Source organism: Ammodytes marinus (genome assembly GCF_949987685.1).
Source record: "Ammodytes marinus genome assembly, chromosome: 6".
Lineage (NCBI taxonomy): Eukaryota > Metazoa > Chordata > Actinopteri > Uranoscopiformes > Ammodytidae > Ammodytes > Ammodytes marinus.
Genome location: NC_137235.1, coordinates 8174948 through 8246666, shown reverse-complemented (window position 1 = coordinate 8246666; position 71719 = coordinate 8174948). Strand labels below are relative to the sequence as shown.

At 39.3% G+C, this 71719-nt stretch overlaps 5 protein-coding genes and 1 long non-coding RNA gene across 8 annotated transcripts; 2 read left to right on the top strand and 4 right to left on the bottom strand.

Moving 5' to 3' along the window:
- Positions 1–11649: 11649 nt before the first annotated feature.
- LOC307252269 (perforin-1-like) lies at positions 11650–15810 on the bottom strand (the record flags this gene model as incomplete). Its single annotated transcript, XM_080029907.1, has 9 exons — positions 11650–11862; positions 12012–12105; positions 12874–13424; positions 13834–13914; positions 14022–14160; positions 14245–14378; positions 14707–14752; positions 15359–15438; positions 15535–15810. 9 exons carry the CDS (start codon positions 15808–15810, stop codon positions 11650–11652), a joined length of 1614 nt encoding a protein of 537 aa, XP_079886033.1.
- Positions 15811–18036: 2226 nt separating this feature from the next.
- On the bottom strand, positions 18037–31544 carry LOC307251349 (perforin-1-like). Its single transcript, XM_080028693.1, has 10 exons — positions 31473–31544; positions 30134–30423; positions 29953–30032; positions 24852–24897; positions 24380–24513; positions 24157–24295; positions 21618–21698; positions 20430–20926; positions 20199–20292; positions 18037–20048 (listed from the first exon to the last, which is right to left on the bottom strand). The coding sequence occupies exons 2-10, from the start codon at positions 30410–30412 to the stop codon at positions 19839–19841; spliced, it is 1560 nt and encodes a 519-aa protein (XP_079884819.1). The 5' UTR covers positions 30413–30423; positions 31473–31544; the 3' UTR covers positions 18037–19838.
- On the top strand, positions 26214–27761 carry LOC307251350. Its single transcript, XR_013844903.1, has 4 exons — positions 26214–26227; positions 26982–27051; positions 27211–27311; positions 27398–27761. It is a non-coding gene; the product is annotated as an uncharacterized lncRNA (long non-coding RNA).
- Positions 31545–41334: 9790 nt separating the features above from the next.
- Positions 41335–49080, bottom strand: pin1 (peptidylprolyl cis/trans isomerase, NIMA-interacting 1). 2 transcript variants are annotated; one of them, XM_080029674.1, is made up of 6 exons: positions 48935–49080; positions 47690–47775; positions 43373–43481; positions 43167–43277; positions 42091–42238; positions 41335–42059 (listed from the first exon to the last, which is right to left on the bottom strand). In XM_080029674.1, exons 1-5 carry the CDS (start codon positions 48990–48992, stop codon positions 42129–42131), a joined length of 474 nt encoding a protein of 157 aa, XP_079885800.1. In that variant the 5' UTR covers positions 48993–49080; the 3' UTR covers positions 41335–42059; positions 42091–42128. The 2 variants fall into 2 exon arrangements, with proteins under 2 accessions (XP_079885800.1, XP_079885799.1); XM_080029673.1 differs by having other exon boundaries at positions 41335–42238.
- A 133-nt stretch (positions 49081–49213) lies between these two features.
- ubl5 (ubiquitin like 5) lies at positions 49214–51332 on the top strand. Its single transcript, XM_080029173.1, has 5 exons — positions 49214–49329; positions 49983–50047; positions 50357–50440; positions 50527–50564; positions 51047–51332. The coding sequence occupies exons 2-5, from the start codon at positions 49992–49994 to the stop codon at positions 51088–51090; spliced, it is 222 nt and encodes a 73-aa protein (XP_079885299.1). The 5' UTR covers positions 49214–49329; positions 49983–49991; the 3' UTR covers positions 51091–51332.
- An 881-nt stretch (positions 51333–52213) lies between these two features.
- vav1 (vav guanine nucleotide exchange factor 1) lies at positions 52214–70687 on the bottom strand. Of its 2 annotated transcripts, none has more exons than XM_080028736.1 (29): positions 70579–70687; positions 69965–70060; positions 69752–69868; positions 65925–66041; positions 64479–64534; positions 64222–64287; positions 63967–64075; positions 63157–63252; positions 62987–63055; positions 62772–62875; positions 62551–62650; positions 60291–60386; positions 60110–60178; positions 59780–59866; positions 59601–59686; positions 59047–59182; positions 58844–58953; positions 57964–58065; positions 57766–57860; positions 57659–57681; positions 57429–57465; positions 57162–57298; positions 56081–56146; positions 55773–55804; positions 55408–55518; positions 53235–53322; positions 52968–53097; positions 52540–52691; positions 52214–52441 (listed from the first exon to the last, which is right to left on the bottom strand). In XM_080028736.1, exons 2-29 carry the CDS (start codon positions 70049–70051, stop codon positions 52388–52390), a joined length of 2532 nt encoding a protein of 843 aa, XP_079884862.1. In that variant the 5' UTR covers positions 70052–70060; positions 70579–70687; the 3' UTR covers positions 52214–52387. The 2 variants fall into 2 exon arrangements, with proteins under 2 accessions (XP_079884862.1, XP_079884863.1); XM_080028737.1 differs by having other exon boundaries at positions 63157–63249.
- Between the last annotated feature and the right edge of the window lie 1032 nt (positions 70688–71719).

Genomic DNA, 71719 nt, shown 5'->3' with positions numbered 1-71719 from the left:
TGGATTAGCTTTGGTTAGCTCACTGGCTAACAAACTGATATGTACTGTATGTCAAAATAGAAAGTGGTGTCCTCTCTCCCTCCACCGAACATCGGCTCATGCTCGCACGGCTCGTTCGCTCTTTCATAGTAAAAAAAAAAAAAAATGTTTTTTTTTTTGTTTTTTTTTTAAGAATGCCACGCGATCGACCCACACTACCCTCGCGATCGCGATCGACCTAGTGGGCACCTCTGGTCTAGATGGACGAATAGGTCCATGCGCATAGGGTGGCTTTTTTTTTGCAACCTGTTTTTTTCCAATCCTTGAAGTGTCTATTTTAAGATTCTTCCAGGTAACAGGCTGAACTAGGGGGTTTTTTGGTTTATTTTTAACAGTTTATTACACATCTGGTTAAGGTCCTCAATGACATCCATTTAAACACAGACAGTGGCAAAAGTTCTGTCTTAGTTTTACTGGATCTCAGTGCCGCTTTTGACACAGTTGACCACAGCATATTACTAGATCGACTAGCAAACTGGGTTGGACTTTCTGGAACTGTACTAAGCTGGTTTGAATCCTACTTAAAGGATAGAGACTACTATGTGCCAATAGGCAATATCACATCTGAGCGGACAAATATTGAATGCGGGGTCCCCCAATGTTCCATTCTTGGGCCTCTTCTGTTTAACATCTACATGCTCCCACTAGCTCAGATTATGATTAAGAACAAATTATGCTACCATAATTATGCAGACGACACACAAATTTACATAACCATATCACCAGGAGACTACAGTCCGATACAGGCACTGAGTAAGTGCATTGAACAAATCATTGATTGGATGTGCCAAAATTTCCTTCAATTAAACAACGATAAAACTGAAACAATTAAAAGTCAGCGCACAGCTTACATCCGTTATGCTAGAAACCACACCCCAAGCCAGAAATCTTGGTGTTGTTGTAGACTCCGACTTGAATTTCAAGAAACACATAAAATCAATTAATAAATCAGCCTACTACCACCTAAAAAACATATCATGAATTAAAGGGCTTATGTCTCAGCAAGATTTAGAAAAACTTATCCATGCATTTATCTTTAGTAGACTTGACTGTAACAGTGTCCTTGCTGGCCTTCCAAAAAAATCTATCAGACAGCTTCAGCTAATTCAGAACGCTGCTGCTCGAGTCCTCACTAGGACCAAAAAAGTGGATCACATTACCCCAGTTCTGAGGTCTTTACACTGGCTTCCAGTCACTCAAAGAATTGATTTCAAAATACTGATGTTGGTTTATAAAGCACTAAATGGTTTAGGGCCAAAATATATTACAGATACGTTATGAACCGTCCAGAGCCCTTAGGTCGTCTGGGACAGGTTTACTTACAGTCACCAGAGTTAGGACTAAACAAGGAGAAGCAGCTTTTAGTTTTTATGCACCAAAAATCTGGAACAAACTCCCAGAAAACTTGAGGTCTGCTGCAACTCTCAGTTATTTTAAATCGAGTCTGAAGACTTTTTTGTTTCCATTTTAACCTGCAATTTTCATTTTATTTGCTTCTTTTATTCGCTTTTAAATGTTTTATAATGTGTTTCATGTATTCTATCTTGCCCCTGTAAAGCACTTTGAGTGGCCTTGTGTCTGAATTGTAGCCTGGTGCTACCAGACCATCGTACTTCATTTCATTTGTACAGAAGGGCAGTGCTGTAATTGGCAAACGTTCACTCATGGAGGCGGGTGTCTATTAAAGTTTAAAACTATTGGATCTGCCCAGTGCCACTCTGGATTAGCCAACCAATCGCATTACCTTTGGTCATCACGTGTGTCATGAGCCGGCTTCTGGCAACTGAAACTGGAGCGCGACTTCGACGTCATCGTTCTCAGCCACTCGCTCTGTTCGCTGATTGGACCGGCTGTCGAATCTCCGGCAAAACTGGGAAATGGGCTGTACACCCGGACTGACTACTGAAGGGAAAATAAAATTTGGCCGGAAGCAGGCGGGCGGGCGGAGCCAGGCTATCTGAATTGTGCTATATAAATACACTTGCCTTGCCTTGTGTGTGTGTGTGTGTGTGTGTGTGTGTGTGTGTGTGTGTGTGTGTGTGTGTGTGTGTGTGTGTGCATAAAAAAAATTTAAGTTTCCACTGTTTTTCTTTTGACACGTTCAACCATTAGTGTTTTATTTATTTATGGAAGGCCATACTCTGTTTTTCTTTAAGACCTCACCCCAGCTGGCACCTGTACTCTCTGCTCCAATCCACTTCAAGGCGACATGCTGCAGAAAGTAACTGATCAATAAACTAATTAATAATTCTGCAGCCACTTGCACTTGCACAAACACTGCATGTTAACCATGGTGTTCTCACCTTTTTTCTCAGGTGCCAGTCTCTACAGTGGACTGGCGCACGGTCAGCCGATGCTATACTGACCTCCACAGCAGTACACACACCTCTAGTATTGTGTTGGACATCATTACATTACAGTTTGCGAAGGTTAATTGTGGTTTGATTTTCACTGTGATATGTTTGGATGAGATTGATCAATAATGTTTTGAGAAGATATACTGTACACTTTATTTATCAAGAATAGATCACAATATCACAATCATTTAATGAGAAGAGGTCAAAAATATTTTATTCCAACTTTTTGGGCGACTGTATATATATATATATATATATAGGGGAAGGTGGGGTGATTTGTGCAACTTTTTACTCAAAGTGATTTTAAAGTGAGGCCTTGACAGTTATGTCTCCAACTCAAATATGTACATATATTTCAGGATGTTGTGCATCCCTGGCAATAAAAACTTTGGATCTGGAATAAACTGTTTAAGAAATATAGCTTTCGGAAAAAAAGTTGTCTTGTCGCACAAATCACCCCACGTAGTGGGGTGATTTGTGCGTCATTGTGTCACAATGACAAAGTCACCATCATCATCTTTCTGGCCATCTGAACTCTCATCAGTGGTGTCGTTAAGTGGAATTGAGATGTCACTCTCTCCTGAGCTACTGTAGACTATCACTTTCTTTTGGTGACCAGCGTATACAGCCATGCCACTGGCACAACTCTCAGAAATGTACTTTGCACTAGTTGCTCCGTGCTTGTGGAACCAACTGCCACCTGACAAATGTGATTCCCCCTACATTTCTGCCTTTAAATCAAGGCTCAAAACCCATATGTACACCCTGGTGTTTCCTCCCCATTAACCTCTGCACTACTTACTTACCTCTGCACTACTATCTGTGTTTATGTGGATGTATGGGCTTTACGTCTTTTATTTTGGTTATTGTTATTTTACCTTCATTGTTTACCTACTGAATGCACTATGTACAGCACTTTGGACAGTGCAAACTGTCATAAATGTGCTTTTATAAATACATTTTACTTACTTACTTACTTATAACTCACCCAGGCCCTTGCGCACAAATCACCCCATCCCCAGAATTTTGGATAATAGGCATGATGCAGCAATTTAGGGTTGACATTGTGCTAACTATATAGACTCAAAGTGTAGCATACCAAAGCACTAAAACATGTGTCAAATGTTTTCAAACGTGTCTATAATTGTTCAGACACAATAATCAAAAAACCTTGATCATGGAAATTTTACTTTGAAAGGCAAAACACAGTTTTTTGAGCTTAAATGTGCTTATATCTTATTCCTTGTGTCTCCCTTCTTTACAGGATGAGTCAAATGGATGGCTCTTCTTAAATATGTGGTCACATTTCCAATTTCTTCCACGGTTTTCTAGAAACAAGGGGTTTTGCAACTTCCAAAATGCACAAATCACCCCACCTTCCCCTATATATATATACACATATATATATATATATATACACACACATATATATATATATATATATATATATATATATATATATATATATATATATATATATATATATATATATATATATATATATATATATATATATATATACATACAGTATATACAGTATACACACACACTTTTAAAGACAATATTCTAAACATGGGCCTCAGTACCCTTTAAAAGGCATTTGAGCTTTTAACTAACCATTGCCTTACCCATTACAACTGATATAAATGCCATTATTCATCACCTTAAATCTAACTATTGAACTTAAATAATTAATTTTGTCCACAGCTCACTTATTAACACCTACACATCCCATTAAGCCAGGTAACAACTGGAAGATAGAATCATCTTATACTGTTCAAAAAAGAGTATTTACTGTTCCAAAAAGTAACCACTCTTTTTTGGAACAGTAACTACTCTTTAGTAACTACTCTTTTTGGAACAGTAACTACTCTTTTTGGGAACAGTAACTACTCTTTTTTGGAACAGTAACTACTCTTTTTTGTGTACCTTATTGTAAAGTGTTACCCCATCTTCTTATAGCGAGTTGATGAGCTAAAAATCTTAATTAGCTCCAAACACAAGGTAGGCTACAGCTGAGCTCATGTGAATGTTAAAGTATCAGACACATTTAGAACATTCTAAAACATAAACATTACATAGATATGTAATCATCTTATACTGTTCAAAAAAGAGTATTTACTGTTCCAAAAAGTTTAGAACATTCTAAAACATAAACATTACATAGATATGTAATGTTTATGATTATTGTTTATAACAATAAGGTAAACAAAAAAGAGTAGTTACTGTTCCAAAAAAGAGTAGTTACTGTTCCCAAAAAGAGTAGTTACTCTTCCAAAAAGAGTAGTTACTAAAGAGTAGTTACTGTTCCAAAAAGAGTAGTTACTAAAAGAGTAGTTACTGTTCCAAAAAGAGTAGTTACTAAAAGAGTAGTTACTCTTCCTAAAAGAGTAGTTACTGTTCCAAAAAAGAGTGGTTACTTTTTGGAACAGTATAAGATGATTCTATCTTCCAGTTGTTACCTTAATGGGATGTGTAGGTGTTAATAAGTGAGCTGTGGACAAAATTAATTATTTAAGTTCAATAGTTAGATTTAAGGTGATGAATAATGGCATTTATATATCAGTTGTAATGGGTAAGGCAATGGTTAGTTAAAAGCTCAAATGCCTTTTAAAGGGTACTGAGGCCCATGTTTAGAATATTGTCTTTAAAAGTGTGTGTGTATACTGTATATACTGTATGTATATATATATATATATGTGTATATGTCCACTGTAGAGACTGGCACCTGAGAAAAAAGGTGAGAACACCATGGTTAACATGCAGTGTTTGTGCAAGTGCAAGTGGCTGCAGAATTATTGATTAGTTTATTGATCAGTTACTTTCTGCAGCATGTCGCCTTGAAGTGGATTGGAGCAGAGAGTACAGGTGCCAGCTGGGGTGAGGTCTTCATCAACTACTATAGGTTCCTTTACGCGGCACTGTACGCCCACTGACTTGTTATCATATCAAGAATAACATTGATAGGCACTGTCTCACTTTGCCGGCATACAGATAAACATTTACAACCTGGGAGATTAAACTTTATCGGCTGCTGTCTAATAAAAGAGAAGCAGGTCAGACTGAGTTCAAAGAGTTCAACAACACCGACAGAGACAAAAGAACAAAGCAATTCTAAAAACGTAGTATTGGACTATTCACATACTTTTTAGTAACAGTACAAAGCACACTACCTTGTTACTAGTAAATATAATAAGTAAAAGTACTCAATGCAACCTCAAAATGATTTGGAATGAAGAGCATCAAATTTGTTGAACTGGAACCATGAAATGATTTTGCATTAATTTCATGAATGATTTTAGTTGCCAAAAACGTTTCTTGAATTGAATGATTGATTAATCAATCAATTATTTCGACTTACTTATGTGTATAAATTGTTGAGCAATTTTATTTCTGACAAAACATATCTTATAAGCACTTGCATGTTTTGCATGGAAACATCTTAATTTGAAGTAACTGAAGCACATGTATAATTGTAGTGAAGTCAAAAGTACAACATTGGCCTCCACAATGTAGTAGTCAAAGCTAGAAGTAAAAATTGACATGAAAAGGAAAAACTCAAGTAATGAGGATGGCGCTATTTATATTATATCCTCATGAAGTCTAACAAATGAGTAACAAATCAGATGAGATAAGGACAGACACACACACACACACACACACACACAAGGCAAGGCAAGTTTATTTATATAGCACAATTCAGATAGCCTGGCTCCGCCCGCCCGCCCGCCTACTTCCGGCCAAATTTTATTTTCCCTTCAGTAGTCAGTCCGGGTGTACAGCCCATTTCCCAGTTTTGCCGGAGATTCGACAGCCGGTCCAATCAGCGAACAGAGCGAGTGGCTGAGAACGATGACGTCGAAGTCAAGCTCCAGTTTCAGTTGCCAGAAGCCGGCTCATGACACACGTGACGACCAAAGGTTATGCGATTGGTTGGCTAATCCAGAGTGGCACTGGGCAGATCCAATAGTTTTAAACTTTAACAGACACCCGCCTCCATGAGTGAACGTTTGCCAATTACAGCACTGCCAGACCTTCTGTACAAATGAAATGAAGTACGATGGTCTGGTAGCACCAGGCTACAATTCAGACACAAGGCCACTCAAAGTGCTTTACAGGGGCAAGATAGAATACATGAAACACATTATAAAACATTTAAAAGCGAATAAAAGAAGCAAATAAAATGAAAATTGCAGGTTAAAATGGAAACAAAAAAGTCTTCAGACTCGATTTAAAATAACTGAGAGTTGCAGCAGACCTCAAGTTTTCTGGGAGTTTGTTCCAGATTTTTGGTGCATAAAAACTAAAAGCTGCTTCTCCTTGTTTAGTCCTAACTCTGGTGACTGTAAGTAAACCTGTCCCAGACGACCTAAGGGCTCTGGACGGTTCATAACGTATTAGTAATATATTTTGGCCCTAAACCATTTAGTGCTTTATAAACCAACATCAGTATTTTGAAATCAATTCTTTGAGTGACTGGAAGCCAGTGTAAAGACCTCAGAACTGGGGTAATGTGATCCACTTTTTTGGTCCTAGTGAGGACTCGAGCAGCAGCGTTCTGAATTAGCTGAAGCTGTCTGATAGATTTTTTTGGAAGGCCAGCAAGGACACTGTTACAGTAGTCAAGTCTACTAAAGATAAATGCATGGATAAGTTTTTCTAAATCTTGCTGAGACATAAGCCCTTTAATTCATGATATGTTTTTTAGGTGGTAGTAGGCTGATTTATTAATTGATTTTATGTGTTTCTTGAAATTCAAGTCGGAGTCTACAACAACACCAAGATTTCTGGCTTGGGGTGTGGCTTCTAGCATAACGGATGTAAACTGTGCGCTGACTTTTAATTGTTCATCTTTGGCACCAAAGACAATTACTTCAGTTTTATCGTTGTTTAATTGAAGCAAATTTTGGCACATCCAATCAATGATTTGTTCAATGCACTTACTCAGTACCTGTATCGGACTGTAGTCTCCTGGTGATATGGTTATGTAAATTTGTGTGTCGTCTGCATAATTATGGTAGCATAATTTGTTCTTAATCATAATCTGAGCTAGTGGGAGCATGTAGATGTTAAACAGAAGAGGCCCAAGAATGGAACATTGGGGGACCCCGCATTCAATATTTGTCCGCTCAGATGTGATATTGCCTATTGGCACATAGTAGTCTCTATCCTTTAAGTAGGATTCAAACCAGCTTAGTACAGTTCCAGAAAGTCCAACCCAGTTTGCTAGTCGATCTAGTAATATGCTGTGGTCAACTGTGTCAAAAGCGGCACTGAGATCCAGTAAAACTAAGACAGAACTTTTGCCACTGTCTGTGTTTAAATGGATGTCATTGAGGACCTTAACCAGAGCAGTCTCAGTGCTGTGGTGTTGTCGAAATCCTGACTGGAAGACATCAAAGCAGTTATTCATTGCTAAGTAGTTATTTAGCTGTTGATAAACAGCTTTTTCAATGATTTTACTTAAAAATGGTAGGTTAGATATGGGCCTATAATTTTTCATGAGTGATGTATCTAGATTGTTCTTTTTTAGGAGTGGCTTGATGACTGCTGTTTTCAGGGCCTGTGGGAATACACCCGTCTGAAGGGACATGTTGACAATTTGTAGAACATCTGAGGCCATACAGCTAAAAACAGTTTTAAAGAAGCCTGTGGGCAGAATGACAAGGCAGCAGGATGAGGAGTTCAGGTGTTGTATAATGTCCTCCAGGTTTTTGTGGTTTATAAGATAAAATTCTGTCATTGCATTTGAATTGATTTTAAGAGGGAACACATATGTTGAACTTGGTATTGATGCAGTGACAGCTTGTCTAATTTTGTGAATTTTCTCAGTAAAGAAGGAGGCAAATTCATTGCAGGCCCTTGTGGAAAGATGCTCAGACGCTACTGGCACAGGAGGGTTTGTTAATCTGTCGACAGTAGCAAACAGGGCACGTGCATTGTTGTTGTTTTTGGTGATGATGTCAGAAAAGAAAGAATGCCTTGCATTTCTCAGTTCTGAGTTAAACGTGCACAGTTTCTCTTTGAAGATGTCATAATGAACCTGGAGATTTGTTTTTCGCCACCTGCGTTCTGCTTTACGGCACTCTCTTCTTTCTATTCTGACCTGCGGGTCATTTCTCCAAGGAGATCTTTTCTTACCAGAGACAACCTTCATCTTAGTGGGCGCAATAGCATCTATAACACTTGTAAGTTTGCCGTTAAAGTTGTCTAAGAGCTCCTTAACTGAGTTACAGGGGAGGGGTGGTATTGAAGAAAATGCTTGAATGAATGTTTCACTGGTACTTTCTGTAATATACCGCTTTTTGATTACTTTTGATTGATCAATTGTGTGCACAGACATTTTACTCTCAAAAAATAAACAGGAATGGTCCGAGAGGGGACCTATATCTGCCACTGTTACGTCTGAAATGTTCATTCCTCTGGAAATGATAAGGTCCAGCGTGTGCCCTTTGTTATGAGTTGGTTTGTCAACATGCTGATTTAGTCCAAAGTTGTCAAGGACACAGCACAGTTCTTTCGCACATCTGTCCTCTGGTTTGTCAGTATGAATATTGAAATCTCCGACGATTAATACACAGTCAAACTCAGTACATATTACAGACAGCAGTTCAGTAAGTTCATCAAAAAATCTTGTATTGTATTGTGGTGGCCGGTAGATATTGATGAAAATAGCTCTAGAGGCTGAATTTAACTGCAGAGCCACATACTCAAATTAATCAAAATTTCCATGAGACACACACACACACACACACACACACACACACTGGGTGGTTGTGTTCAATAAAGTCCAGCCATATATTACACAAAGCTTGTCTCATTTCTTGGTGTAATGATGCCCCTATGACATTTAACACAAACAGCTTTGCCTTTGGATCCAACTGTGAATTCGGTTTCCTGTCATTTAAACCCAGGTCCATAATAATAAAAACATATATCCACTCTAAGTGTTATAAAGGTTCTTTTGCTCAGCTTCCCAGATTGTTATACACAAATAGACGTTAAAAAAAACTATTTAAAAAACAAATTAATATTGATTTCATTTAGACTTTGAAGAAAAGATAGCCGTCTTTTTTAATAGTATCACCTGACATGCATTCCTCACTATGGAGACTGTTTGTAACGGTTACACTTCTTACGCAGCTCAGAGTAAACTAGTCCAAAAGCCACCATTGATGGCCCCACAAGTCCATTCCCATGACCTGTTTCATGCCGTCCCTACATGATCCAAGCATTTCATCATATTGCAAGTCCTGGTCCCAGACCTCGTCAGTCAAATCCAAGCCTGTGTACACCTTAGACAAAAAAAAACTAGTTAAGGTTTCTGAATCATCCTGAACAACAATAACAGTGGGCCAGTTTTATAAAATATATTTTATTCTTCAATTTTTTTGATCCACCTATGTTGGTTAGGGTCTCAAGACTACAGCGCCAACAGAAAAGGCCAGCCTTTATTTTTTATTTGTTTATTTGACAGGGACAGTGCATTTTTAATAAACATTTCTGTAAATATGCCAGATTTAACCATCTGCAGTCCTTGGCCAGATTTAACAATTGAAGCAAATAACAAGCAAATAACAGAAAGAGTTAAAAAAGACAGATAGTTACACATTAATTATAACCACATACAAGTATTCAGTAGTTCAGGACATAAAATACATAAAGCATGCAGGACAAACAAGAGTCAGCATCAGACAAATACAAATAAAAAAGGTGGACTAGGACTTGTAGCAACAGATGTTCAGATCAGATGTGTTAGACATCGAGGGAGTAGCCCACCAAAGCAGACAGTACATGCACAACAAACAAACAAAAAGTCAAAATGACAATTAAAGTATGACAAAGTACATATGAAGCACCACATAGAGACATAGAACAAGCTACACAGAAGCATGCAACCAAGCGAGCAGAGTAAGTATCGAGTCAGGCGGATCGAGTTTATTGCAGGCAGGTCATAATATCAATGAACCACTGTTGAGAGAGTTCAGTTGTGAGATTAGTACTAAATTATCATGTTATTCCATTCACGTGAGGCTGCAACAGAGAAGGCTGACTGACTAAAGGCACTTTTCCAACAACTTTCTCCAGCCTCTCCTGAAGGACACCTAAGTATTCTAAGATCAGTGAATGAATATAATCGCCTGCACCAGGGTCTCCTTACAGTTGGACCTGCCTGGTACATCCCAAAAGGGAAGCGTGCAGGGGGGCATTTTTACCAGATGCCCGAACCACCTCATCTGATTCCTTTAAAAATGGAGGAGTAACGGCCGTACACAGAGCTCCTTCAACCTAACACGTTGAGTGAGCAACGTCAGTCTACGGTGAAAATTGCTACCACATAGCTCCTGCCTCAGCTGCTAACTGCTTAAGTGCACATCAAAGAGCCCAGCGAGAAAAGCCAAAAGGATGACACCATCTGCAACTAGCAGCATTGTTATGTTACCAAACTGCATACAGTACCCTCCACTTGCCTAAAACTTTATATCCTGTCCATGAAAACCACAAACAGAATAGGGACAAGGCTAAAGAACATGATCAACATTATAACCCCAAGATATCGTCATGTCAGCATCGTCATTCTGTGCATGTTGCTCAAAACACACTCCTGTGTCTATGGCAAGTACAGCCTCACAGAGCCACAGCATGGCTGTCGACTCTTTAATGAAAGGTTAGAAGAAATTTTTTGGGGGTGAAACAAAAAGATTTGGACATTTAAGATTAAGCCCATTTCCATGTTGGTCTCTGAACTTCATGAGTAAAGTCGAAATGTTTTCATATGCTTTAGTTGAATGAGAAGGGATACAAAGATGTTGCTCTTAGGACAGAAATTACAGTGATTTTGAACTCTAACAAATAATAACCAACAGATGTAAGGATATCACCTGGGATTCAAATTGTAAACCAAACAATCCCAGTCCCACCACCAACATTTCAAAACAGGATTATAATCATACTAACACCAAATTTTTTTATAATAAATGAATCTGAATATAGATCTTTAATGTTAATCAGTAATGATATTAAATACAGGAGCCCATTTTTCTAACTCTGATTAGTTTCCCTATACAGGTCAAACCCTTCAGTTTCATTATGTAAATATACCTATAATCTTAACTCTGCTGCAGATAGCCAATTTTTAGAAGAACCCTTGGACAACCTTATACTTTTATGACAAGTAAACATATCAACAGATCTGATAATATCTTTACTTGATGAAAGAAAAGCGAGTTGCACATCCAAAATGTGTTTCTCATTATGGAGATGGTTTGTACTGGTTGCACCTGGCTCCAGTTAGGTGCTGGTCACAGATAAGGCTGTACTTGATCTTGATGCCGCCTCTCTGGACTCGGCAGATGCATGTGTGACTCCCCTGTCTCAGGACCTTCGTACATGATCCCAGACGGTCATCTCTGCCCCCCCTGTCTTCATCCCAGACTTCAATCTTGAGACGCAAGTGTGTGTCCACCTTTAAAACGATTTAAAATGCAATCAACTTTAATCCATTACACAATCAATTGGATATGTCAGTTGTTCTTGCACTGCTGCAAAGTGCTTATATTGCATAACAGCATAATAGCTCACATGATCTTGCCATGAGAGCAAGAAGATACTCACCTTGCCCAGATTATAACGAGCGTTCCAGCGAGGGTAGTTTGACCTGATCATACGAGTCTTGCGGTACGTTGACCCGTACCGCATCTTCACGTAACTGAAAATTTGATAAAGTGGGAAAATAAGTTGAACAAATTCATATTTGTCTTTTGATATCATGTATGTATTAGTCTGATTAATCATGTTTAAAGTGCCCAACATTTCAACACCAAGACCCGGTTCCCCCTAGCCTGGTCCAACCAGACCATCGTACTTCATTTCATTTGTACAGAAGGTCTGGAAGTGCTGTAATTGGCAAACGTTCACTCACTTGGAGGCGGGTGTCTGTTGAAGTTTAAAACTATTGGATCTGCCCAGTGCCACTCTGGATTAGCCAACCAATCACATCACGTTTGGTCAGACGTATGTCATGAGCCGGCTTCTCACGGTGCGTTTCAGTTGTACAGGGAAATAGGAAATTTCCGACTTCACTATATTGTAGTCTATGGATCTACCGGTACCTGGCAACGGTAACTTGCTAGAGCCTAACGTTTAGTTATTTGGATGAGAAAGGTTGTAGGCGTCCATACTTTCCCGAGCAGATGCACTGGAACACAGACAGGTCGGAACTCGGAACTACCAAGTCGGAAATTTCCGAGTTCCGAGTATAAAGGAACGCAGCATTCAACTGAAACTGGAGCGTGACTTCGACGTCATCGTTCTAAGCCACTCGCTCTGATCGCTGATTGGACCACCAAAAATTTGGACGAGCAGAATCCCACTAACACACACCCCACCCCCAGACTGACTACTGAAGTGAAATGACAATTGAGCGGAACTAGGTAGGCAGGCGGAGCCAGGCTAGGTTCCCCCGCTCTCTACGCACCTTTCAGTTCTGCTCCAACGATCTCCTTTCAGTCTCCAGGCTCTGACAATGGTCACCTCCAGTGTTCCCCTCCAGGCCTGTTTAGGACAGCAGTTGGACGCCAAGTATGGGTCACGGTTGCCACAGTTGTGTTGTGTGTTCTGTGTCTTGATGGCGTTGTCTTTGTTCTGTGTCTTGATGGCGTTGTCTTTGTTCTGTGTCTTGATGGCGTTGTCTTTGAGGTACTGCTCTGTGGCAGCCTTCAGTCCATTCTTTTGGGACAAGTTTGGCACAAGTTTGTACAGTGGTCTTAGGGAATACTTAACAACATCAGGGTGGTCCTTGAGGGTTTTCAACCACTTTAGGTAGAGCAGGGAGTCATTCTGGGTCAGCGAAAACTCACCCAACCAACCAGTGCCTCCTATCACCTCAGTGAAGTGATCGTGTAGACTGGTGCTGTACAAGGAGGAGTCACCCTGGTTCTGTTGGACTTTGTTGCAAGACTTTTTGTTTGCAGATACTTTGATTTTACCAAGGCCCACAGATAAACCTGCGGTCAAGCAAGAGTGCACCTAAAAACAGGAAGAAAAATATGTCATGTGAGGTTGAATATGTCTATATGTACTGTATGTGTTTAACTGCTTCGTAAAAAATAGGGTCTGGCTTTTGAGATTGTAAAATATATATTTTTTCATACTTCAAGTGGACTACATTATAAAAGGGTTATCAGTTACCATGTTACTTCCTTCTTTGGATCATGTATACTATAGAACTACCTTATGCTTTAAAGCTGATTCAAAAAATGTCAGTCATATCACCCACACATTAGGTTAATAACAACAAGTATATGCAATGCACATTGGTCTCAGTATTCTCTTCAGCTCGGAAAATTATGAGAAAACTAGAGTGTTGAAATCTTCACTTCTTTATAATAAATAAATATGTAATGATAGACCATGTCCATTCACAAGTCATACTTACCTCCTTTGAGGAAAACCCATTCAATGTGGACAAGCAGGTACGCACAGCTGTGATTCGCCTGTATCGCCCACCAAGATACACCTGAAATAAAGTGCAATGTTGTTGAAATTAAATAAAGAAAATATGTCCGGTAAGTGACAGAGAGACATAATATAAAGAGCAAGTGTGTGTGTGTGTGTGTGTCTTACCTGGCGGACATAGTGTGTGCCGTAGGTCTGTATGAGCCGTCTGTACTGGACCTTGGTTGAGGGCTTGTAAGAACTTGGCAGTGTTGCCAAATCCGTCTCAAACTCAGAGCTGAGGGGTGGTTTGGCTGCCACACGGAGTCTAACCACATACATACAGAATTTTAAATTAACTGTGAATGAAAACCAAGTTTAAATAGGCCTATCTGAATCAATGTTGACCTACCTGTAATGGTGACAGGAGAGTTCATGATAGCTGAAGGTGAAGCGGTCCACTTTGCTCCTTGATGTTGCAAATGTATATACCCCAGACTGTGTCCCTGCAGTTTCTAAGTTGGCTACACTATCACTCAGGCCAGCCTATTGAAAACAACATACTTTTGATCCATTTGATGTTTCACCACAATAAATAGTTGACCACTGTTAAAATATGTAAAATATATAATAACTATAGTATTATGTTAGTAATATCTTCAAGCACTGAGAGGCTGTAATAAAGCAATTGCATGCAAGTCCTTGAGCTCTAATAAGACATTATATGGCTACTCTAATGAAAGCTATAAAGTAAGACTACTATTTTTTCTATTTTTTATTTATTTTTTACAAAATATGACAACACATCAGTTGTCATCCATGATAAGAAAAAATTAATTTCTCTTTTCAACATTAGTTGCTAGATGTTTCTTACCTTCCAATTGTTGCTCTCCTGGTTGGTGTATCTTTGAATCAGTGAGCTGTGGACACAATTTACAGGAAACAAATTGTAAGATCTCTCTAATCAAGGACATAGGCCTCAGTATAGTACACTGCTCCCGTGATTTGTTTCTGTCATTTTATTCAGCAACAGATAGGCCTACACCAGAATTGACTATTGCTTAACCCCCTCAATCCGTGTACCTTCCGTTCAATCCATATCCGTTTGGAAATCAAAACACGAAAAACGAAAAGTGACCTGTTTTTTTAATAATCATCCTCTCATCTACATTATATATTATACTAAAACACGTTTTTATCCATTTTTAATCACAATGAGCGAGCCAGCAGCTAATAAAATGGGCTGGGACAGTCAATATGGCAAGCGAAAGTGTCGCTTTTGACAGAATAATAAACTAGGCCCCTGTTTACCTATGAGATCAAATAGCCTACGTTTTGCTTAAGAAAGACTGACTTTTGACAGGTAAATCTACCGGTGTCTGTAAACAGTATATGTGTCAAAACTTCACATGCCTAGCAGCAGTAGCCTAACAACTAATGGAGCTGGAGGCCCGGCTACAGGTTAGCCAGGTTTATATTTTGATATGAATCCTTATAATGTTGCCCTAGGCTACAGAATAACCTACCTAAGAGAGGTGTGTTCACTGGCCAGGCCTTGAATGTTGCAGCGACTGAAAGCGCGCCAGTCCACTGCAGAGACTGGCAACTGAAAAGAAAAGTGAGAACCCCATGGTTAACATATGTATTTGACTTGATGCAGTAGCCTATGTGCACGTTTATTTTATTTTATTTTTTGAACTACTTTCTGCAGGCTGTTGGCTTGAAGAGGGTTGGATACGAGAGTACAGCCATTTGGAGTGAGGTACGTCTTCACATCAACCACGTAGGCTCCTTTACGCCGCAGTGTGACCACATCGAAGCCCTCCCCCACCAGGTTGTACCCTGGTACAAAGGGGGCGGCCTGACATATGTTGCTTGTCCCGACGATCTGACAGGGCTCAGAAAGAACAGGGGAGTGGTACGACAGAAAGAGCAGGAGACTCAGGTAGAGGGACAACGGGGTTGAAAAGGAAAACATGGCTGGAGTCACTGAAATATTTCAGAAAAAGAGAGATTAGAAATGGAAATCTCTTTGAATGAATGGAAGTCAACAAGGACTACAACTCCATTTGCAAGCAGGCTTTGTGTTTCTTTCAATTTGAAGTTCTAAAACATGATGAGGGAGAAGAATGTTTGCATCCCCTGTATCCACACAAACAATAAGATGCTTAAGTAGCTCAGAAGTGTCATTATACTACCAGTTGTCCATTTCAATCCGTGTACCTTCAGTTCAATCCATATCGGTTTGGAAATCAAAACACGAAAAACTAAAAGTGACCTGTTTTTTTAATAATCATCCTCTCATCTACATTATATATTAGGCTATACTAAAACACGTTTTTATCAATTTTTAATCACAATTCATGACCAGGATATCAAATATGAGAATAATGGCCTAAATGTTGATCTTGAAAAACACATGTTTCAATTTAGTGAAAGAAGTGCGTGCGCGCGCGCGTGTGTGTGTGTGTGTGTGTGTGTGTGTGTGTGTCGAGGAAAGAAGAAACTTGTCTAGGCTATATTTTGTCCACGTTTAGGCTATAGGCTATCTGAATTGAGCTGTTTGTAAAATAAGGCTCTTGATGGTAGCTTATGACAGACAATAGCAGCCTTTGGCAGCCAGCCAAAATATGTTTCCCCTCTCAATAAACATTAAACATTTGGTGGTTTGTCCCGTTTTGATCTGGATCAACAGCTGTAGGCTATGTACTTCAAAAATTAAAATGTCAATTTTTTACATTTTCTGTTTGTCTCCTTTCCCATTTTCTTATGTAAAGGTCGACATGGAAAATACAAAATAAGAAATGGCAATCAATTCATGTTTTACAGGCATATTTTCAATAAAACAGTCCGTTTTTCATTTTTTTTTACTGAAAAAAAATATTAAAACATGAAATCAAACTGCTGTTTTCGTTTTTCGTGTTTTGATTTCCAAACGGATATGGATTGAACGGAAGATACACGGATTCATTACTTAAGTTAATTTGCTGTTTCGTTTTTACATTTTGCTGACAATAAAAATGTATGGAATCTGTCATTTTTTAACCATCTTATCATCTGGAACATCTTCAGAGACCGTGGATAAAAGTTAATCGTAGCCTAAGGTCAAATTTAGCTTGCTTATGAATGATGAGGTAGAGGGAAGTGGTATTAATGAAATTTGAAAAAGCTTGATATGCAAGGTTAATGCTCTTGCAGCTAGGCCAGTAATGTAAGGAAAAACAGAAACTGTATCATTCGTCGTCTCTCACCATACAGAAAATGTATATTTGAAAATTCCATTCACCTGACTCGACTGCAAATTTGAAAAAAAAAAAATATCTGCTTGAATTGATTGCACCAAGGGTACAATTGTGTCATTGGGGTGAATGAATGAAAATTAAATATTCAAGTCAAGTCAAGCTTTATTTACATTTACATTACAAATCCTGACCAAATTGACTGTATATACTGTAGTACATTTCACATTGCAAATGTGCTTTACATAAAAAAACTGCAGTCAACGCAATCATAAACATAAAGTGCTGAAATAAATATGCTTATTAACAGTGCATTCAATTGGCTTAATATTTTTTCATTTAAAATCAAAAAATCAGAAATAAGTTATTATTACCCCTTCAGTTCTCAGCAGAGAGGGAGTGTCAGCCAGCCCAGGATGTGATGAGACTGAGAGTCAGTCTAGAGGTCACCACAAAGAGGGAGTGTGGATGTGCTTATATACAGTTATCAACTGTTAGGGAAAATATTATTGTGTGAATATATGAAATATATTTACTTTATAGTATTATCATAAATTGTGAATCTTCATGGAATCGGTCAAACTGCTCTGACCTCAGTCTTGTTTAAGATAAAGTCAGGTTGTTTTATGAACTGAAGACTTCTCCTCGCCAGCTAGATTTGTTATGTCTCACTACCCCAACCCTGAAAATCTAGTACGTAGGCTGAAATGTTCGTGCGTAATTAGATTTTGCTATAACTTCTGGAGAATGACTGCATTCTCCGGTCATATCATTACAATCCCCTTGTTGCATTGTTGTCTTGACCCATGTTTGCAAACATTAAAGATCTGTTCATTTTTGTATTTAAACATTGTGTCACCTCGTATTAATTGCCTAAATTCTCATCTTTTAAAGGTTGATATTTAAATTCCACGACAGCCAGCCTTTATTTTTTATTTATTTATTTGTTTATTTGACAGGGACAGTGCATTTTTAATAAACATTTCTGTAAATATTCCAGATTTAGCCAGAAGGCACGTTTCCATCTGCAGTCCTTGGCCAGATGTAACAATTGAAGCAAATAACAGGAAGGAGGAAGGAGTTCAAAATAAGAACATATAAAAGCAACAGATAAACATTAATTATAACCACATACAAGTATTCAGTAGTACAGGACATAAAATACATAAAGCATGCAGGACAAACAAGAGTCAGCATCAGACAAATACAAATAAAAAGGGTGGACTAGGACTTTTAGCAACAGCATCAGATGTGTTAGACATCGAGGCAGTAGCCCACCAAAGCAGACAGTACATGCACAACAAACAAACAAAAAATCGAAACGAGAATTAGTACATATGAAGCAGCACATGAGAGACAAAGAACAAGCTACACAGAAGCATGCAACCAAGCAAGCAGAGTAAGTATCGAGTCAAGCGGATGGAGTTTAGTGCAGGCAGGTCATAATATCAATGAACCACTGTTGAGAGAGTTTAGTTGTTAGATTGGTACTAAATTACCAATATGTGTTTAGGTCTATGATACATGTTGGGATGTCATTCCATTCACGTGAGGCTGCAACAGAGAAGGCTGACTGACTAAAGGCACTTTTCCAACAACTTTCTCTAGCCTCTCCTGAAGGACACCTAGGTATTTTAAGATCAGTGAATGAATATAATCGCCTGCACCAGGGTCTCCTTACAGTTGGACCTGCCTGGTACATCCCAAAAGGGAGGCGTGCAGGGGGGCATTTTTACCAGATGCCCGAACCACCTCATCTGATTCCTTTAAAAATGGAGGAGTAACGGCCGTACACAGAGCTCCTTCAACCTAACACGGTGAGTGAGCAACTTCAGTCTACGGTGAAAATTGCTACCACATAGCTCCTGCCTCAGCTGCTAACTGCTTAAGTACACATCAAAGAGCCCAGCGAGAAAAGCCAAAAGGATGACACCATCTGCAAATAGCAGCAATGTTATGTTACCAAACTGCATACAGTATTCTCCACTTGCCTAAAACTTTATATCCTGTCCATGAAAACCACAAACGGAATAGGGACAAGGCTAAAGAACATGATCAACATTATAACCCCAAGATATCATCATGTTAGCATCGTCATTCTGTGCATGTTGCTCAAAACACGCTACTTTGTCTATGGCAAGTACAGCCTCACAGAGCCACAGCATGGCTGTCGACTCTTTAATGAAAAGTTAGAAGACATTTTTTGGGGGTGAAACACAAAGATTTGGACACTTAAGATTAAGCCCATTTCCATGTTGGTCTCTGAACTTCATGAGTAAAGTCGAAATTTTTCATATGCTTTATTTAAATGAGAAGGGATACAAACACGTTGCTCTTAGGACAGACATTACAGTGATTTTGAACTCTAACAAATAATAACCAACAGATGTAAGGATATCACCTGGGATTCAAATTGTAAACCAAACAATCCCAGTCCCACCACCAACATTTCAAAACAGGATTATAATCATACTAACACCAAAACATTTTTATAATAAATGAATCTGAATATAGATCTTTAATGTTAATCAGTAATGATATTAAATACAGGAGCCCGTTTTTCTAACTCTGATTAGTTTCCCTATACAGGTCAAACCCTTCAGTTTCATTATGTAAATATAACTATACTCTTAACCCTGCTGCAGATAGCCAATTTTCAGAAGAACCCTTATTATACTTTAAATGACAAGTAAACATATCAACAGATCTGATAATATCTTTACTTGATGAAAGAAAAGCGAGTTGCACATCCAAAATGTGTTTCTCATTATGGAGATGGTTTGTACTGGTTGCACCTGGCTCCAGTTAGGTGCTGGTCACAGATAAGGCTGTACTTGATCTCGACGCCGCCTCTCTTGGCTGGGCAGGTGTATGTGTGACTCCCCTGTCTCAGGACCTTTGTACATGATCCCAGACGGTCATCTCTGCCCCAGTCTTCATCCCAGACTTCAATCTTGAGAAGCAAGTGCGTGTCCACCTTTAAAACGATTTAAAATGCAATCAACTTTAATCCATTACACAATCAATTGGATATGTCAGTTGTTCTTGCACTGCTGCAAAGTGCTTATATTGCATACCAGCATAATAGCTCACATGGTTCTTGCCATGTGAGAAAGAAGATACTCACCTTGCCCAGATTATAACGAGTGTTCCAGCGAGGGTAGTTTGACCTGATCATACGAGTCTTGCGGTACGTTGACCCGTACCACATCTTCACATAACTGGAAATTGGATGAAGTGGGAAAATAAAATAAACCATATTTGAATTTTGATATCATGTATGTATTAGTCTGATAAATCATGTTTAAAGTGCTCAACATTTCAACATCAAAACCCGGTTCCCCCGTTCTCTACGCACCTTTCAGTTCTGCCCCAACGATCTCCTTTCAGTCTCCAGGCTCGGACAATGGTGACCTCCAGTGTTCCCCTCCAGGCCTGTTTAGGACAGCAGTTGGACGCCAAGTTTGAGTCACGGTTGCCACAGTTGTGTTGTGTGTTCTGTGTCTTGATGGCGTTGTCTTTGAGGTACTGCTCTGTGGCAGCCTTCAGTCCATTCTTTTGGGACAAGTTTGGCACAAGCTCGTACAGTGGTCTTAGGGAATACTTAACAACATCAGGGTGGTCCTTGAGGGTTTTCAACCAATTTAGGTAGAGCAGGGAGTCATTCTGGGTCAGCGAAAACTCACCCAACCAACCCTCGCCTCCTATCACCTCAGTGAAGTGTTCGTGTAGACTGGCGCTGTACAAGGAGGAGTCACCCTGGTTCTGTAGGACTTTGTTGCAAGACTTTGTTTTTGCAGATACTTTGATTTTACCAAGGCCCACAGATAAACCTGCGGTCAAGCAAGAGTGCACCTAAAAACAGGAAGAAAAATATGTCATGTGAGGTTGAATATGTACTATATGTATGTGTTTAACTGCTTCGTAAAAAATAGGGTCTGGCTTTTGAGATTGTAAAATATATTTTTTTTCATACTTCAAGTGGACTACTTAATAAAAAGGTTATCAGTTATCATGTTGCTTCCTTCTTTGGATCATGTATACTATAGAACTACCCTATGCTCATCACGCACATCTAAATTTTTAATCATTATAATTTTTTTTTATCTTCATATGAATTGCATATATGGCACAATATGTATAGGGATAATTTTTAAATTTTTAAATCTACATATCACTATTTATATATTTATTTTTAAACCATTTTTGTCATTTGGTCTTTGTTGTTGTGTCATCGTTTTATTTGTCAATTGTCTTGTTTTGTCATTTTTAGATAGCCTATTGTTGCTGGAGAGTGCCAAACTGAATTTCGTTGTGCTACAATGACAATAAAATCCTTGAATCCTTGAATCCTTGCTTTAAAGCTGATTCAAAAAATGTAATTCATATCACGATTAGGGAAAAAACAACAAGTATATGCAATGTACATTGGTGTCAGTATTCTCTTCAGCTCGGAAAATCATGAGAAAACTAGAGTGTTGAAAGCTTTACTCATTTATAATAAATATGTAAAAATAGACCATGTCCATTCACAAGTCATACTTACCTCATTTGAGGAAAACCCATTCAATGTGGACAAGCAGGTACGCACAGCTGTGATTCGCCTGTGTCGCCCACCAAGATACACCTGAAATAAAGTGCAATGTTGTTGAAATTAAATAAAGAAAATATGTCCGGTAAGTGACAGACATTGTTTAAAAGGCCTCCTGTCACTTTAAGACGCCATGACAGTGAGCGGAAAACTACTGGCCAGCAGGGCGCGCTCGGACATGTCTCGTGACTCTGCTCGAGGAATCAGACGGAGAAGACTGACTTGCGCTCGGCACGGCCGCCACTAGCTCACCAAGAACTATTTAGTTTAAGGCTTAAATGCACAGTTTAGTATTAACCAGCTTGTTCTGTTGGGATTTGTGCGTGCATGAAGCTGTAAGTTATTTCCCCTTGTTTCAGTGTTGACTTTGTCATAGTTATGAAAGTGAAAGCTAAGAGAATGTTAGCAAGATTGCTGTTGTTAATTATGCATATAATAAGATATCTGCACTGTCTATAGATGACCATTATGTTATTAATGTTAAGTTGCAAGTAAGCTATATTTGAGTTGATTGTACAGAATTACAGTATCTCATTATGGATATGTTATCTTCTGTTTATATTTACAGAAACCACAAATTACCATACGAGTTAGATCACAAGTTCACCGGTGTTAATGTATCACCACGTGCTTCAATAAACCCCTTAAACCGTCCATCATCTGGAACCCCCTTTATTGCCACCACCAGTGACGTGCGGTGAGGTCAGTGAGTGGGTAGGCACTGAGTTCTGAAAGCCAGATTTCTCTAAACCTATATATTGTTAAATCAAAAACAATAAACAACAAACAGGCACGCATGGCCGATTTCAAATAAGTTCCTCCCTTTCTTTCTTTCTTTCTTTCTTTCTTTCTTTCTTTCTTTCTTTCTTTCTTTCTTTCTTTCTTTCTTTCTTTCTTTCTTTCTTTCTTTCTCTCTCACACACACACACACACACACACACACACACACACACACACACACACACACACACACACACACAGAGGCGGGACGTATATGAAATGTCACGACGGTGACTTCAGGTTTGCCCGTAGCCTACTGTAGTTTGGTCTAAATGATTAAACATCGCATCCATCGACTTAACGGACCCGTCTCTCACACCGAGGGCCGAAAAAACGCAGGGCAACAAGTCAAACCTTCGCCGATTCAAACTACCGGTACTACTTCTATTCAACTTAAAAATAAAAGACAGCATTCATCATTATGTATGACTACAGCATAACTGATGGCAACTCCACTCCATAAACTTTATCTTAATAGGTAAAGTACCAGTAACATATGTCCCATGGACATGTCCAGCATCAGAATGTAACCATTTATCCACATTGCAGAGCTTAGGTTTGTCCGTCAGTAACAATTAAAACACAACTGCTCAATTTAATATAAAATGCAGAATGGATTGCACTCGGTATCAATTCATCCAACTTTATTATTAAATAAACCCCAAAAAAGTTTCTGACTCACCAATCTGACTCCCTGGCTGTAGAAATAAGCAAGACGATAGTAATCCAGTGACAGTCTGACTGACAGCACAGCTAGCTTACATCCTTCCGTTCATGTAGGCTACCTGTCCGTTTGAAATACTCAAACATTGTTTGTCCCTGTTGCTGCTGTACACCGTCCAAGGCTGGCGCAGGCCTTTCTCTTGCTATTCATTCTGTTCCTTTTTAAATTATAATCCAATTTGTTAAAATTCCTCCAGTCTGAAATATCTACGGGCACGGCAGCTGCAATGTTGACTTAAAAATCCGCGGGGGTAACGACGTGAATGAGCATAGCCAACGTAATGACGTTGGCCTAAGCTGCGTAAATGTCTAGTAATATCTCGATTTTAATTGGTCCATGAATGATATGTAACGTAAAGGCTTATGTGGCATACCATTTACGTAAAAAAAGCACAAAGAATTCCGCTTATTTGCGTACATGTTAAAGAATACAGAATCAAGTGCGCATGCGCGAAAACTTTTTTTTTCTTGCCGTCCACAATGAATAGGCGCAAAAGCACTGATTCTTTGCCGTACACAATGAATGGGAAACAGCAAAAGCACATTATTTCTTTGGCGTAACTTACTAACTGCCACCTTTCTAATCAAAACGTCTACACTTTTTTAAAGTAATCGCGGATTACATGTAAAGATCGAAATAATTAACAGTAATAATACAAATATAAGTTTATTAAATAAAAAAAATATTTTATTTTATTTTTTATTTTTTTGCACACGGCGCCAGGGTAGGCACTGCCTACCTTGCCTACCCTGACCGCACGTCACTGGCCACCACCAGAGTTCTGACCGGACTCTCTGCAGGGATTTGAGATATCCTACTAGCAAACTATTATCTATTTTTTAGACATAATGTAAAGAGAAAGTGTGTGTGTGTGTGTGTGTGTGTGTGTGTGTGTGCGTGCGTGCGTGTGTGCGTGCACTCTGGTGTTGTGCAGTGATAGTTGCTAATGAGGCTGGAGGCTGCATGTGTGTGTGTGTGTGTGTGTCTTACCTGGCGGACATAGTGTGTGCCGTAGGTCTGTATGAGCCGTCTGTACTGAACCTTGGTTGAGGGGCTGTATGAACTTGGCAGTCTTGCCAAATCCGTCTTGAACTCAGAGCTGAGGGGTGGTTTGGCTGCCACACGGTAACTAAACACATACATACAGAATTTCAAAGTAACTGTGAATGAAAACCAAGTTTAAATAGGCCTATCTGAATCAATGTCGACCTACCTGTAATGGCGACAGGAGAGTTCATGATAGCTGAAGGTGAAGCGGTCCACTTTGCTCCTTGATGTTGCAAATTTATATACCCCAGACTGTGTCCCTGCAACTTCTAGGTTGGCCTTACTATAACTCAGGCCAACCTATTGAAAACAACAGACCTTTGATCCATTTGATGTTTGACCACAATAAATAGTTGACCACTGTTAAAATATGTACAACTATAGTATTATGTTAGTAATATCTTCAAGCACTGAGAGGCTGTAATAAAGCTATTGCATGCAAGTCCTAGAGCTCTAATAAGACATTATATAGCTACTCTACTCTAAGACTACAGTTTATATTGTGCTGTTTTCCCTTTTTTTCTTATTTTTTAAATGTTTTATTTATTTTCTACAAAATATGACAACACATCAGTTATCATCAGTGATAAGAAAAAAATTATTTCTCTTTTCAACATTAGTTGCTAGATGTTTCTTACCTTCCAATCGTTGCTCTCCTGGTTGGTGTATGTTTGAATCAGTGAGCTGTGGACACAATTTACAGGAAATAAATTGTAAGATCTCTCTAATCAAGGACATAGGCTTCAGTATAGTACACTAATCTCGTGATTTGTTTCTGTCATTTTATTCAGCAACAGATAGGCCTACACCAGAATTCACTATTGCTTAACCCCTCCAATATAATGCGATTGTCCAATAGGAGCTTAGCAAAAATAACTGGATATGGTAAGACGGATATCAGTATAAAGAGTTTGAAGGGTGGGGTCTCTTCATGCATTTCCAAAACAAGAGAGCAAAAGTGTAAAGTGTAATTCACAATTTGCGTAAATTGTTCATTTGTCTGTTCTTATTTAGACTGCAAACTTTAGCTTGTAATCTTGTAGTGCTTAGCTAGATTGTAACACGTTTAGTAGTGTGACCTGTTGTTTAATCAGAAGGGAATTTCATAGGCAACTACATTATTATGTGGGGTTAAAGTTCACACAGTAAAAAAGCGCTGTTTACTTTAGCACAATTCTCTGTAGTATTTCCACAGGTTGGAAGCTATATTAACAGCTCATGGGGAATCCCTAGAATCCCCTTTCTCTTTTAATATTAAAACAACATTAAAACAGCAATAGTCCTTTTGTTAAACAAGTTTGTATGAAGCATTCAAATTTTGCCAGACAGCATTTCCACCTTATTTATTGGGCTAATGTTAGCCAAATTAGCGAGCCAGCAGCTAATAAAATGGGCTGGGACCTATGGCTGGGACAGTCTTTATGGCGAACGAAAGTGTCGGTTTTGAAAGAATAATAAACTAGGCCCCTGTTTACCTATGAGATCAAATAGCCTACCTTTTGCTTAAGAAAGACTGACTTTTGACAGGTAAATCTACCGGTGTCTGTAAACACCATGTGTTAAAACTTCACATGCCTAGTAGCAGCAGTAGCCTAACTAATGGAGCTGGAGGCCCGGATACCTTAGCCAGGTTTATATTTTGATATGCATCCTTCCTACTAATATAATAGCGGGCCTGTCGCCGACAGTTGGGACAGTTGCTCAGTGCGCATGTGCCAACGCCCTGTGCGCACGCAGTCAACGCCCTGTGCGCACGCAGTCTCACAGTGCGTGTATCATTATCATACCTGCTACATACCTGCCACATGAAGCAGCAACGGCCCTGATAACAGACATAAAGTTTACGCACGCCCTAATAACGGACATAAAGTTTAACGGACGTGATAATGGACAACGTTTACGTAGTCTGGTTAGAGTTTACCGGACGTAAAGTTGACCTGCCGTTGACACTCCCCAGCAGCCGCCTGACACACCGGGCTTACATGGACCACCTGCCGTCGACACACTCTCCCAGGTAAGACGTCTACACTTTAACAAACTTGCTAAAATACTTTCTAAAATGTTGCCTAATATTACTGTCCTCCCCCGTGCATTATTTCTCCGCCGTGCTTTAATGCACCGCCGTCTTTAGGTAGACAATAAACATTTGCAATCTCGCTCTGGCACCCCTCTTCCCCTCCCCCACACAAGCCCGTGCTTTATTTCGCTGTAGTTTGTTTTTGCTATCACCCAATTGTTATTACATATTTAGTCGTTGTTACACTTTGGCATCTTACAAGCGGTGTGCACGTGTACACGTGTAACCGTTTAGTATATAACCGTTTAGGAAAAATCAATAAAGGAAACCCGTTTTTTTGAATTATTTAACTGCTCCACCATAAGTTTCACTTTCCTTTTCATCTCCGTCTCAAACAGCTGGTCCGATCAGCTAGTCGGCTCGCGAGCCCAACGGCCCCGACAGCGGGACTCAGTTTAATCACAGATCACCGCTAGGCAGTTATGATCACGTCGAAGTCAAAAAGCAAAATTATGAAATAAAGGCCTCTCTGTCTATCTGTCTGCCTGACTTTCTCACTGCACAGTCACTCCAACAGCATCGGCAAAAAAAATTACGTTGACCCCCCCCCATTTCAAACGGTGCACACCCCTATTACAAGCCCATTGCATTGGCTACATGTAATATACTATTATGCTCCTTTACTTGGCCTACATTGTGTCTGACCAGTGCTTCTCTCTCTCTCGCACCATCTCTCTTTTTTTTATTCAAGTCTACACATTGCTGAAAGTCAGCTTGGAGCTGCTCTTTTTACCTACTGATGCCCTGCTGCCACTAACATGGTAAATATGATTTGAGGTTATTTAATGTTTCTCCTTTCATTAACAATTGTGCAAATCTCCTTCCAATGACACAAACATGTTCAACTATCATTATCACAAAAGAACACGCTCACATCACAGCTCAAAGTAATAATAACCGCAACAATGTGTTATGCACAGGAGATGAACCAACCACCTGTTAAATGCTGCAAAAAATGTGGACGGTCCCTGCCGCAGACAGTTCCCCCTTCGCCTGGCATTTGCTGTTACCATCAATAAAGGTGACATAAACTCCATTTTGCATTTCCACGTTTTCACTTTGTAATTTAATTTGATTAGTAATTACCTGAACCCATGTCTTTTGTAGGACAAGGTCAGGACAATGATAAAGTTGGAGTGTTCCTGCCCCAAAGTGTGTTCGCGCATGGCCATCTCTACACTGCCTTCAGCAGAGGCAAGCGTGCCAGAGGTGTGAGGTGTGACGGACAACATTGCGTATCCAGAACTATAAGTCATGATGACACAGTCAAGGCTGCTGGACTGATCATCAGTGTCCTACTCCCTTCCCTCCTGGACATCTACTGAACCCACATCCCCCCCAAAGCAACCAGCAGTGTGGGTGACCTCAGCCACTCCTCACACAGCCTCTGAAGTCTCCTGCCATCTGGGAGAAGGTACCAGAGCCTCCATAGGCTCCACCAGCCTGGTAAACAGCGTTTTCCACCAGCCTTTCAGGAAGCTCCACTATCTCCCCTCTCTTCCTTCCCTCCCCTCTGCCCCCACACATTCTTGATTTTTAAACCCCCTCCCATTTGTCCCAAATATTTCTGGACTCTGTACCTATTTATACTCAGTCTGAACATTGAAATACACATACACTCAACAAAAATATAAACGCAACACTTTTGTTTTTGCTCCCATTTTTCATGAGATGGACTTAAAGATCTACAATTCATTCCAGATACACAATTGTACCATTTCTCTCAAACATTGTTCACAAATCTGTCTAAATGTGTGATAGTGGGCACTTCTGCTTTGCTGAGATAATCCATCCCACCTCACAGGTGTGCCACATCAAGATGCTGATCTGACATCATGATTAGTGCACAGGTGAGCCTTAGACTGTCCACAATAAAAGGCCACTCTGAAATGTGCATTTTTTTGCTTTATTGGGGGTCTGGGGACTCAGAACCAGTCAGTATCTGGTGTGACCACCATTTGCCTCATGCAGTGCAACACATCTTCTTCGCATAGAGTTTATCAGATTGTCAATTGTGGTCTGTGGAATGTTGGTCCACTCCTCTTCAATGGCTGTGCGAAGTTGCTGGAGACGGCTTATGGTGGAGAAATGAACATTCAATGCACGAGCAACAGATCTGGTTGACATTCCAGGGTTCAACATAACTTTTTTTTCCTACTGGCCCGCCGGGCCAGTGGATCCGAGTTTTACTGGCCCCTTGTATATTTTCATTGGCCCTGCACACACTTTTTTTTCTTCATAATTTAGTGTCAATAATTATAATACCTGTATTAGAAAAATAACCAGATCTAAAGGGAATATCTATACTGTAACAGTATAGATATTCTGGGCAGGCTCTGTAAGCTGGTGTAAACAAAGGGTATGTCATATTTAAGGGTCTTTTTGACTTTAAAAAAATAAAATATTGCTGCAGCTCTCTTAAACTCTAAAGTGCTCTTATATATAAAAATTATCAAATAAAAGTGCTACTGCAGCATTAATTAAATGACAGATTGTTTATATTCAGTATAAAAAAGAAAATAATGTCTGGGTTTTGCCCAGCTCGTTTTTCTTCACAGTAATGGTGAGAGTAGCCAAACACCTGATGGTGCCTTTTCAAATGCGCATGCATGTTCGACGTGTTGCCTCCTACATAAGCGATCGCGGTGAAACAATAACCTGTGTGCCGACATTGTTCCACACGTCTATCACTGTTTTCATAATTCACCTGGAATCCGAAGTTATCCCTCAAACGGGATTTGAATGACAGGGGGGCGCCTGCGCGCTCCGGTTTCCTGTTGTCTTTCGCCATGCATTTCGCTCTGTTTGATAGCACTGTATAACATTTTGATTTGCAATACTCATAGACAGTAAAAGAGGGGGGAACGCTGCTACTACAACTGCTAATAGTGATGCAAACGGAACACTAGAGCGGAGAGGTGTGTATCTCTTGCTCTGACTGCAGTTGGGAGGGACTGCCGCAGTTGGGAGGGACTGCCGCCTGTCAGTGCTCTGGGAACGGGGGAGTGGCCGTTGAGCACCCGCTGCTCGTTTAGAAGTGTTAAGAGCGATACATGCTTTAGCGACAGCACAGGGTCTCCAAAAGTCACCAATAACACCAGAAAAAGTAGCTAGATTGGTCGCTGGTCGCTTTAAAAAAAAAAGAGTCGCCAGAGGGATCTGAAAAGTCGCTGAATATTGCGGCTAAGTTGCTAACACTGCCTGACCCTCATGCTCACCATGGAGCTAATAGACTCAATCGCTGGCTGCTACTGCACACGTGCGAGCCGAGCCGGAGGCTAAATGGTCCGGGGGGAACTCCGACGACAAGTTTTAAGTTCCACACCGCAAAACAAGCCTGTACATTCGCCATATAATAACGTTATGTACGCCACGAACGGACCGCGGTCCACCTCTGTAACACCAAATACGTGCCTGTACCGTCACGGTACGGTACAAATACGTGTACCGTTACACCCCTACAGCTAAGTGATATTACCCTGTGGAAATTGTGCAATACAATGTTACCAGTTCACTTATGTGTGGTTGGGTCTACTTTATTTTGTGCTTTTATCTCACACTTCATTGTTTGCGTACACTGAGAGGAGTTGCTATAGATTCCATTGTACATGTGCGAAGACTCTAGTCCTTATAATGTTGCCCTAGGCTACAGAATAACCTACCTAAGAAAGGTGTGTTCACTGGCCTGGCGTTGAATGTAGCAGCGACTGAAAGCGCGCCAGTCAACTGCAGAGACTGGCAACTGAAAAGAAAAGTGAGAACCCCATGGTTAACATGTGTATTTGACTTGATGCAGTAGTCTATGTGCAAGTATTATTTTATATTTTAATTTTTTATAACTACTTTCTGCAGGCCGTTGCCTTGAAGAGGGTTGGATACGAGAGTACAGTTGCCATCTGGAGTGAGGTACGTCTTCACATCAACCACGTAGGCTCCTTTACGCCGCAGTGTGACCACATCGAAGCCCTCCCCCACCAGGTTGTACCCTGGTACGAAGGGGGCGGCCTGACATATGTTGCTTGTCCCGACGATCTGACAGGGCTCAGAGAGAACAGGGGAGTGGTACGACAGAAAGAGCAGGAGACTCAGGTAGAGGGACAACGGGGTTGAAAAGGACAACATGGCTGGAGTCACTGAAATATTTCAGAAAAAGAGAGATTAGAAATGGAAATCTCTTTGAATGAATGGATTTATCACTGAAGTCAACAAGGACTACAACTCCATTTGCAAGCAGGCTTTGTGTTTCTTTCAATTTGAAGTTCTAAAACATGATGAGGGAGAAGAAAGTTTGCATCCCCTGTATCCACACAAACAATAAGCTGCTTAAGTAGCTCAGAAGTGTCATTATACTACCAGTTGTCCATTACTTAAGTTAATTTGCTGTTTCGTTTTTACATTTCGCTGACATAATAAAAATGTATGGAATCTGTCATTTTTTAACCATATTATCATCTGGAACATCCTCAGAGGCCGTGGATAAAAGTTAATCGTAGCCTATAGGTAAAACTTAGCTTGCTTATGAATGATGAGGTACAGAGGGAAGTGGTATTAATGAAATTTGAAAAAGCTTGATATGCAAGGTTAATACTCTTGCAGCTAGGCCAGTAATGTAAGGAAAAACAGAAACTGTATCATTCGTCGTCTCTAACCACACAGATTACTGTGGTTTCATTTGCTATTGGTTTGAGAAGCCCTCGCTGAGATTACTGCAGCCATTTTAATGCAATGAAAGAGAAAGGATTTTTAAAAGTGACTCTTAAAACATAAAAGAATTGCATTAGATTTGAAAAACAGCAATTTCTTTTTGATATAAGAATTTTTTTAATTAGAAAATGTATATTTGAAAATTCCATTCACCTGACTCGACTGCAAATTTAAAAAAAAAAAAAAAATTATCTGCTTGAATTGATTGCACCAGGGGTACAATTTTGTCATTGGGGTGAATGAATGAAAATTAAATATTCAAGTGAAGTCAAGCTTTATTTACATTTACATTACAAATCCTGACCAAATTGATACTGTAGCACATTTCACATTGCAAATGTGCTTTACATAAAACAAACTGCAGTCAACGCAATCATAATCATAAAGTGCTGAAATAAATATGCTTATTAACAGTGCATTCAATTGGCTTAATATTTTTTCATTTAAAATCAAAAAATCAGAAATAAGTTATTATTACCCCTTCAGTTCTCAGCAGAGAGGGAGTGTCAGCCAGCCCAGGACGTGATGAGACTGAGAGTCAGTCTAGAGGTCACCACAAAGAGGGAGTGTGGATGTGCTTATATACAGTTACCAACCTAAAGAAATATGTTAAAAAACCGGACAAACTTCATAGCCACAAAAGCATACACCCAACTTCAAAACCGGTTTCGGTTTCTAGTCAATTATGTGTTATAAACAGTGGATTGCAAAAGTTGTCATACCCCTTGAATAGTTCACGTTACAACCACACGTACATTTATTTTATTGGGATTTGATGTGATAGACCAACACAAAGTGGCGCATAATTGTTAAGTGGAATGAAAATGAAACCTCTATAACATGTGGGTAAAACTTTGTATGTGAGTGTTTACCTTTGCCGAATAATCAGAATAATCCCAGATCTCCACTGTTCTTAGCCAAGCTGCAGACACTGAACTGAGAAGCAAGGGACTCAAAATTCTCCTCCCTAGACTTGATCTCTTCTATAAACTCAGAATAGAGAAATAAAACAAACCCTAACACTAACTCTATTTTGCAAAGAAGAATGGGCAAAAATGTCAGTCTCTAGATGTGCAAAGCTGGTAGAGACATACCCCAAAATACTTGCAGCTGTAATTGCAGCGATAGGTGGTTCCACAAAGTATTGACTCAGGTGGGCTGAATACTTTTGCATTCCACACTTTTCCATAGTTAAATAAAAAAGGGAAATTTTTATATATTCTAGATTGATAACATAAAGTGAAATGAATCTAGAATGGAAAATACATCTCAGGTCCACGTTTCTGTATTATAAATCAATTTTTTGATTAGTTTTATGTACACAGTATTTTGAGAAACTGGATTTTTTTTTGCCGTAAACTGTAGTCATCGTAATTAAAACAACAAAAATAACTGACATTTAACTCCGCAGAATGAATAGAATATATGAAAGTTTCATTTTTAAATGAACCTTTCCATAACATTTAATTTTTTTTAAATGCGCCTTTATATATAGGCTACATACACACAGGTGAATCACATTTTAAAAGGATGAATCTGCAATTGTGCACAGATCCATTGTCAGACCTTGCACATTGTGTGAAACTGTTTTCTGGTGGAACTCACTCCAACAGAGTCACAGGCACTCATATCTTTATATATTGGCATTGCCATGGCTATTAAAAGCTTGAGGTCCTCCAGTAATAATCTGCATTACTTATGATGCTTATGCATAAGCTTTTTTTTTTTTTTGGTTGTGTGTCATTAAAACAAAATCAGAGTTCTGCATGGGTTAAACTGTGTGTGTGTGTGTGTGTGTGTGTATGAAGACTTAAGAGGGAAAAACAGTATGCCATTTCCTTTCAACCAGTACGTAGGATGATGTGGACTCCAGAGTCAGTAAAAACAGGACCGCTCATGTCTCCTACATTGAGAGCAAAGGAAGCATCTTCAAAAGACAAAAACAAAACAAATGAATATGCTGATTCAGCTAAACATAGAATATGATGTGCATTATCACCTGTGGCCTGCATGTACCTGAATTCCCACTTGAGCTTGCATTGGGTGTGTCATAAAGTGCCACTAGTGCCGGGAAATAAGGGCTGCAATGCCAGAAATAACAATGACGCAAAAGAAAAGAAACAAAACTTTGGCAGACAACACAGAAACTCTGTGCCTGGCTAGAAAACATCATGTTGACTCTCATGAACCAAATTTACACAACAATATAAAACTATTAACATGTTGCAATTTATTTTCCTGTTTTGGACCATTACAAAGTTTATTTAATTTAATTTTTTTAAATACAGATAATGTTGAATCATTGAGAGCCTGGTGGGAAAGCTTAATTGCTGGCATATCTCAAAACTGAAAGTTAAAAGGTTAAGTTGGGCATTATTCAACAAACCCATGTCAAATCTTTACAATACAAATGGCATGTTAGTTTTTGGCGAACATTTCGTAAACATGCCGAAATAGCGTGATTGTTGGGGACTATTTTTTATTATTTACTAATACTATATTCTGTGAATGAAATCAATATATTGCTCTGGTGAATATTTGCAGCAGCAGGTAAAGTAATTCACAATGTTCATGCAGATGTTCATAAAGAGGTAAGCACTCCACTCACCAATATGTTTTTAACAAAAAAACTAAACATAAATAAGATACAATAGGCATGTGATATGTAGCCTAAACATTTTTTAAAAACATTTTTATCACCAGACTTATTCTCTAAGTCTAAACCAATTTTCTGTGTCTGTTCCGTGTTTTTTTTCTTAATCAAATTTAAAAACCAAAAATTCTGCATTGCCCAGGTAAGTAAACTGAAAACCCCCTATGACGTGTATTTTGAGAAACTGGATTTTTTTTGCTGTAAGCCGTAGTAGACATTTAACTCCGCAGAATGAATAGAATATATGAAAGATTCATTTTTGAATGAACCTTTCCATGACATTTAAAAACATGTAAATGCGCCTTTATATATAGGCTACATACACATAGGTGAATCACATTTTAAAAGGCTGAATCTGCAAATGTGCACAGATGCATTGTCAGACCTTGTACATAGTGAGAAATTGTTTCCTGGTGAAACTCACTCCAACTGACTCACAGGCACTCATGTCTTTATATATTGGCATTGCCATGGCTATTAAAAGCTTGAGGTCCTACTACCTAGGGGGCAAAACCCTTTTTTTGGAAAAACAGACATGGAGCGCTGTGAAAGGTTGTTCACCAAAAATGACATCTAGGACCTTCCAGGATCCCAACCTGGGTGGACAACCTGGTCAACTAGCTGCTGGAAAGCTACAGCGGGCCGATCAGAACCACTGTTTAAGTGAATGGGGGTGGGCTAATGGGGAATTTTTTGAACTTATAGATATCATTATGAAACTTTGCCAGTTGATTACTGACATTAAAACAACAACTTTTTGTATTACAGTATTTCCAAAAAGTTTGAATAAAGTTTGAATAAATCTGAAAAATCATCAATATCTTACTAATGATGCGTAAATTTGCATATCTGCAAAGCCCCAAAATCTAGATGTTGGACAAAAGCAGAGTCAATTTGTTTTAAATTTTGAAAACAAAACAAGTGTCCAAATGCCTGAAGAATCAGTGTACCTTCCGTTCAATCGATATCCGTTTGGAAATCAAAACATGAAAAATGAAAAGTGACCTGTTTTTTTAATAATCATCCTCTCATCTACATTACATATTATACTAAAACACGTTTTTATCCATTTGTAATCACAATTCATGACCAGGATATCAAATATGAGAATAATGGCCTAAATGTTGATTTTGAAAAATACATGTTTCAATTTAGTGAAAGAAGTGCGTGCGCACGCGCGTGTGTGTGTGTGTGTGTGTGTGTGTGTGTGTGTGTGTCGAGGAAAGAAGAAACTTGTCTAGGCTATATTTTGTCCACGTTTAGGCTATAGGCTATCTGAATTGAGCTTTTTGTAAAATAAGGCTCTTGATGGTAGCCTATGACAGACAATGACATAGCAACCTTTGGCAGCCAGCCAAAATATGTTTCCCCTCTCAATAAAGATTAAACATTTGGTGGTTTGTCCCGTTTTGATCTGGATCAACAGCTGTATGTCTGTCGCTGTTTAGATCATGCCTCGTTTCCTATGAGCAGCACAGTTCGGTTCGGCACGGTTCGGCAGGGTTACCCTATTAGAACTGCCATGCGTTTCCACTACCGACAAGAGGCTTTAGCCTACTTAAAAGACGGAGATAGCCACGGTCAGAAAACGGTCTATGGGTCAGAGCCATCACGGCGCTGGTCCATAGCTCGTGGCATTGTGGCAGCGGGACAGTTTAACTAAGTTTATCAGTGCGATGCTGACGTCCGCACGTAATCGGTGATTAATGAATGAAGAGTAAAACAAACATTTATTAGATGATTATGAGACCCAAGGCAATTGCCTACCTTTGCGCAATGGATAAGTTCTCCTCTGGGCGCGCGCGCAAAAACACGCACACGCGTGCGCACGCACTTCCTTCACTAAATTGAAACATGTATTTTTCAAAGTCAACATTTAGGCCATTATTCTCATATTTGATATCCTGGTCATGAATTGTGATTACAAATTGATAAAAACGTGTTTTAGTATAATATGTAATGTAGATGAGAGGATGATTATTAAAAAAACAGGTCACTTTTCATTTTTCGTGTTTTGATTTCCAAACGGATATGGATTGAACGTAAGGTACACGGATTCTTCAGGCAGTTGGACACTTGTTTTGTTTTCAAAATTTAAAAACAAATTGACTTTGTTTTCTTCCAACATCTAGATTTTGGGGCTTTGCAGATATGCAAATGTACGCATCATTAATAAGATATTGATGATTTTTCATATTTAATTAAACATTTTGGAAAATACTGTAATACAAAAAGTTTCTGTTTTAATGTCAGTAATCAACTGGCAAAGTTTCATAATGATATCTATAAGTTCAAAAAATTCCCCATTACCCATTCACCCCCATTCACTTAAACAGTGGTTCTGATTTGCTATGTCGGCCCGCTGTAGCTTTCCAGCAGGTAGTTGACCAGGTTGTCCACCCAGGTTGGGATCCTGGAAGGTCCTAGATGTCATTTTTGGTGAACAACCTTTTACAACGCTCCATGTCCATAAAATCACTTTGCCCCCTAGGTATACAGTAATAATCTGCATTACTTATGATGTTCAGTGTAATGAAGTGATTGATACACTTTCGACAGTGCTAGGAACAAATAGATCCCACTGATGCAATTATGCGATTTAGCCCATAAGCTTTTTTTTTATTTGGTTGTGTGTCATAAAGGGGGCGCGCGTGTGTGTGTGTCGAGGAAAGAAGAAACTTGTCTAGGCTATATTTTGTTCACGTTTGAATTGAGCTTTTTGTAAAATAAGGCTCTTGATGGTAGCCTATGACAGACAATGAAATAGCAGCCTTTGGCAGCCAGCCAAAATAAAATCAGAGTTCTGCATGGGTTAAACTGTGTGTGTGTGTGTATGAAGATGTGAGGGGGAAAAAGAGTATGTGCCATTTCCTTTCAACCAGTACATAGGATGATGTGGACTCCAGAGTCAGTAAAAACAGGACCGCTCATGTCTCCTACTGTGAGAGCATTTGACCTAGAAAAGACAAATACAAATGAATATGCTGTTTCGGCTAAACATAGAATATGATGTGCATTATCACCTTGGGTGTGTCATAAAGTGCCACTAGTGCTGGGAAATAAGGGCTGCAATGCCAGAAAGGCAAGGCAAGGCAAGTTTATTTATATAGCTCAAAGTGCTCAATAACAATGACGCAAAAGAAAAGAAACACAACTTTGGCAGACAACACAGAAACTCTGTGCCTGACTAGAAAACATCATGTTGACTCTCATGAACCACATTTACACAACAATACACTGTGTGCAAACATTTTAGGCAAGTTGTATTTTTGAGGATTAATTTTATTATTGAACAACACAGTGCTCTCGGTCATTCCAAAATGTTAAAGAACCTAAACCTGAATGTTTACGAAAGTAAAAGTGAGGTTTTGTCTTTCTTACAAGAATATATGTTTTGCTATTATTAGGCAACTATAGACCCCCTTCCTTACCTGACTTAAACCCTATTGAGAACCTGTGGGCCCTGCTTAAACGGGATATTTACAGTGAAGGAAATCAGTACACCTCTCGGAACAGTGTCTGGGAGGCTGTGGTTGCTGCTGCACAAAAAGTTGATCATCAACAGATCAAGAAACTGACAGACTCCATGAATGGAAGGCTTGTGACAGTTATTGAAAAGAAGGGTGGCTATATTAGTCACTGATTTTTTTTTGACATGTCAGAAATTTTTATTTGTAAATTTTGAGTTGTTTTATTATTCTCACTTTAACAGATGAAAATAAACAAGTGAGATGGGAAAATGTTTTATTTAGTTGCAGAATAATTCTGCATACTAATAGTTGCCTAATAATAGCAAAACATATATATATATATATATATATATATACAGTCCCCTCCATAAGTATCGGAACAGTGAGGCCAATTCCTTTATTTTTGCTGTAGACTGGAAACATTTGGGTTTGACACCAAAAGATTAATATCAACATTTCAGCTTTCATTTCCAGGCATTCACATCTGGATCTGATACACAACTGAGAAGATATAATTTTTTGAAAAAGAACACAACATTTTTAGGCAAGCAAAAGTATTGGAACAGATAGACTTTAAATAAATTAAAGTGAATAAACCGTAATATTTTGTCGCAAATACTTTGCTTGCAATAACTGCATCAAGCCTGTGACCCATTGACATCACAAAACGTTTGCATTCTTCTTTTGTGATGCTTTTCCAGGCTTTCACCGCAGCCTCATTCAGTTGCTGTTTGTTTTGGGGGGTTACTCCCTTCGGTCTCCTCTTTAGCAGGTAAAATGCATGCTCTATAGCTTTTAAGTCTGGAGATTGACTTGGCCAGTCTAAAACCTTCCATTTCCTACCCCTGATTAACTCCTTTGTTTTTGCAGTTTTTTTGGATCCTTATGTTGCTGCATGATGGAGCATCTTCCAATCAGTTTGGTTGCATCTTTCTTTAAATTGTCAGACCGAATGTTTCTGTAGACTTCTAAGTTCATTTTGCTGTTGCCATCATGTGTTACTGTGTTGTTGTCAAGATGAACCTTTACCAAAGTGATGGAAAGGCTAAAGTTTGGAGAAAGAAAGGATCTGCTCATGACCCCAAACATACAAGCTCATCTGTGAAACACGGTGGAGGCAATGTCATGGCTTGGGCTTGCATGGCTTCTTCTGGGACGGGCTCATTATTCTTCATTGATGATGTAACACATGATGGCAACAGCAAAATGAACTCAGAAGTTTACAGAAACATTTTGTCTGACAATTTAAGGAAAGATGCAACCAAACTGATTGGAAGATCCTTCATCATGCAGCAAGATAATGACCCAAAACACAACAAAGGAGTTAATCAGGGGCAAGAAGTGGAAGGTTTTAGACTGGCCAAGTCAATTTCCAGACTTAAACGCTATAGAGCATGCATTTTACTTGCTAAAGAGGAGACTTAAGAGAGTAACCCCCTAACACAAACAGCAACTAAATGAGGCCTGTAAAAGCATCACAAAAGAAGAATGCAAAAGTTTGGTGATGTCAATGGGTCACAGGCTTGATGCGATTATTGCAAGCAAAGTATTTGCGACAAAATAGTAAGTTTTATTCATTTTAATTTATTTAAAGTCTATCTGTTCCAATACTTCTGCTCGCCTAAAAATGTGGTGTTCCTTTACAAATAATTATATCTTCTCAGTTGTGTATCGGATCCAGATGTGAATACCTGGAAATGAAAGCTGAAATGTTGAGCTATTGTCTCATATTCATCTTTTGGTGTCAAACCCAAATGTTTCCAGTCTACAGCAAAAATAAGGGAATTGGCCTCACTGTTCCGATACTTATGGAGGGGACTGTATATATATATATACATATATATATATATATATATATATACATATATATTAGTGGTGGGCCGTTATCGGCGTTAACGTGCTGCGTTAACGCAAAACTCTTATCGGCGATAAAAAAAATATCGCCGTTAATCTCTTATTCCACCTCCTGTTCGGCTCAGGGGAGATGGTTCCCTCCAGGGCCGATGGCTGTTCGCCGTCAGGGTGAACCCCCTTCCGTGTGTTCTCTGGTCGGGTAATAATAGCCGGGGGCCGTTGTTGACACTTGAGGAGCCTTTATTGCAGGAGCGAAGCTTCTCTCACACACCCGCCGCTCTCTCTCTCCATCACTTGCCCACGACACACACCACCTGGCTGCAGGATCGCTAATGTAACACTCAGCGCCAAACCCCCTTCACAAATCTGTCTATTCAATGTTTACTTATGAATGTATCCATGTACGTAACTCTGACATGTACATAACTTAATTTATTGTTAATAATATGGTCTGTTTATAAATTCGGCATATGATTAAAGCATCTAAACGCCCGTAATCATGTTAAACGTTTACTGTTTTTAAGTTATTAATGCCACTCGCTCCCGCAGATACACAGCAGAGGGAGGTCTTATATTCAGCCATTGCTAAAGGGAGTGCTGTATTATGGAACGGCCGCTGTGGTACGAAATTCCAGTCTCAACAATGTTTCCTACACGAAATTATAACTCTAGCGTCTACAGCCCGTTGTTTTCATGTAGTGTAACTTGTGTAATGTGTTACATTATTCAGCTGTTGCCGTGATGTCGGCTAACGCTGATGCTAATGATAACTAGCTCTCCGTCGCACAATAGACTGTAGGTTGGTGTTGCAGCCAGCTGTTAGGTGAAGCGCTGTCCCACAGGTAAAAGCCATGGACCTATAAAGCCTGTCCAATATTCACTCTAGTCCAGCTTCTTGAAAAGTTTATAAGGACTTTATTATTTATGTAAAAATTATATTTAATGTTTCACTTGAAGCACAAAAGTAATGGCTTTATTTTCTGTTATAGCCTATAGCCTACCCAACAAATTAGTTTTTTCGTTTTTTTAAGCACAAAAAACAGTGCAATGTTGTGATTTTTAGCCTTATATCTGATTAAATTGTTAGAATATTATTTGTTCGCAATAATTAGACACTCGTTCTGATGACGAAATGAAAGCCACCTGGCTTGAGAAACACGTTCTCAAAGACTTACTTTGAGTCATTATTTAGGGAGCACACACATATTATGAATGAATTCAAATGAGCCATTTTAATCTAGATTAATCTAGACTAATTCCAAAATTAATCTAGATTAATCTAGATTAAAAAAAATAATCTATGCCCACCTCTAATATATATATATATATACATATATATATATATATATATATATATATATATATACATATATATATATATATATATATATATATATATATACATATATATATATACATATATATATATACATATATATATATATACATATATATATATATATATACATATATATATATATATATATATCTCATAAGAAAGACAAAACCTCTCTTTTACTTTCGTAAACATTCAGGTTTAGGTTCTTTAACATTTTGGATTGACCGAGAGCACTGTAGTTGTTGAATAATAAAATTAATCCTCAAAAATACAACTTGCCTAAACATTTTGCACACAGTGTATGAAACTTTCTGGAACTAATAAAATATTTACGTGTTGTAATTTCTTTATGAAGTTATTATTACTATTTTTTTTAAATAGGCTACAGATAATGATGAGCCTGGTGGGAAAGCTTAATTGCTGGCACATCTTAAAACTGAAAGTTAAAAGGTTAAGTAGGGTAATATTCTGTACTTTGGTTCTTGTCAACAAACCCCATGTCAAATCTTTACATATAAAAAGGCCAAATACAAAATGGCATGACAGTTTTTGGCGAACATTTCATAAACATGCCGAAATAGCGTGATTGTTGGGGACTATTTTCAGCTGTGAATGTAAGCAATATATTGCTCTGGTGAATATTTGCAGCAGCAGGTAAAGTAATCCACAATGCTGCTCATGTAGATGTTCATAATGATGAGGGAACAATTCACCAATGTTTTAACATTTTTTGAACAAAATAAGAGCTCTAACCAAAGAGAAATAAGATACACGCTCTACACCAACAAAGTCGGTGCCAAAGTGAATAGACAGTCCCACCAGCCAGTAAGAACAGAGAATCGAAGCCTTGCTCTGATTGGTCAAAGTGTACAGCTCATGTTTACTTTGACCAATCAGAGCAAGGCTACGATTCTACGCTATTTTCTCCCCAAATCATATACCCCAGCTTTAAAGTTGTAGATCCATTTTTTCTGTTATAAAATAAACCACTCGGGGAAAAAAGAAACAAGCAAGACCAGAGATCTACAAAACAAAAGGATTTTTTTAATGATCAAACCAAAATTCCAATGACAACAGTGTGACAGTTCATCTGAACTTTGATGCTTTAAAAAGTTGCGGAGCTGATGGTTAAAACCTGGAAGTACTTAACTGTGCCATCTTTGCATATCATAGGGGGGACTTGTTCTTGTAAATGCAACGGATAAACACATTTAAATCTACACTAAAGTTGGGGAACAATACAAAGAAAAACTGCAGGTTTCTGCAATAACTAGAAAGTATTTTTAAACATCTCATGAAACTTATTTCCAAAACAATACCTCAGATAGGGGAACTGCTTTGGCACGCATACAGGTTACAAGAAAACATACAGTAAATGGTCCATTTGAATTCATGCACATACAAAAACACAAGCTTTTACAGATGCATCGGCAAACCTTGCACATCGTGTGAAACTGTTTCAAGGTGGAACTCACTCCAACAGAGTCACAGGCACTCATGTCTTTATATATTGGCATTGCCATTGCTATTAAAAGCTTGAGGTCCTACAGTTATAATCTGCATTACTTCTTGATGTTCAGTGTAATGAAGTGATTGATACACGTTCGACAGTGATAGGAACAAATAGATCCCACTGATGCAATTATGCGATTTAGCCCAAAAGCTTTTTTTTTATTTGGTTGTGTGTCATTGAAATAAAAACACAGTCCTGCATGGGTTAAACTGTGTGTGTGTGTGTGTGTGTGTGTGTGTGTGTGTGTGTATGGTGTGTGTGTGTATGAAGACTTAAGAGGGAAAAAAAGTATGTGCCATTTCCTTTCAACCAGTACGTAGGATGATGTGGACTCCAGAGTCAGTAAAAACAGGACCGCTCATGTCTCCTACAGTGAGAGCAAAGGAAGCATCTTCAAAAGGCTTCTGCATTTGACCTAGAAAAGACAACAGCAAATGAATATGCTGATTCAGCTAAACATAGAATATGATGTGCATTATCACCTTTGACCTGTATGTACCTGAAGTTCTGCTTTTGCTTGCAGTGGAGTTTCTTTGAAATACATTTATTTTTAACCTTTCTTTATTGAAGTGAATTAGGTTTCAGTTTGAGTTGTGGGTGTGTCATAAAGTGCCACTATTCCTGGGAAACAAGGGCTGCAATTCCAGAAATAACAATGACGCAAAAGAAAAGAAACGAAACTTTGGCAGACAACAGAAACTCTATACCTGGCTAGTAAGCATCACATTAACGCTCATGAACCAAATTTACCCAACAATATGAAACTTTCTGAAACTAATAAAATATTTACGGGTTGCAATTTATTTTCCATTTAACAATATGTGGACCATTACAAAGTTTTAATTTTTTTATTTTTTTAATACAGATAATGATGAATCATTGAGAGCCTGGTGGGAAAGCTCAATTGCTGGCATATCTCAAAACTGAAAGTTAAAAGGTTAAGTTGGGCAATATTCTGTTCTTTGTTTTTTGTCAACAAACCCCATGTCAAATCTTTACATATAAAAAAGGCCTAATACAAAATGGCATGATAGTTTTTGGCAAACATTTCTAAAACATGACAAAATAGCATGATTGTTGGGGACTATTTTCAGGTAAAGTAATCCACAATGCTCACGTAGATGTTCATAATGATGAGGTATAATAGGCAGGGATATGTTTTTTTTGTTTTGTTTTTTACAATTTTATCACCAGATTTATTCTCTAAACCAATCTTATGTATCTGCTCCGTTTTTTTTTCTCTCAAATCTAAAAAACTAAAATCCTCCTGCATTGCCCTGGTTAGTAAACTGAAACCCCCCCTATAACATGTGGGTAAAACTTGTGTGTATGTGAGTGTTTACCTTTGCCGAATAATCCCAGATCTCCACCATTCTTAGCCGAGCTGCAGTCACTGAACTGAGAAGCCAGGGACTCAAACTTCTCCTCCCCAGACTTGATCTCTTCTATATACTCTGCACAGAATAGAGATATAAAACAAAAACAAATTAAATAAGTTGCTCAGACCCAAACAAACCACATCCCCCCTCTCCCAGGCAGCCTTACGTACTCTGAATGAGTTCCAGGGCCTCGTCTTTAGTCCGTGTGATATTCTGTTCCCGCCAAGAAGATGGACGACGCGACTGGTCATGTTTCACCAGGAGGTGAGAGCAGCGCACCTGAGCGAGTGGAAATAAAACAAATAAACTGATCAATTTAGTTATGCATACATCAGTACCAATTTAATAAGAAAGTAATGGCTCTCATTCTTAAAAGCATTTATTAATGCTTTACAAATCAACAATAACCCATTAAAAAATATGGTACCTGGAACTTTTAAATATTTTTGAAACAGTCTAACTTTTCCTCTGATGATAAATGACATGTAAGAATGAACAAGAATGAACACAAACTGAAAGTTCCTTGGAGCACCTTTAATTACTCCAACCTTTGGGCAGAACGGTATGTGTTGAGTGATGCGATTTCCGTTTTATCAGCTCTTTCATAGAAAGTCAGTGGATTTTTAGAAAGTAATAATCTCATAACTATTCACGATTTACTCACATGACTGTAAACTTTCTGGAAAACGGAGTCAATTATTAATACAATCACAATGAGTTATAAAATGGTGAGAAGTTGTTAACGCCTTAAACTTCCCTGACATGCCAATCATTTAAGACGCTATGCAGCCTAACTTTGCAACCCGATTATTTATATACAGTATCTCACAAAAGTGAGTACACCCCTCACATTTCTTCAAATATTTCATTATATCTTTCCATGGGACAACACTGAATAAATAACACTACAATCTAAAGTAGTCAGTGTACAGCTTGTATAACAGTGTAAATTTACTGTCCCCTCAAAATAACTCTACACAGCCATTAATGTCTAAACTGCTGGCAACAAAAGTGAGTACACCCCTAAGAAAAAATGTCTAAATTGGGCCCAAAGTGTCAATATTTTGTGTGGCCACCATTATTTTCCAGCACTTCCTTAACCCTCTTGGGCATGTAGTTCACCAGAGCTTCACAGGTTGCAACTGGAACCCTCTTCCACCCATTCATGACAGCATGACGGAGCTGGTGGATATTAGAGACCTTGCGCTCCTCCACCTTCCGTTTGAGGATGCCCCAAAGATGCTCAATAGGGTTTAAGTCTAGAGACATGCTTGGCCAGGCCATAACCTTTACCCTCAGCTTTTTTAGCAAGCCACTGGTCGTCTTGGAAGTGTGTTTGGGGTCGTTATCATGTTGCAATACTGCCCTGCGGCCCAGTTTACGAAGGTTGAGTGCACATGCTCAGCGTCATACACAGAGGTTGGCTTTGGAAAATAGAAGTATGAGTGCTGCCAGCATTGCTGAAGGGTTTGAAGGGGTGGGGGGCCAACCTGTCAGTGCTCAGACAATACGCCACACACTGCATCATACTGGTCTGCATGGCTGTTGTCCCAGAAGAAAGCCTATTCTAAAGATGATGCACAAGAAACCCCACAAAAAGTTTGCTGAAGACAAGCAGACTCTGGACATGGATTACTGCAACCATGTCCAGTGGTCTGATGAGACCAAGATACATTTATTTGGTTCAGATGGTGTTAAGAGTGTGGGGTGGCAACCAGGTGAGGAGTACAAAGACAAGTTTGTCTTGCCTAGTCAAGCATGGTGGTTGGAGTGTCATGGTCTGGGGCTGCATGAGTGCTGCCAGCACTGTGGATCTACAGTTCATTGAATTCTAACATGTACTGTGACATACTGAGGCAGAGCATGATCCCCTCCCTTCATAAACTGGGCCGCAGGGCAGTACTGCAACATGATAACGACCCCAAACACAACTCCAAACGACCACTGGCTTGCTAAAAAAGCTGAGGGTAAAGGTTATGGACTGGCCAAGCATGTCTCAAGACCTAAACCCTATTGAGCATCTTTGGGGCATCCTCAAACGGGAGATGGAGGAGCGCAAGGTCTCTAATATCCACCAGCTCCTTGATGTCGTCATGAATGGGTGGAAGAGGATTCTAGTGGCAACCTGTGAAGCTCTGGTGAACTCCATGCCAAAGAGGGTTAAGGCAGTGCTGGAAAATAATGATGGCAACACAAAATATTGACACTGTGGGCCCAATTTGGACATTTTCACTTAGGGGTGTACTCACTTTTGTTGCCAGCAGTTTAGAAATAAATGGCTGTGTGTCGAGTTATTTTGAGGGGACAGTAAATTTACACAGTTATACAAGCTGTACACTGACTACTTTACATTGTATCAAAGTGTCATTTATTCAGTGTTGTCCCATGGAAAGATATAATGAAATATTTGAAGAAATATTGTGAGATACTGTATAGGGATGTGAACAATGTGTCGATTCTCGGCTCGATTGTCGACTCATGCTCAAGACGACTAATAGAAATCGGTAAATCGGGGTTTTTACTTTATTAGATGTTTTGGGGACATGGGAGACGTCCGTTATGAGAGTTCACGTGTGGTCACGAGCGCGCTGCAGACGCTTAATTTCTGCAATGTGCGCGCATTAAATGTCCAGTGTGGGTCAACAGTGCAGTGCAACATATGCAGCATAAAGTTATAGCATTCGTCTACGACCGTGATGTTAAATCACCTTCACACAAAGCCTCCGCCCGGACAAAGCAGCGAGTAGCGCTGTGACGGTGACTATCACCGGGAGACCTCGCAAGTATGAGCGAGTGAGTCGCCGCTCAAAAAAAGCTCTCAGTGGTTTGATGGATAAAATGATAACCGGGGGTATCCTGCCCGTTAATGTTGTCTACAGGAACGGCTTCCGCGATCTGTTTGTATGTCTCAAGTCTAAATACACAGAGGCATGTCGGCAAACTGACAGCGCGACTGAAGGGACTGTAGCCTACAGTGAGCCGCTCTCCTCCGTTAGTTTCTGTTTTCAGCCGAGTAAGTTACATTCACCTCCGACGCATGGACAGCGTTTTTAAAATTAAAGGCTCTCATTTTATTATCAAAAAGGCTTTGATGCAGATGAAGTCTGAACACACACAGCGAGCGGCAGCAGTGTTTTTTAAAGGAAAGCGCAGTTTATCAGCACCACAACTTCGTGCTGCTGCCGCAAAAAAAAAGGCACACTGCCTTTTTTTTTCTTTTTGAATGGCACAGTAAATCGATCGATTTGTCGATTCATGCCTCCGACACGTCGACACGCAAATAATAAGTCGTTTAACATCCCTAATACTGTATCAGTCCCATCTCTACAATTAACTATATTATTTACCTGATTTTATCCAATTATATGCATGTACTAATAAGATAATCCTGGTGATATGTTTGGTGCAGTTACTGTTGTTCCTCGTTTAATAGTGTCCAAAAACAAAAAGGCAAGAAGTGAGTTCAGTTTATAGAAACACAAAAATCACAATCACCCATTTACTGGAAATAGGTCTGCCCAGTGACGGTGTGTGTAAACAAATGAGGTGTCTTGAAATGTCCCCATGCCGGTTTATTAAATCCTTCTGTCTGTGGTTGACATGTGAACAGAGTGTCTCTGATAATTAAATGTGAGCAGCTCATTCATTGTACATTTTATGAAACTGGGTGTGTATGTATAAACAGCATCTTTGGATCAGAATCAACTTCAACATGAATGCAATGCCACAAGCTGGCAGGAGAAACATAAGCTTAAAGAGTGGATGTTAGTGGTAATATAGGAGAAATATTGAATTAAACACAATTCAAACACAATTCTGCAGATTGTTTATCTTGAACCATTTAAAAATTATAGATGTTAAAAATAAGTAAGAATGAAAAATATATACAAACATGGGCTTCATGCTAGAGAACCATATATATTACATTACTTTATAAAGGTACAGCAGTTCAATTTCTTCTTAACACATATAAATAATGAGCCAATCACATGGCAGAAACTTAATGCATTTAGGCATGTAGACCTGGACAGGAAAACGTACTGAAGTTAAAGCCGAGCAACAGAATGGGGAAGAAAGGGGTTTTAAGTGACTTTGAACATGACAATGTTGAGGGTGCCCGAAGGGCTGGTCTGAGTATTTCAGAAACTGCTGGTCTACTGGGATTTTCAGTCACAACCATCTCTAGGGCTTACATAGAGCTTAAAAAAACAACTACACACACAGGATTGAAATGGCAGAGTGACATGATCAGCAGAGGGTTTGCAGTCCAGTTGCTGAACTGCTTTCATTTCTGCAAACCACCAGATGTCACTATATTCTCGTTAAGTTCAATGCTCCAAGCTTTTACATTTTTTCGCAAAAAGTCATGATTTTATTCGTCAAATCACTGACCTGTTTTTATGTTGTAAAACTCTTGTTTTGAAAAGTGCAGTATAAAAGTTTATTATTATTTTAATAAATACATTAAAAGAATTGTGCATAACAACCTTATCCGGCTCTCCTCCATGACCATCTCCCACCGGACGTTCCCATACGCTGGCATTGGTGATGTGGTTAAAGTAGTACACTTTGCCTGCAGGCCAAAGACAGAGAGAAAGTAGTTAGCTGCCTTAATTGTTTTCATTTATTTTATTGTGTTTCAAATAAATGAAGGAAACAGAACAGGGTTAAAGAAACAAAACATTTACACATTAACGCCTTTTCCATTTGTTATGGAAACAAAACACTACTCCACATGATTGCATGGCGGGCTGCAGACTCATAATACTTCACATACAAGTTATTCCAATGATTCTTTGCATCACTAATAAGGACACAGAGTTGATGTTGTGGTATTAGGAGATCATTTATATTTGTGCCTCCGTAATTGAGAGTCAAGAGGTTTTTCATTTTGTTTTAATTTGCAGAAGACAGCTGCCTGCTGTGGCTGCAAACAAAGTTGATGAGAACAAAGTTGAAGGCCGAAATACCAAAACAATATCCACAATTATCGAAAACGCAGGAGGGGAGTTACAGTTCCGAGGGTTCCTCAGAACCGTTCATGTTACACACACAAGCATTAGACACATTACAAATATACATTAGCAGGGTTCCATTGAGGACATTATAAAATACAACTTGTAATTAAATTAAAGACCACTTAATGAAATAACAACTGAGAAAAACCTGACATCTATTACATTGGATTAGGTACAATTTGCAATTCATACAATAAATGTGTCCTCCTCGATATGGTCCAATGAAAAAGTAATATCTACTTATTGTTGAAGGTTGAAAAATGTTTTTTTAACCCTGTAGCAACAATGATAACGTTCTGATAAGGGAATAGTTCAGGTTTTAGTAAACAATCTTTAGAAATGGGGCACATTTAGCAGAGACCTACAAACCACATGTATGTGTGTGAGTGTTTGTGTGTTCTGTTCTCCCAAATACAAGTGTGTATATGGCAAACACCCTGCTGATGCTCGCGCCCACTCGGCGGAGTGACGTCATGCAGGGCCCTGCAGCAGCTAGTTTGAATGGACCAAATACATAGCGAGACACCACATTTATTCAAAAACACCTATTGCATCGAATCACACATCACTGTGTCCACATTAAACCCATTGGACTTAAAGTCACACCTGCCTCGTTTTTTTAACAGATTGGCACGATGCTGGGGCTGCTAAGCTACTAAGCTAACTTTATTACATTTAGCATATTTAGCCTTTCCTACAGCTTCATTACATTACCTGAACTGCGGCTCATTCTCTTCTCCCATCCAGAGGGTAGCTTCTCCTCGTCTGCCATTATTATTATAATTGTTTTCTATGTAGTAATGTAAATATATTTTTCCAAATGTAGCTAGCGTGTGCCAGGCTTTGCAGTTTCAGCAGCTACAGGCGAGTTACGACAGTTAGCTGTTTTCAGAATTAGGTCCGCCCTTGACGAGGTTTGCTGTCCTGTCATTGGTTAATTTGAGCTGTCAATCATCACTGTGCCTATTTGATTGGTTCGGAGCCTACTGTTGAGTCAGTCAGCTTTACGGCAAGCAGCACAGAGCGCAGTGCAGCAAATAACAAGCGAAAAGAGAGATTTTGTCAATTTGCTGGGAATTTACAAGTATAATTGTTACATTTAACACAACGTGAGTATAGAACGACTCAATGCTTAACGTTTTCTGGACACAATGTTGGTTAAAGCCTGTGTTTTGTAGCATTAACGTAGCTGCATTAAGCTGTTGCGGATGTTAGCTAATTTTGAACAAAACAAACCCAAACTGATTTTTCTGACACGTGCAGGGTTTCCACGGTTCATTAAATGTATTTAGTAGTCTAGAATCCAATAATGTTACAAATACGAGTTTGACGGTCTTTACAAATTGTTTCGATGATTTTGTTTACGTTACTTTATATCCAGTCTCACTTGTAAATGTGTTTTTGGGTGAAAATGTGTATTGATCAATATGTAACAGACTACAAAACCAACATGCAATCTTATAAATCATGTTAAATATGAATAATACATTAATTTATTTAGCAAGGAATTAAGGGACTCCAATTGTATTTATTTTTTGCTACTATGGGCCTTAGATTGTTGAATTTTTTTCCTAAAAAGGTGCTAAAACGTATTAATTTACATGAAGCTTTGTAAACCTGCAGAAACTCTGATGTGGCACACTGTGAATAACCCATATACGCTATAGCTTCTTACTACATATACAGGTCATTCCTGTCCTATATGGGGAAATGGTACATAAGATGTTATTCTAACTCTTGTTACATTTCTCTTGGCTCACAGGAACTGAAGATGATCGAGGTGGTTTGTAACGATCGTCTGGGCAAGAAAGTCCGGGTCAAGTGCAAGTATCCTTTACTGAAACTGGAGAAAACGCTAATGTCACCTTTTTTGTAACACACTTTTATTATTATGTTTTTTATTAATTTTTTTAAATAAAATTGCGTATTGTAATTCAAGAGAACTTCCTCCAGGATCTACACATGGGACCCTCCAACATATTAACCTAGACAAGAACTAACAGGATCGTTTCAGCTGACATCATTTTAACCATTTTCAGTGAAACCAGGTGGATTTAGACACGGAGCACTTATATGCCTGCTTTTTTGTTCCTATGCCATCATCCCTCTGCTCCTTCCTTAACCGCCATGTTTCAGCTCTGAGGATACCATCGGAGATCTGAAGAAGCTCATCGCTGCCCAGACAGGAACACGACACGAGAAGATTGTATTAAAGAAATGGTAAGAAGCTGGTCCGGATTGCTGAAACTGTTTCTGTGGTGGTCTCTGCTTTTATCAGCTGAAATGTTCCTACTCTGTTCCCACAGGTATACCATATTCAAGGACCACGTGACTCTTGGTGACTGTATCCTTTCAAACTATCTTTTCACTTGCTGTCTCCCTGTCGGATTCAGTGTAATTTGGATAGTGTGGTGGTTGTACATGCTGGACGTAGATATGCACCGATATATTTTTTTGGAACAATAACTATAACTGAAAATTATATTATGGCCGATAGGATTATCAGTAACATTACTCTTGCAACTGCAAAAACATAATACACAATAAATGTTTTAGATTGACCAGTTTCTTAACATTTAAGTATATACTGTATATTTTTTTGGAAGCAAATGGTAGCTGGCATAAGAGGAGACATGTTAACTGACTTTGTGGTAAATGGACTAAATTTATAGAGTTCTTTTATCCAATCCTCCGACTCTACACTACACTTAAAAGTCTAATTTAATAATTTTTGAAACTTAGGCTGATTCATCTACCATTAAGCGTTAACTTAGGGGCTAAATGTATTTTATCCCGACCTGTTGTACTTAACCAGAACCTCTGCAGATGAAATCCATGATGGGATGAACTTGGAGCTGTACTACCAGTAGACCAGAGGGGGACCAAGAGTCAGTGCTACACGGACAAACCCAGAGATGGAGTCTGTTGCAGGAAAACACCAGGATCAGAAAACACAAGATAAAAAGAGAAGGAGCAATCTCTCTGGAGCAGCTGTTTGACTGATTCTTCTGTTTTAGTTTTTAATGAGGAGATATGTGAAAGACATGTTGTTGTAATTCAATGTTTTTGTTTTGATATTTTGGAATTAAAGCTGATATTTACATACATTTTAGGCCTGAGTGATGGTTTTTGCTTTTCTATAGTTGCTTTTCTCTCACCAGCTGTAATCTTAACTGCAACCTTTTGTATGTGTAACACAAATAAATGGTCAACATACTGATGTTACCTCCAGTTCATTTGAAAGCATAAAAGTAGAGTAAAGAAATGGTACTGAATGCAAAGATAGTAACTGTTAGTATTATACTGAAATACTACACGTTACACTAATTGTCAGATTGTGATTGCAGAACTACTGGTAATGGAGTATTTTAACAATGTGTTCTTGGCACTTTTACTCAAGTAAAGACTGGTTATTCTTTCACTGCTTTATGGCCTCTGGCTGATTTAGTTTATTTTTTAAGTAATTTTTTGACCTTTTCGCCTTTATTGGACAAACGGATCTAAAAGGCAGACAGGAAACACTGGGAAAGAGAGGGGGGTACGATTGATGCAACAAAAGTTGCTGGCTTAAATGGAACAAGCGTCATTGCGGTTATATGGCATGCCTGGTCACCACTCGGCTTCCAATGAACTGCATTTCCTTTAAAGAATAAATTTAATCTGCAGCTTACACGTGATATTTTTGACACAGTTGCGCTTCCTCTTTGGAAAAGAAAAGACCTTTCTTTCACAATGACCCGGTCTTTCTGCTGTCCAAAGTTATTACAACGCCACCACACACAAAGCCACGTTTATACAGAAATGGTTCACCCAGCATGGTGTGGATGGAAGAAGTTTGACCTCAACCCCATCTAAAACCTTTGGGGTGTATGTCAATACCAGCTGTAATCAGACCTCATCACCCAACTGTGGTTTTGTAAAAAAGATGTTAAACAATCAAATATGGCTGTTCAGTTTGAGTGTAAAAAAACAGACAGACATCAGGTACGCTGAACAAAAGTTTTATTCACATCACTAGACAATCATTAGATCACACGTCACAGCACCTCTCTCACGTGCACTCAGCCACACTCGTGCATATGGGTTAATGCATTCCATGGAAACCAGCTTTTACAAATAGTACAGGCACTCTACACATACAGGATAGGTGTACACACTGGAGCCGCGTCAGCAGTAGTCAGAGTAATCCTCCTCCACATAGTTGGCTGGGAAGAACCCCACCTGGAAACACGGGAGCAGTGCAGGTAAGACAAGACACCTTAAAACCTGCAAATGTTCAAATTTAAATCTTATTTTACATGTTGATTAAATGTCCTCACCCGCCCGTACACCTCTCCTTTCCACCAACCGCTGTGACCCTTCTTGGAGAGGATCTTGATGGTGTCCCCCTCCCGCAGAGACAGCTCTGAGCGGTCCCGGGCTGAGAAGTCGTACCTGGCCCTCGCTACACTGGAGCTCCTCATGCTGCCTCCTGTCAGACGGGGCCAACATTGCAACACGAATAGGCTTTAAAAAAAATAGTTGATTTCGGGAAATGACTCATTTGTTTTCCTCGCTGATAGTTTAAACATAAAGACTTGAAATGTGGGATGACTTTTAGCCTGGCCTTGTTCAAAGGTATAAAAAAAAATAACTACACCACAACTTTTCATTTTCTATTTTTCAGTTTCTGTACGGAATAAGGAAAACTGAATCACGTTTCCCAAAATGTTGAACTATCCCTTTAGATGTACTTTAGTAGGCCTACCTGGTGTGGTATTCGGGGTGTTGTTAGGCAAGTCGCTTTGCTCTGGCTGTTTGTAAGGTGAAAACAGCGTCGTGTCCACGTCCTTGAAGTATTCCTTCAAAGAGTTGTGCTGGTAAAACTGAATCAGCTCCTAGCACATGAAGAAGAACATGAAGAAGGGGAGAGCATGAGAAACATGTGAGATGGATGTGTTTTGAGGTTACTCGCAAATACGCAGTTTCAGATAGTTTTTTTTGTATTTTGGCCAGTAGACGTTGTCAGACTTACAATTAACCCCTTGAAGGCTTTCTTGTCATTGATGCGGTACAGGCCTTCAGTGGCCGTGATCTTAATGTGTCTGACTTCCATGTTGAACCTGGAAGAATGGAGGAAACGTTAGGGATAGAAGAAAGAGATGACCATTTCAGTGTTTCTGGAATTATATTCTGCAAGTTTATGGCGCGTTTAGTTTAGCAGCATAACTGCTCCCTTCGAAAAGGAAAACAGACTTATCCACCGCTTACTTAACAACTATACAGTGGCTTGCAAAAGTATTCATATCCCTTGACATTTTCCACATTTTGTCACATTAAAACCACACACGGACATTTATTTTATTGGGATTTTTCGTGATAGACCAACAAAAAGTGGTGTATCATTGTGGAGTGGAATGAAAATGAAACATGGTTTTATTTATTTTTTAGAAATAAAAAACTGAAAGATGTGGCGTGCAAAAGTATTCAGCCCCCTGAGTCAATGCTTTGAAGAACCACCTATCGCTGCAATTTCAGCTCCAAGTCTATTGGGGTATGTCTCTTCCACCTTTGCACATCTTCGGACTGATATATTTTGTCCATTCTTCTTTGCAAAATAGCTCAAGCTTCAGATTCAGCATCAGATTGGATGGAGAGCGTCTGTCAACAGCAATTTTCAAGTCTTTCCAGGTATTCTCAATTGTATTGAGGTCTGGACTTTGACTGGGCCATTCTAACACATGACTATGCTTTGATTTAAACCATTCCATAGTAGATCTGGCTGTATGTTTAGGGTATTTAACCTTCTGGAAGGTGAACCTCCACCCCAGTCTCAAGTCTTTTGCAGACTAACAGGTTTTTCTGCCCTGTATTTGGCTCCATCCTTCTTCCCATCAACTCTGACCAGCTTCCCTATCCCTGCTGAAGAACAGGACCCCCAAAGCATGATGCTGCCACCACCATGTTTCACTGTGGGGATGGTGTGTATAGGGTGATGTGCAGTATTAGTTTTCTGCCACACATTGCATTTTGCGTTAAGGCCAAAAACTTCAATTTTGGTCTCATCTGACCAGAGCACCTTCCTCCAACCCTTGCCACAAGCCATGCGGGGGACACAGCATATTCAGATGAGACCAAAATTGAAGTTTTTGGCCTGAATGCAAAATGCAATGTGTGGCGGAAACTAACACTGCACATCACCCTCTACACACCATCCTCACCGTGAAACATGGTGGTGGCAGCATCATGCTATGGGGATGCTTTTCTCCAGCAGGGAAGAGGGAAGCTGTTTAGAGTTGATGGGAAGATGGATGGAGCCAAATACAGGACAGAAAACCTGTGCAAAAGACTTGAGACTGGGGCAGAGGTTCACCTTCCAGAGGGACAACTAGCCTAAACATACAGCCAGATCTACTATGGAACGCTTTAGTTTCTATGCTGCGTCGGATCGAACGTGATCACGTGAAATGACGCAATGCTGCGTTGACCGAGTTCCAAGGGTTAAATCAAAGCATAGTCATGTTTTAGAATGGTCCAGTCAAAGTCCAGACCTCAATACAATTGAGAATCTCTGGAAAGACTTGAAAATTGCTGTTCACAGATGCTCTCCATCCAATCTGATGGTAAATCTGAAGCTCAAGCTATTTTTTAAAGAAGAATGGGCAAAAATGTCAGTCTGTAGATCGGCAAAGCTGGTGGAGACATACCCCAAATAGATTTGCAGCTGTAATTGCAGCGATAGGTGGTTCTACAAAGCATTGACTCAGGGAGCTGAATGCTTTTGCACGCCACACTTTTCAGTTTTTTATTTATAAAACATTTTTAAAACCATGTTTCGTTTTCATTCCACTTCACAATTATGCACCACTTTGTGTTGGTCTATCACATAAAATCACAATAAATTAGATGTTCGTGTGTAGTTATAACGTGACAAAATGTGGAACATTTCAAGGGGTATGAATACTTTTGCAAGGCACTGTATTTCCACATGTAGCTGTAGGACCTGTTTCCCACCGAAATATATTCCTAGAAATGCTATTGAAACAGCATTCAATAACACATTTTAACCAAATTCAGCCCAGTTTTTAACTAAACCTTTAGACATCATATGACCTGTAAGGACTCTTTAATCAGCAAACAGAAAATAAAAAGAAACCTAATATTCCTCTTGATTATTTTCTCTTTTCTAAAAATGTGCAAAGTCTTACTTGATGCTGATAGCAAACTCTCCTCCATCTTTCTGCCGCACCAAGAAGGTTCCATCAGATCGGGACATTAACAGATTTTTTGCAGCAGTTCTGTCCATGTTCCCCGCAAACCTTCAAGCACAGGACAAACACCCTTATACCTTTGTTATAGTGATTATGAATACTAAATAAGGAGGCTTGAAGTGTTACCAAAGCGGCTTTTGTAGAAATGTTATGTCAGTGCAGCATCTTTAAAACTATTCTGATGACGCATCTTTCTGTTTATAGGAAAATCTCGCAGTGACATATTTGATGTTACCCCATGGTGGCTCCAGAGTGACTCTAGTTGAGCACGTGATTTAAACCAAGGTGCAGTTGATACTCACCAATGGAAACCACAAAGGTCGGGGGTCGGCCTCTGGGAAAAGATGACATCACACAAAGGTTAGATGTTAAACTTTGCAAAGTTTTCTTCACTAATACTGCTAATGTTGGGTTCAGTGCATCAAGTGGTTGCCAACTCAGGCACACACCACTGCATTTGACCGGATAGTGTGTCATTTATTTGTTTGCTTGCTTGTGCTCAGATCTCTCTTGAAAAAAACCAAAGTATTCAAAAATGTGGCTTTGGCTTTTTCAGTTTTGTGGAGGGCTTTAGTGTGTGAGCTTGTTTCGGCTCGTGCATCGTACTTACAGAGACGTAGGGCTGAACTTTTTGGCAGGGGAACCATCCCATTTGTCCAACAGTCAGGTTCCTTCCCTGATTGACACACAGCAACAAATCACATGGGCGGACTGGTTGAAACAAACTTATTGCAACTATGAAATTAATCTTCAGATCGATATGAATTAGTACCTTAAAGACATACTCCACCTTAGAAAAACTAATTATTCACACGCAGTTTATATTGATCTGATGCAAGGGATTACTGAGGACGTCTTGCAAAGCTTAAAACAACAGTAATGATGTATAGATAAAATATGTATGAACTCTTATATAACAGCTTATAATATCCCTTTTCATCGGAGGGTTGAAAAGAGTAAAAGCTCAAGTTAAAAGGCTGTAAATGCAGAAACTGCACTTTCTGGGGAAGTTTCAACAGTCTGAACATGAACCTGTGAAACTTATTAACTCTTTTTTCAGTGACCACTTGTGCTTGCTTCTGTGAATTGAACTTTTTGTGAATGCAGTTAGGCTGGACACGTCTAGAACCAACAAGTAAACAGGAAATACCCTGATCTACAGGGTGGAGATTCGTTATCAGGCAACAATAGAATAAGGGAAATCTGAGAAGCAGTAAAAAAAAAATCACACATCAACCTACAACATATGATATGCTTTGGAAAAATGATCAGCAACACGGTTTATGTCACCCTCCTTTTTTACAACAAACATTTTGACTCGTCATAGTAGGAAAAGCCCAGGTGTTGCTGATAAAAATAAAGATAGTTCTGTACTAATCAAATGTGCTAGTGAGCCATGACAGTCTGACAGCGAGCCAGCATGCACAATCAAATTCAGCCAAAGGTTTTGATTTATTTTCCAAATCAAAACTTTCAAAAATAAAGATTCCTGAGAGGAGTTGGGCACAAGGGAGGGAGTGGAAGATTGAGAACAAGATAGAGTGAGAGGAAAATGACACAAGAGGCTGAAAAAGACAAAAGAAACTCACACCTACAGACAAACCACAGGAAACAAGGTTTGAAAATACAACGAAAAAATAAAGTGTCAGACTACAGAGCGTTTATATGCGTTTTTCGTTTTGTAACGTTACCTCCCACCATGGCAGGTCAGCGTCGGCCCGGGTCAGCTCAATGATGTCACCTTTGGAGAGTTGAAGCGGTTGGCCGAAGCCCACAGGTGGCGGAGGCAAGCCGAAATACTCCTGACACACCTCCATCTTGGGAAATCCTGAGATGAAAAGCGGGCACATCAAGATGTTCTTAAAAGAGGTTGTTTTGGATAATAAACACGATAGTAGCACTGCAAGGATCTAATTCTTATTCACAGTAAAGGTGGAATTGTATCATGAATATCTTACCAATGTTGGAATGCCCAGAATGCTTCTGTGTTTTATTCTGGAGGAACACAAGACAAAAGAAATGGAACAATCTTATCGTGTTTTATTTATTTTCAAAAATGTAATTATAAAGGGAAGTTGAATTTAAAACGACATGTTTGCAAGGAGATGAAAAAAGTTTAAGAAGGGCTTATGAATAATATAAATAATATAAAAAAAATTCACATAGCAAAAGTTAAATGTACTCTTACCTTCTTCACAGTACCAGCATGATCTGTGATTGGAATAGGACGATCAATGTAAGAAAAAGTGATAATTACACCAATCAATCGCAACATCTAAACACAAACATACAGACCTGAGTTTCGTCCGCAAGCAGGGACTCGGCCCAAGCACTCTTTATGCGCAGCCATTTTACAGCGAGTGCAGCGATAGCCCTGGAAAAATATCCCTCTGCAGACGACAGATGGAGAGATTGCTCTTTAGTAAATTAGTTTATTCACAATAATTGCAGTTCAGAGAGAAACTAGGGGAGACAGCCAGTGAGACAAAGTACCTAAGCAGCATGGAGCAGGCCTTGCAGCTGGTGGTTTCCTCGAAGCAGTGCATCTGGAAGTCGTGGTTGTTGGCATTGGAGTTTTCTGGAACCATATTCGACCTATAACAGCAGGATGAGTGTGCATTTCCTTCACAAAACCATGATGTCAAAGGAATACAGCGTAAATTATTCAGTTCTGTTTCTCCTCTGATTTATTATTTACTTAGGAATTAATGCTCATACTTAAATAGGCCGTTATGATAAAGTAAACAAAAGTTGATTCAAACCTCTTTAAAGTTGCAATAGCTGACTCTTTGGCCACATGAGGGCAGCAGAAACAAGCTATGAAAACTAATATTTTTATATCCGTCAGGAATTGAGCAAATCCAGTACACACTCTCTTTGAGGTTATGTTTTCAAGAAAGTGAAGCATCGATAAAACCACAGCAAAGAAGTGAAAGATGCTATAGAGCCCTGAGCTGAGGGGGACTGGTTGAGTACGCTGATTTTTCATAGGTTTGTCACTACGAGCAACTCCTTTAACATTGTATATAACCAACTTATCTATATAACAAATATATATTGAAATATAAAATAAAACAGATTCCAACAGTAATATGACTTATAAGTTAACATGACAATAATGTATGGCTGTATCCACCATGAGATTATGTATAAACATTGTGAGGCTTTAAAAAAGTAACTTTGCAAAAAGTACTTAGTTCCAAACTTTGCAGCTGCTTGTGATTGCTGCACGGAAAGACATTTGGAAAGAGTTCAGTTCAGTGCGTGTGTGTGTGTGTGTGTGTGTGTGTGTGTGTGTGTGTGTGTGTGTGTGTGTGTGTGTGTGTGTGTGTGTGTGTGTGTGGTGTGTGTGTGTGTGTGTGTTATAACTCACACAGCCATCTCAAACTGTTCCAGCCATTTCTTCTTCAGCTCTCTGGTTTTGAAGAATAAATCGTACCCAGACCTCCCATAACAGTCCAGCAGAAGGAACGAATAGGACCACTGTGCACGGACACAAACACACACTGTCAGCTTTATGGATGCCTAATAAATGCACTGACCGGTGTAACTGGTGCCACAGAGTAATAAAGAGACCTTCTTATTGTCCTTTTCTCCCATTGTTTCATCTCGTATCTGGTAGTGCTGTAGTTCAATGATCTCCTTTAGCTCAAAAGTCTCTCCGCTCTTCTTCTTACATACAAACACGGCCTTATCGAAGAGAAATGCATACCTGAGGAACAAACACAAATAAACAACAAGAGGTCAAATACACAGCAATAAAGGGGGAGTCAGTGATTCTGAAGAATGCTTTTTGTCCAAAAATTGTTTTTGATCCGCTACCTGTACATAGTGTGTGTGTGCGACGTGCACTGAAAAAAAGATCCAGTGTTAATACACAGCCTAGGCTCTATGAACAGACACGTGACTAGCTACTGTGGGCCCCTTTGTTTACATACCCCTTGTTTACATACCAGTTTAAAGGGCCTAGGCTGTGTATACACACCATATTCTTTTCCAGTGTACAGACAGTACTTACAGGTGGCAGATCAGACTGATTTTGACAAAAAGTGATTTTGTCAAAAAGCGTTCTCCACAATTGCTGACTCCACCTTTAAGAGAGAAATACAGTAGTCGTAAAGGGCACACACCTGTCCTGTTTGGACTTTTTCTCTGGAACGCAGATCTTTAGCTCTCCGTCCATCTTAGGGCGACCATAGAGAGCGAGGGACTGAGTCTAAAGGGCGGAGGGAGGACAGTGAGGATGACAAAAGAAAGACAAGACAACAGCCAAAAAGAAACAGACCACGAGTGAAACAATTGACCTCACCATGTTTTCTATGGACAGCTGAAAGGTGGTGATCTGTCTGATGATCTCGTTGTCTCGCTTTACCTCGTTCACACACTGCGCCAGGTCCTTGAAACACACACACACACACACACACACACACACACACACACACACACACACACACACACACACACACACACACACACACACACACACACACACACACACACACACACACACACACACACACACACACACACACACACACACACACACACACACACACACACACGAATGGATGGATGTTTAGATGTTAGGACTTTAAGTTAGTGATTGCCATAAATAATTACACATTAAAGACACACTCACTCTCATGGCATCAAGAGCTGTGCGGAGGTTCTCCTTATCTGTAGGGTCAGTGGTGTGCTTTACCAACTCCTGAAGGCATAAGCAGGCAAATTATAGACAAGAACATATGTACGTGCCCGGGCATAATGCATTTACATACGTGCGTGCCTAAAACACACACCTGTACAGAGTCTAGACGTACCTGTAACAGCAGGTGATATTTGAGGACCCTCTGCAAAGGCACCATGAGTAGATCCCGGAGAGAAAAACGTCCACTATTTGCTCTATTTGAACACTCCTGAGAAACAGAGAAGGAAGTGAACATCTGCTAAATGAACCAACCATCGTGTGTTGAGAGGATGTAGTCTGGCAAACTCAGCAGCACCAACAGTTTATCCCTCATGGCCAAAAGCAGTACTGAAACATGACCAGAAAGCATTTCCCATGTAGATCACTATCTATTATGAAAAATCGGTGAAACCACTGAAAACACACCACAGACAGCACACAAGGTCAGTCACTGCTCTTAACCTACTTGAAGCGTAGAGATATTTTTGAATCATTCATCATGAATGTCTGCACAGCATTTTGTGCCATTCCACCAAGTAAATGTTGACATACAGTATTTCACTGCATAATTGAAAGTTTTGAAAATCTAGAGGATCCTCACTCATCGGGGATTTATAATCCAGGGACCATGATTGTATGTATGTACTTCCTTTCACTCTACTCCGTCCAATAGTTTTAGAAATATTTTAGTCAGGACCACAGTCGACCGACTCTGCCCAGAGCTGCTAACATGGCTAAAATGTTCCATTATGGACCCAAAGTGACCGTCATCTCCACTCCGATATGGACATTTTGAGATAAATAAATTGTCTTTTTTACGGCCAATTCACAGAGTCCTTTCTGCTCCTAAATGCCTCTATTGGAGTGTGGCTAATGGATGCATTATGAGGGGGGATGCCATGTTCAAAGATTACGTCCATCAGTTCCAATGAAAGTTGCTCATCCAGCACCTATGGCCATATTCTCTCTCCTCTTAGTTGTATTTGTTTGTGCATTGTGTAGCCAAAAACACATGTGAATTACTGTTTATTTCACCAACACTTTCTGGCTCATCCCTTATATCTAAGGTGACCCATCGAATATGTTATTGTTGTAGTATATTTTAGTCCCCCTATGAACCTTAACGTAGTTTGCGATCCTCGGGCAGAGCACTTCTGTCTCTTCCAGAGTCCAGGCAGTAAACTAAAGGAGACAAGAGGCTTTGCTATCAGGGCCCTGAGGCTCTGGAATGACCTGTCCAAGGGAATTACGCCAACTGGGTCAGTGTCTATCAGTGCGTTTACATGCAGACTCATAATCGGGTAAATAAACGAATTGCATGTAAACACCTTTATCCAATCTACTTCGCACACAAATCGGCACATTAACGGACAAGCGAAGTCGGATAAGAACACCTAGATAACTCGTTCCTAGTCTGCATTATCTCTGCATGTATACAGGTATTGGATATCGCATATCGGAGTTCTCGTTCTGCGCTTGCTCGAGAATCCCTGCGGAGCATTTCACAAGGAAGTGGAAGGAGGCGACGTAAACAAATAGTAGGGTTTAATAGGGCGCCCTTAGCTCAGTTGGTAGGGCGTCCCCCCCCCCGGGCCGGGCCCAGCAGCAGACCCGGGTTCGATTCCCGCCCGCGGTCGTTCTCTGCATGTCACTCCCCTCTCTGCCCCATTTCACCTCTGTCTTTCTGCACTATCAATAAAGCATAAAAATGCCAAAAAAAAAATATATATATATAATATAATAATAAAAAAAAATAGTAGGGTTATTGCATAGATAGTATATAAAATATAAATATAAATAAATATTCATATACAGTATATGTAATAATTTTATATATAATATATATATAAAAATTATTGCCGGAAGGGAACCGGACGTGGCTCTATAACCACTTGTTGAGAGGGCTACATCGCCACCTAGCATAGTGGAGACAGCCTTGCATCGGACATTTATCCGATTCCTGAAAGGCCATGTATACTCAGAGTGACACGGTCCGTTCGAGTGTCTAGTTCGGTATATGTCTTAATCCAATCTATTTGTGCCATGGAAACGCACTGTATGTTGAAGTCTCTTCTAAAACTTAATTTGTTTTAGTTTCATGCTTATTTGCATTTTTGTGGCAGCATAAGGAGAACAGTGTTCACATAAAAACTAGTACAACCAGTCATTATTGCTGCGACGAGTAATATGATCCCTAACCACCACCGAGCATTACTGTACACATTATGTTCAATATATCCAGGCTACAACCTCCCAACACAAGTTGTTATCTTTATCAAACACAAAAAATAAACATGTTCAGCTCATTGTCTTCACTTTATGGTACAAATTACTGTTCAGTGCAAATAAACACATCCCCTCTACCTCTGTTTAAGAGTGTGTGTCCTCCTCACCTCCAGTTTCATTCGGATATCCTCCCTTGTAGTGGAAAGCTTGTCTAGGTGTTTTGACGCAGTTTCTACTTGACTACAGTAATGACCGTACAGCAGGAGCCTGAGAGGGAGAAGTATATTAAAACAGATAGGATTTGCAGTGTCACTGTCACATAAAAACAGTGTGTGTGTGTGTGTGTGTGTGTGTGTGTGTGTGTGTGTGTGTGTGTGTGTGTGTGTACCTCTCCTTGTAGTTCAGGAACACCTGGAACAGATTCTTGGCGTCATAGGATAGGATTGAACTGCGGACCTCATCCAACAAATTGCGATGGGTGAGGGCCAAATCCTGCAAATAAATATTATCACATTAAACACACGTAAACAAGGCTAATACATGATGGTAAGAGAGGGGCACATGACCAGGTGTGTAGATCTTTCTTTCTCCTCCGTCCCTTACCCCTATGTTGATGAAGATACTCTCGATGTCCGGAGGCTTGAGAAACTTTTCAAGAGGCTTCATAAAATGCTGCACAGAAAATAAGGAGGCATGTTTCATTACTCTCTTTTTATTTTTCCGTGATTGCGTGTGTATCTTCACATGTGTGATTTGTGTAAATGTGTGCACACCTGTAATATAGATTCCAGAGTATCGGAGTATTTCTCTTCTGTCTGTCGGATCTCCAGCAGGCAGCACTCTCGTTTGTCTACCCCAGTCTTCTGCTGCTGCAAAATCACACACACAGAACATGTCAAATGAACCATCAAGAGATCAAATGGGAGGAGGATTTTCTTCAGTTTTCTTTTACTGTAACTTTGGCATATGTTATGCTTTAAAATACACAATATGCATTTGTTTTAACTGGTATCTCGGCACTGATCACCAGAGGCAGACCTTCCAGAATAATCCCAGTCTTAAGCCTCTTTCACGCTTCCACTGTTCAGTACTTTATTCATCATATCGGTAGTTAGATTTATTTTCTTGGTTTATTTTTGGTTGTTCTTGGAAGAAACTGTCACAGACTGGAAAGAGATCCCATTGATGCATAAGACAAGTGACGATAAAACCAACAGGATACAATCATACGGTAAGACTCTTGAATGGTATTTTAAGTGACATATCCTGCTTTGTTTTCCCCTTAAGGCCCTGTTGACTCTCCCAAGGCCTAATTTACACCAGCCATCAAGAGTGTATCATAGCCAGATTGCGCCCTTTATGAATAATGTAGCTGGGTGACATTTACACATAATGCCTGTCCAGGATGGGGGCTGTTATCTGAAGATATCTAATCATTTAACTCCGCAAATGGAGACACATCTATGTGGTCACAAGAGGACTTTAGTAAGAACTGCTTCATTTTAAAGAGGAAACAAGCTTTATGTATTCAGACAGAGACCGGAGCATAATGGGGTATAATGATGGTCTGTGGGCCGACTCACAGTTTCAGGCTGTTCATCCCTCCTCATCAAGTCCTCATAGATCTCGTCTCCTTCGTTCTCCTCTTCCTCCACACAGTCGTACAAGTCGTCATCCTCATCCACCGTGTCACTGATACACATGATGCAAACACACAGTAAACATTGGAAGGGGACTTAGTATGTGCTGTAAATAAGGGTGAGTCTTTGGTGTAACAGTACAGTAATATACCAAGGGATATATGCTATTGTTTCCCATTTGTTTTTGAGTTTACTTACTCTATCTGGTCAGACAGGCCGCTGTAGATCTCATCATCAGGCCTGCATCCTTCCAAAGGAAAGGGCCTGGAAGGAGAATGTCAATAACATGAATATTGTTATCAAGTAGTTCATTGTCTTCTACCGTAGATTAATATGATTTGTTATTACTGCTGTGGCACCCCAAATGTTTTTATACTACTTACAAATACCAAACACGGGTTGTGAAGCAAAGTACACCTACATTTCAAATATGTCACAGAGGAAGAATTACTTACTGGACTCTTTGTATTGCAATGGTTGAGTGAGAGAGGATGGACAACGTGTCTATGACCTGTCAAACAGACACCAGGAGGTAGAGTATATCATTAGTAAAACACACACACACACACAGCTTTATCACACTTTAAACACACACATACAACACACACATACACTAAATAATTCTCCCCTGGCCTGGTTTCACTGTTATTCTTGCACAGAAAAACTGAGAGCTGTGGTGTCATGATGATGTGTGATCTCAGATAAGCAATTACATGATGAGGAGATGTGACTAGAGACAAGCTCAAAGATGCCACATAGTCCTCCAAATGAAACTGACTGTTCTTTCTGATAACTGTAAATAATATATACGTATATATATATATATTTTCAAAGAAAAGAGCAATGATCTGTCAGAACTGATAAACTTTACTGTCTGATCCCGGTTGAGACAAAGGAGGAAACACGTAAAGAAGTGAAAGGGTGTTAGAGAAGTTCAGAGAAAAACATTTGAATGGACTGATTGACAGAAAGGAGAGGTCAAAGGAGTTTAACTTGAACTTGTAATTGTTTATTTTTCGGTTTGGTATTACTACTTTTACTTAAGCTAGAGATCTGAATACTTCTTCCACCACTGTACATGTGTACACTTTACACATGCCTGTGTGTTTATTTACTGGATTTCATTGTAATGGGTGACTGACTGGAAGCAGCAAGTGACAAGAGAAGCTCATTGATTGTAACACACTAAATTAAGTCAAATGAACAAATACTGTAAAAAGAAGGGGGGAAAAACCCGCCACAGTTGAGCTGAGGTTCTTAAAGACATTGCTTCCTCTTACTTTGTTCGTACAACTCAAACACACACTTCCAATCCCCTCTGGTTCACACCAAAGTGCTGTGTTTGCACTGCAGCGAAAATGAAAGAGAACAGTGAAATCTTTGTTCACTCAGGCGAGTGAATGTTAAAATCACCAAACTACTTCCTGTTAGTATGTGGGTGTTTGCAAGCTGTGAGAGTCAAAATGATAGAGTGTGTGTATGTGTGATGTACAGACAGACAGACAGACAGACAGACAGACAGACAGACAGACAGATAGATAGATAGATAGATAGATAGATAGATAGATAGATAGATAGATAGATAGATAGATAGATAGATAGATAGATAGATAGATAGATAGATAGATAGATAGATAGATAGATAGATAGATAGATAGATAGATAGATAGATAGATAGATAGATAGATAGATAGATAGATAGACAGATAGACAGATAGACAGATAGACAGATAGACAGATAGACAGATAGACAGATAGACAGATAGACAGATAGACAGATAGACAGATAGACAGATAGACAGATAGACAGATAGACAGATAGACAGATAGACAGATAGATAGATAGATAGATAGATAGATAGATAGATAGATAGATAGATAGATAGATAGATAGGAAATACCTTTGCAAAATCTCGAACATCAAACAGGTCAAAGGCTTCAAACAATTCGCTCTTTTTAAGATAAAACTTCTGCTGACAAACTCCCAGGAACGTCCGGATATTCTTCAGGCACAGGAACTAAAAAACAAATCAGACACATAAACATTATTTAATTGTTCAATATTCTACTCTATTTTCTTTAACATAATTTATCAAAGAGTAAGAGTAGGCCTATATGATGTGTCTGTAAGGCTGTAGCTGCTGCTTACAGTTTTTTTCGATTGCTAAACCACAGTGGGCACAACTGGAACGACAAGTGCACAACTCTAACTACACTATGCACAGCAGCGGTTCATTCGGACCAAACTCTAGCTCGTTTTTCATTGATTAAACACAATTTTCAGAACTCTACACACCTATCTCATGGCTTAACCACAGCCTGCACAACACTGTGGATTTCCAGACCTTTTTTTCAAACACTAACACACTACTGCCACAACTGTAAACCACACATTCAAAACAGAATGAGTGCATTTCAAACACTGCAGATTGCAATTTCAACTGAAACACTAAGATGTCTTGTTTTAGACTTGTTAGTGAACATATACAGTATAAAGGGAAAGCTCAAAAATATATATTTTTTTGGAAATGGACCAATGAAGACAAGTTGTTGGAGGGAGAAGAGTGGCAGTGAGAGTGTGGATGTGTGGAGGAAGACATAGAGCTGTAATGTCTGATGAAATACAGTAAGGGCTACACTGATAGACCCTGTTGTGAATCATGGTCTCTCATTGAGAGAGGCAGGGTTGAGAGTGCAACCCAATCTGCAAAAATCTAAAGTTGCATCTGTAATACGGAGTTTCCAGCAAACAAACAGCTTAGAGTTGCCATTCCTTACAGTAAATGACAACATTACAGGATATGTTTCTGTATTACAATTATAGAATATTTACACAGATAAATACTACATTTGGAAATGTTTTCAATAAAATATACAAAATGTGTATCTATTGAAGCAAACTTCAGAATTTCATTTATTTTTGTTTTCCTAAAAAAAACTGGTATGTTATAAAATAAACAATTTCATGTGAAAGAATGTCACCCTTTCATCAAAGAAAATATTATGTAATTTGTGTGAAATAACTCAAATTATTCAAACTGTAAAGATTAAAAGTTTGTAATTTGTGTATTGGGGTTTGATGCTAGTGTTTGTACTCAGAGCATATTCTGACTGACAGTGTGTTATCTCAGTGAGGACAATTCATAGTGTTTGCTGCACTGAGCCTATTTTGCAGGTGAAGTGAACTGTTCAGCTCCAATGACTGTTGGTAGTTCAGACTGTAGTTAGAGTTTTGCACATTGAGCTACAGTTGTGCCCACTGTGGTTTAGCGATCAAAAAAAACTGTAAGCTAAGGCTATCATGAAAGTCAGTAGGATCGATGCTTTAGGGAACATGAATGTCGGCATAAAAATCTGGCTAGTAGTTGTTAAGATATTTCAGTCGTGACCAAAGAGCTGCACCGACAGAAATTGCCGTCCTGACAGCTAAGCTGCTAGCAGTGCTATAAAACAAAAGACCAGAAGCAAATGGCAGGAAACAACAATAAAGCAATACCCGTGGCAAGATACACCCCAAACAAAAACATTACATTACAAATGACCAACACCAAACTATTTAAACACGGACACTGAATACTGAATGGTATCACAAACAGATAGAATATGGACATAACACACACTAAACTACACATGAAGCACATTGTTACACATAGACATATGAAAGTTTCATTACAGTTTGTATCCTGGCCAAATATATTTAAATTTAAGTTTTTATCCCAACAATCATCTAAATAATCTTAAAACTCTAAGAAAAGTTACTTTAAAACATACAGGAAATACATAACTTAAATATTTGATTAAGAAACACATTTTATTGTATAGCAGATAGGACACATACCATTTTGTGTGAAAAACTGTATAACTGCTTACATTTTGTTAAAAAAATTAACTACTAGACCAGGTTAGATTGTAACAGTGATAGATGCTGTGCCCCCTTAAGGCAATTCAAAATAAATCAGGAAATCAACATAAGACTACTTAAGCAAGCTAAATAGCTTTTTCAAGTTCCTCATGGGAGAACACTCATGATTATCCCGATAATCCTCCCAACCCAAGTTACAAATCGCATAAAACATGCAGATATTAAAACAGACTTGATATCAATTATTGAACATGATATCAAGATCATAGTGTTGTTATATGTCATATGAGCTCTGCCGTTTGTCTAATGAGCAGATTCTTAAACTTTGAAGCAGTATGTAACACAGGCACTAAATGAACAGTTGAACTTAAAAAGTACACATAACAGTGTGTTCGCCACACGGACCACATGGACATGAACATGAACAGTGATCAACCAACACAAAGAAAAAAAGGCCTGATACTAAAAGAAGCAGTACGGGGGGCTGCATTACAGGTTAAACATAACCTAGAAAAGCTACCACAGAGAGCGCAGCGCAAAATACATCTGACATGGTGGTCAGACAGATGCAGTTTTACATAACTTCCTGAACCAGTAGCTCTTGCTTGCTCGCTCTTTGCGAGTCTGTCTGCTCAGAAGTGGGAAATGAGGAACTCTATATTGAGAAAAGGGGAAATGTTGAGTTCTAACCGATACTGCTGTACACATCTCATCTCATCGCTGGCAGGGGTCCATATTAAAGCGCAGACACAGGCTACATACATACATCCCTGTGCCAGCTTCTCATGGCGTAGGAAACCTTGTTGCAAGAACAAAAAGATGCTCGACTTGTGCAACTGTGCACACGTCAGAGTGGACTCCTGTCTTCTGTTAATCACCGGATGTTACTTAACCACTCTTGACCTCATAGGAATTCCCAGAGTTTCATATGCACGTGTGTCAAACATTAACCCCCCGCACGCACATTTTTCAAGGGGTTCCCTCAAGAAGTTATGGCCCACCACGCGACAGACTTGTCATTATCTCGGTCTATCTTGGTCATTATCTCCACCTCCTCTTTCTCAAGTCTTCATCGCATATTCTGCTCACACCCTCCCTTCTAATTCTCTGCCCCATCAGAAGCTAACAACAAACTGTGTGTGTGGAATTAGTATGAAGGTGAACTCAGGACTTCATGCTAAGATGTTAGATGAAAAAGAAACTGCTCTCATGTTTGTACAGTAAATACGAGGAAGCTGGTTAGGCTAGCTTAGCTTAGCACAAAGACTGGAAACAAGAGGAAAAAGTTAACCTGGGTCTGTCCAGCAGTAACAAAATCGGCACCTCTAGAGCTCACTAACTGAAACACTATATCTTGTTTGATTCCTCCAGACCAAAAACAGAAATGTGATATGATAGTTTTCTGTTTTCCGGGGGTTTTCTGTCATGCTACTTCTTGGCTTGGGGAACTAACTAGAGAAATGTATTGCACATGTGTGTATGTCTAAAAAAGATATTATGTGTTAATTAGTGAGCTTTTTTTGGAAGGAAGATGTTGTTACCTTTCAGAGACTGGCTAAAGGCTGTAAACTGTTCCCAGCCTCTATGCTAAACTCAGTTAGCCTTCTGCTGGCTTCCTACAATGTACTTGTGTGCAGTGCATCTTCTCTCCGAGTGCTTTCTAGTTGTTTCTCTTTGTCTGTTCTTCTTTATCAACATCCCCTCCACTCTCGGCACACACTCCCGGGACGCAGTCCGATAAACATCACAGTATTTCCCTATCAGACGGCCTCAGGACTTCAATTCTGCCTTTGGTCACTATGGAAATGGCCTATGGAAATGGAGTAGGAAAAGGATTGTGTGTGTGTGTGTGTGTGTGTGTGTTACCTGGGACATCTGTGGGCGCAGGTTGATCTCTCTCAGGTTGACGGTCTGAGGCAGCAGGTTGTTGAGCAACTGGCAGAGCAGGACGCCATCTCTCAGAGCCTGAGCCAGGTCACACACCTGGCACACGCACACACACCAAATTAGACTGAGGAACCAAGACAGGATGGGTTTTCATGTGCAGGTCTGAAAATGTGTATGTGACAGCTGATTTACCTGTGCTCCCTCCCATGTGACCCGGTGGTTATCAGGAAGAACTCGGCAGTCGATCAACCATTTCGCACACTGCCGCCACAACTCCATCTTTGTTTTCTGAATAGACAGATGAGAATAAAGCCATATATGCTCACAATTTTCAGAAACCAGTTATTGCTGATCCTCTGTGATTGGAGAGTGAATGCCTGACAATCAAGGATGAGGTACCTTCTCCAGAAAAAAAAAAGAATTCTGAAGAGAAATTAAATTCATTCACTGTTTGAATTCACACACACACACTCTCCCTCACATACACACACGAAAAACTCTTCACATGACAAAAAAGTAGCTCTCGGTGTCCCTTTGTTAGATTTGAACTTCTGTCTTTCTCTTGGTAAAATACTACCTGGATGACAAAATGATTAAAGTTCATTCAAATCAGCCTGAAAGCAAATCAGTATCAAATCAGTTGGCCTATAGTGAACACGGACCATATGCTCTCGCTCCTTCTGTTTAGTCAAATATTGAGGCAGCCTTGAAACCCTGTAAATTAACAACGACAAAAGGCCTCTGCTACACCAGAAAACTAAGTCATTTTCTAACGGCATAGGATGAGTATTACTATCAGGTCTCACCTTCAGTTACTCCTGGAGGGTCTGTGTGTTATTTCTCGCTGTTCAACTCCCTTTCTGTCTTTCATTATCTCATAGTCAAACTCCAGCGCGCTCGTTCTGCCTTTCTTCCGTGGTGGGTGTTCTGCAGAGCTGCACTGTGTTGAGGGCTTTTAACTTCATCCCGCAACTTCCTTTTTCCTCTGACGCACCCTCACACAGACACTCACAGATGCACATACACACACAAACACACACACACATGCATGCATGCATACACACAAAGCTACTGCTGCTGCTATGAGTGGCATAAGCTGATAAACCAGAGTGAGATATGTACTGTATGAAATGGTGTGTGTTATATGTGTACAAGAGCTCAGATAGAAGAGAGTGAATGTGTGTGCTCAAGAACTTTATGAAGTATGGAGAATGTGTTACACGGTTAAACACATTATTTAGAGAGCCCCTAAACAAACTACACATATTGGTAAAATAATCCTGTTTGAGGGGGTAGTCTCTGTGTTTTTAGGTTTGTGGAGATAATGTAATATGCAAAATGTAGAGGCATCGAGTTGAAACATAAAGAATGTCTTATCCACTTTTATATCTCGAGAATATTGTAGGTACCACACAATAAAAATAGTTAACTGTTTTCTTTAAAAAGTATCTTAAGGGTAAATACTAAACAAAATCCTGTATTTCTATAGTAGTACACAGCTCATATTTATTTTGTGTACTAAAGTCGAGCAGTACCCAGTTTTGTGTTAACTGGGACGTCAGCACTATTACAACTTGGAATCCAAAAAAAGCTGAATGAGTCACTTTTTTAGGGCCACTTGATCAACAAAAAGTGCCAACAAGGGATAACAGGAATTCCAGTCATCAAGTTCTGATGTATGGCACAGTTACTCAAATACAATCCTGAGGTTCCACATACCACTTTGTTCTTCTACTAAACTACAATTCAGTGTATAATAACATTGTAATGTTTAGTGCAAAAAGTTGTTGTAGTAGATTAGCAACTAGCTACTAAAAACATTTGATCACTTCCGAAATATGACCCACTGTTAAAGACATAGTGTGCCCATAATATGTTAAATACTTGAAAATAAACAGCTATCAGCAAACTGATACAACATAAAACATAATACATTTGGCTAACTCT

Bases quoted from the DNA above. Each gene is read 5' to 3' on its own strand.
- ubl5 (XM_080029173.1), top strand. From the start codon at position 49,992: ATGATCGAGGTGGTTTGTAACGATCGTCTGGGCAAGAAAGTCCGGGTC. The intron at 50,441-50,526 runs GTAAGAAGCTGG...CTGTTCCCACAG, and splicing joins AAGATTGTATTAAAGAAATG to GTATACCATATTCAAGGACC. The intron at 50,565-51,046 runs GTATCCTTTCAA...GAACCTCTGCAG, and splicing joins CCACGTGACTCTTGGTGACT to ATGAAATCCATGATGGGATG.
- LOC307251349 (XM_080028693.1), bottom strand. From the start codon at position 30,412: ATGTTGTCCTTTTCAACCCCGTTGTCCCTCTACCTGAGTCTCCTGCTC. The intron at 24,296-24,379 runs GTAGGTCGACAT...GTATGTGTTTAG, and splicing joins CTCTCCTGTCGCCATTACAG to TTACCGTGTGGCAGCCAAAC. The intron at 20,293-20,429 runs GTGCGTAGAGAA...TCCAATTTCCAG, and splicing joins CGTTGGGGCAGAACTGAAAG to TTATGTGAAGATGTGGTACG.
- pin1 (XM_080029673.1), bottom strand. From the start codon at position 48,992: ATGGCAGACGAGGAGAAGCTACCCTCTGGATGGGAGAAGAGAATGAGC. The intron at 43,482-47,689 runs GTTGTTATGCAC...CCACTCGCTCAG, and splicing joins ATGGAGGAGAGCCGGATAAG to GTGCGCTGCTCTCACCTCCT. The intron at 42,239-43,166 runs GTAAACACTCAC...TGTCTTTTCTAG, and splicing joins TCTGGGATTATTCGGCAAAG to GTCAAATGCAGAAGCCTTTT.
- vav1 (XM_080028736.1), bottom strand. From the start codon at position 70,051: ATGGAGTTGTGGCGGCAGTGTGCGAAATGGTTGATCGACTGCCGAGTT. The intron at 64,535-65,924 runs GTATTTCCTATC...TCTGTTTGACAG, and splicing joins ATGTTCGAGATTTTGCAAAG to GTCATAGACACGTTGTCCAT. The intron at 52,442-52,539 runs GTGAGGACATTT...CCGTGTTTCCAG, and splicing joins AAGGAGAGGTGTACGGGCGG to GTGGGGTTCTTCCCAGCCAA.